General features: G+C 38.7%; 2 protein-coding genes across 2 annotated transcripts in view; both read left to right on the top strand.

Moving 5' to 3' along the window:
- Nucleotides 1-824: 824 nt before the first annotated feature.
- Nucleotides 825-22,232, top strand: LOC119787691 (sentrin-specific protease 5-like). Its single transcript, XM_038291702.1, has 10 exons — nucleotides 825-882; nucleotides 1,991-3,700; nucleotides 9,446-9,551; nucleotides 11,631-11,778; nucleotides 11,920-11,967; nucleotides 13,995-14,072; nucleotides 16,928-17,065; nucleotides 20,418-20,501; nucleotides 20,748-20,798; nucleotides 20,941-22,232. Exons 2-10 carry the CDS (start codon nucleotides 2,194-2,196, stop codon nucleotides 21,049-21,051), a joined length of 2,271 nt encoding a protein of 756 aa, XP_038147630.1. The 5' UTR covers nucleotides 825-882; nucleotides 1,991-2,193; the 3' UTR covers nucleotides 21,052-22,232.
- Nucleotides 22,233-52,039: 29,807 nt separating this feature from the next.
- The window catches only part of pde4ba (phosphodiesterase 4B, cAMP-specific a), a 300,381-nt gene continuing 291,472 nt past the window's right edge, over nucleotides 52,040-60,948 (top strand). The window contains exon 1 of the mRNA XM_038291610.1: nucleotides 52,040-52,272. The gene's annotated coding sequence lies outside the window, so the exon portion shown is untranslated. The remainder of the gene's footprint in view (nucleotides 52,273-60,948) is intronic.

The following is a 60,948-nucleotide window of genomic DNA, read 5'->3' as shown; positions in this document are numbered from 1 at the left end:
TGGTATCCTACTGTATAAGGCACAGAAGAAGTAATCATATTTTCTGTCAATACTTATTCAAAATAGGAAAAAAAAATCAAGTCGGCTGTAATTTAAATAAACATTTTAATTAGTAAAAGCTTCATAGAAGCTAGTTTTACCAAGCTCATGTATAAAGCATGTTCAACGTTTTATTGTTTCCTGTATAAATTTCTATTTTAAAATTACACAGTTTAGTAGGAGCAGGGAGATGTCTATTGTCTAATAAATATTCAACTAAAAACCAATTAACTGTATAACAATTATTTCTGCAATGATTGAAACAGTAAATTGAATAATGTGGAATATTATAATATTATCAACAAAAGATTCATTACAACTTCTTCAACAACTTACAATTTACTAAATAACTTAATAAAATACTTTCAAGAATTTAGCATATTTCTAACCTTAAGGTAACCCTTAACTATTAAAGTCTTACAAGATTTGTTTGCACGGAAAGTCTGTGAAGATATTGATAATAATCTAAATCCACTGTTTAAAATAGGGGGGGGTGTTGTGCCCAAAAATGTACACTCGGTATTAGATGCACCCAGTTACAAAAAGACAAAGGCAAAGGCAATTTTAACTTTTTTATGAGCTCGTAGTTAAATATTTGGGAATAAAAACTTTGAACCTATAAATTTCTATGAATATGCACAGCCCAACAACACATAAAAAATGAATGAAAATAGACTTGGTGTTCAGGTTAGGGGGGGCATATTTTCGACACAACACCGGACGTCGCTTAGATTGAGTAGAAGAAGACAACGTGATGACGCAATGAAGGGGCGACGAATGCTCGGATTGTTTCTTCAAATCGTGGCCAGACGGAACCCAGCTTGATATTTTTTTACAGGCAAGGTTACGTTTAACGACGTCTATTTTGATTTTATGCTTGTGCTTTAGCCTGTGCAAAGCTTTATTGTTTTAGAGACTGGGGTCGTAGTTCCTTCTTGGTCAAACGCTTTCGCACTTCCCTCTGAAAATGGAGGAAATTGCCGCTTTGTGTTTTGTCTGCAGCTAGCCATGGCAGCTAGCTTCGGAGATATAGAAAACTTATGCAAAACTTTGGGAAATGTTGCCGTACGGTTCCAGAACGAACCTGTTGGTTATTAACAGAGTTTAATATACGTGTATATGTTGGATTTCTATAATGCAACGCGTTGGATAATATTAATTAAGTTTGTTGCGTTAATTATCATCTTTAGAGGAATTGTTGGTGTTTGTCGTCACTGATGGAGTAGTCAGTGGGATTAGGAGGAAAACATCCCGGGATGATGACGTTTACCTCTCCATTTACCACCGTTTCACGTAGATTTTTTGTCATTTTAAGCATTTATCCCCCGTTTTTTTTTTTTTTTGGTTATTTTAAATTATTATTATTTTTTTGACAACGTGCAGTTAGTCATTAGAATAACAATGAAATCTACAGAATCTGCAGACACCTGCATCTCAGCTATTTAAAATGTAATTGACACGTTAAAGTTATTTAGTTTGAAAAGGTAAAACTGAACTGAGTTCACTAGACAGAAAGTTTCATGTTTCAAACCTTTTTTGTTTTTCGCTTAAAGTTAATAAAATCAAAACTTTATAGTTTTTTCAAAGAAATTGTTATATTGCACAGAAATAAAAATACAAATCAGACCATTTTTAATACAGATCTGTTTTGTTCATGCTGCTTTTAGCCATTTACAGAAATCTTTTTTTTTTTTTTATCAAAAGCGATATTAATGCGCAGAAGAGTTGAAATCAGTTGTGACATAAAGTTAAATAATCCTTTTATGATTTTTATATTGACAGCACATGTTGTAACAGCTTTAAGAAAGAAAATGGCCTAAACAAAATGTTATCAGGATTAAAATTAAATTTAATCTGAAAGCATCTGATTAATTTTAGTGTTTTTATGTATGTATATTTTCAAAATGACAAATGAATGTAATGTCCTTTTTTTTGTATTCACTATGTTTAGGAGACCATGGTGTCGCTGTGACCCAGAGAAGCCGTTTCATCTTGCCTCCTGTTGTCCGTGCGAATTTTTCCAATTAGACGTGGAGGAACGTGTGAGATGTAAAGGGTGGATCAATATACCTTTACTGTAAGCAGATAAGCTTAAAGGGAGAAGGGGACGGCAGTGTGGAGAGGGATGGGGTTAAAGAGCCGAAGCTGGACGTCATGGTTCACAGCAGCTCTAATTCCCCAATGACAACGCCGTCTGACTCGCTTCACCTGACTGTGTGTTCTAAAGCACCCCTTTTGTCTTGTCCCAGAGGTGCTACAGAACAGGAACTAAAGCAGACCTCTGCAGAATTGACTTCCCATCCAGCATTATCGCCTCCTACTGATGAACATCGCCATGTAACCACAGCAAAACCAAGCACTAAAACGAGCGCCGCATCCATCAGGCCCCAGACACAGACCTCTTCTCAGGACCAAATCAATGGCCGTAGATCAGCCAGGAAAAGGACTCCTAAGGCCTGTGATTGCTGTGGGCCTAACAGTAAGGGACACAATGTCGCAACCTCAGGCAGGGGGAGAGGGAGGGGTAGAGGGAGAGGAGCCAGTAAATACCTCGGGGACACCCCTGAAAGAAAACCACCACAGTTGACGCGTATCAGGAGCCTTCATTTAAGTGAGGAAGACATACAAAAATCATGCAGTGAAGATGATGGCCTGGAGGAGGTGGAGAACCCTGTACCTCGGTCACAAAGCCCTGCTCCCAAGCCGGTTGCAGCCATCACGGAAGTTGGACCAAAAAATGACTGTGCTGCTCAAACAAATGGAGCCGCCCTGACAAACGAGGACATGTTGGCGTCACCTACAAGGATGACTGTAGCAGCAGAGAAGACATATGTTGATAAAAGGGAAGAGGACCCATCGTATTCCGGACCAGTGAGCCAAGGAGCAATAGCGGTCAGAGGGCGAGGCAGAGGGGCCATGTTGGGGAGAGGTCGAGGGAGAGGAGCTGCAGTTAGGGGAAGTTCAATCGGCCACAGGCGAGGCAGAGGAGCTACATATAGGGGAAGACCGATCGGCCGCGGTCGAGGCAGAGGACAGGCAGAAATGGAAGGTAATCAAATAAAAAGTGCCGATATAGGTCATGTCACAAGTATGGGTGCCTTAGATGAATCGGCGTCGGTAGAGGAACCGGAGGAAATGCAGGGTGTACAGACGGACCACGAGCACCAAAAAAACTCAGCTTCAGGTAAACCTCTTATTGGAAATGGAGAATTGGTCCATCTGTCTGACTCGGAGGAGGAGATGGAGGAAGACGACGTTGCGGCGACTGAATTTGCAGATGGGGTGCTGAAATCCGCTACAAGCGTAGAGACTTCTGTAGACCTAGACTCTGAAATGCAGGTGGACCAAATGAAAGATGGGATTGATCAGGTTTCCCTTCCAGTACCACTGCCCAATGGAAATGTTAGCTCGCCAAGAAACAATGACCAAACGTCCTCACCTGTGGAGGTGGAAGCTTCTAGATCTGCTGTGCTTGCCCCTCCAAGCCCTATAACGGTTAGCATGGAGCACTCCTGGGCATTAAGAGACCACAGACTGTACTGTCATCCTACTTCGTGGGCAAAAGGTGAAATGTTGATAAAGGATCAAGCAGAAAATAAAGAGATGTGTACGGACGCGTCAAATGAAGAGAGCCTAGAGCAGCTTAAAGATGCCATCCATGGTAAGGAGTGTTTTTGTAGCACCAAGCTTCGCGTGCCAAACCCAGCTGGCATTTTTATGCTTATAAATATCAGATCTAAATTAGTTGTCGAAATTAGAAAGAATTTCCACCCTCCTTACAGTAACTACATGTTATTTGACAGATGAAAAGAGCTACAGATTATCCAGATGTGTTTTTCAAAGCATATTTCTCAAACCTTTTCTCTAATTATGATTAATAAAAAAGGACATATAATTACTTTAAGTTAGTTGATTTCAGTTAAAGTATGAGGTTAAAAAAAGTATTTTTTTTTTTTAGGACTTGGGTAACATTTCTGATAAAGAAAATAATACTAAGCTTATTTGGGTGGTGGATCGATGCATGTCTGGTTATAAGATGCTTAAAGGGTTTTGTTGAATGTATTGAAGGACTAAAGACGTTGCAGTTTCCACCTAAAAACAACATTTTAGGTCCTAATGCACATATGTGGTTTATTTTACTGCAAATATTTTTCCACATTTATTACAGGGGTGTGGGGAAAACATAGATTTGGTGATATATCGTGATTTTCGGCTACTGAAATAATATATCGATCTTAGGTTCCTAGTATTGATTTTTAAAACATTTTTACTTAAAACAATGACAGGGATTAAAGTATTCTGGCCCCAGGACAAATTTTTGGGTCGTAGTGATTGCCCGTGGGGAAAAAAAAAAAAAAAAAAAAAAATAATAAAATCACTTGAAAATAAATTGAGTAAATAAAAAAATAAAATAAAAAAGACAATCAAAATCCCTCTTGCATTTGTCTGCCAATGGTAGCATAGGAGCGCTCTGAAGCTAACAGTATTAGCAAAACAGAACAAGAAGGTGGCGGGTCTTAGGAAAACATGTACCTTCTCCTCTCGTTTCTTGCTCAAGTCGCCAAATAGATTGTGGTACGGTGCTGAAGGGAAAGTCACCTTGCGCCGTTTACGGCTCCATTCAACGGAGAGACATATTAAAAGTAAAAAAATAAATAAATGAAACTGGGACTTTTTGAAGAGAAGGACGATAAATAGAGAGAATGGAATTAGGGATGCACGATATTGGGATTTTGGCCGATATCCGATATGCCGATATTTTAAAACTCATATAGCCAATAACCGATATAGATACCGATGTTAAAGCTGGACAAAAATACGTAGTCATTGAAAATAGCAGTTTTGTTATCCATTTCTGACACTTTGAAAAATAATATACTCAAATATATTTTCATTTGCTGATATCAAATTGGTTTTTAAAAACGCGGTATCGATCTATTTTACTTTCAAAATCTCGTGAAATTTCATCGTTCTGTTACAAACTCTCGTGATATTTTGCAAATTCTTGTGAGACTTTGTCAGTAAAATAGATCGATACCGCGTCAATATATCAACATATAAAAATATGGCAAAATTTCGTGAATTTCCGGGGGATTTCGTAGCATAACGATGACATATAGCAATATTTCATTAGTAAAAGAGATTGATATGGTGTTTTTAAATGGCAATATATCAGCATATGAAGATATCGTGATATTTTAATGTATCAATATTTTTTCCCTCGTCTTTAGAAGTTTTTAAGTCTGTAAAAAAGAAGTTTTTGAGGAAGAAGAAGTAGTATTTTTTTATTATTTTTTAGACTTTAGAAACTCAGAAGCTGATCAAATATTGGGTTAAATATCGGTGGGGTGGCCGATGTCCGATATTCAGTTTTAAGGCCGATAAAGGCCGATTATATCGTGCATCCCTAAATGGAATTGCAATGATTGGGCACAATGCAGTTCATGAATTCCATGAAAGATGTAGGCAAACAAGAATTAGACCCTGGTAATCCAACTGCTGTCCGTGTGGCCGCGCACACGGCACATTTGCTTGGAGCTACGGCAACATTGTCAATAACTGACCGTGTACGCGAGTTAAAAATAAGGGTAAGGTTGTCACGATAACCGCACAAATAAAATATTGAGATATTAAGAAGCTCACCGTGCTACAAAACCGGCCACCGCCATCACCGCATCTTGGGACAACAGTTGAGAAGGATACAATGGCAGCTGCACTGGTATCAAAACCAAATGTTACTTCGTCCCTTTGGGAGCAATTAGGTTTTCAGCCGAATTAAAAGGGGGAGCCGAACAATTTAAATGAGGCAATTTGTAAAATCTGCGGCAAAATGTTAAAGTAAATCGTGGAAACAACGAATTCAAAGGCTTATTTAGCTAACTACCACCCAGCTGTTACGGCGTGGCTACCACCGCCTCCTGCCAAACAGTTGTGAGGCGACTTTTTTTTATTTTTTATTAAAGATGCTGCAGTCAAGTTAGCCTTTAAAAGTTCAGCCGCCTTCTGAATTTAGTTTTTCTTAAGTTCAGTCGGAGAAATGAGTCATATCTGTGCCATTACTGCCCTTTGATCTGCGTTCAATAAAGTCTTAAAAAATTGCCGTGTCTTTTTAAGAACCTTTTTTTAATGTTCAAGCGCCCCCTTTCAAAGGATTTTGCCATGTAGTTGGTAATTTAACAATATACAAACACATTTGCGAAATAAATAGATTAGAATAAAGAAAAAAGGATGGTGCAATAATATCGCATATTGCAATATTTAGCCTCCTTGACCTCTCATTCACACTAGATATTAGGGGTGGAACGGTTCACAAAATCCACGGTTCGGTTCGATTCACGGTTTCTGGTCACGGTTTTCGGTTCGATTCGATACATGTTGATTGTTACACCGAAATCCCGTAAAAAATTATGAAATTAATGAAAAACTCCCCCCAAAAATAATGGATTGTAATTATTTTTAAATGATCCGCAGAAACCCTGGATAATTTCCGTATGTTTTGCTGCTTTGAATTTAATCATCTGGCGCATGCTCTCTAACCTGACAACAGCCAGATGCATGTCTCGCTCATGCATCTGGCTGTTGTCAGGTTACATGCTCTCTACCATCTCCAAGGGACTCAGAGGGGAGCAGACGAAGCCACAGTGGAGGCTGTAGGCTTTGCTTTGAGCAGCCGGTCTGGAGCGCAGCAGGGGTTGCTGACGGAGTATGAGGGATTTCGGGGTTAGCATGACATGTTGCTGTTAGCATAAACAAAACGTGTTGCACAATGCTTGCACACTGTTGCACTTTTATCCACAACTTTCTTTCCGCCGTCATCGTAGGTCACTCTAAATGCAAAGCGCTCCCATACAGCAGACCTATAAAGTGCTGCTGGCGCGTCTTCCAACTCCTGTTCTTTCCCACTCGCCATACCCACACAATTCTCCACAACAACTGATTCTTTTCTGCTACACCCGGCTACTCTGCTTCACCTCTTCTTCTTGTTTACTACTGGTGGTTGGCTTTGGTCGCAGTACCGCCACCTTCTGCTCTGGAGTATAAACGCTTCCTCTATGAGAAAAAGGAGCAGCGCATGAACTGAACGAAACACACGCGAACCGAACCGAGACAGTCGAACCGAACGATTCGGACGGTTTTCATAAATCGTCCCATCCCTACTAGATATAGATGCACTTTTGCCATCTTCTGGCCCTTTGTGGTATTGGTTTTTCAAAATCAAATGTAGTCTTCAAGCATTCATGCAATCTCTGATCCACTGTAGTTAATGCACTCATTGGGAGACATGGACTGATTCAAACCTTAAACAACATGGATACCTATATAACTGATCAATATCTTCTGATGAACATATACAACACCTTTGTATCTATACATTAATTTTGATATTTGGGAAAAATATTGCAATGTACAGTGAAGTTATGTGGTAATGATATCTTATCGCGACACACATGCCAGTTCTCACCCCTAGTTTATCCATGAAGGCACCAGTGAAACCCGTGGCTTTCCAATGGTCTTTATCTGTTGTAGTAAAAGAAAAAAAGAAAAAAAAAACTGTCGAATGTTATTTTGTACTTGAACAGGTTGTTTATCCACAACATAAACAGCAAATAAATCTAATGCTGCGAACAACTTAAAACATGTAAAACGTCAGCATTGTTAAAAATAGATATTTTAGTCTGCTCTAAAGTTAAAATAGGTGAGACATTAAAGGGATTTACATTACATGTTCCTTTTAATCCAGTAGTCTTTGCCAAAGCAATGTTATATGCATTGCTGCTTTATTAATTGGCATCAATATAAGCCAGTGTAATGCTGGTGATGATTGTCATTCGTCCAGGTCACAGCCATTCCAAAAAAAAAACCATCCATAGGATTTTGGTTCCTAGTTTGAAGACATTTCACTTCCCATCAAGGAAGCTTTTAAATGCAAAATGTCAGAATTAGCATTGAGTTCGAAGCTTTGTATACTAGCCCAAAAACTTGTTTTGGCTTAAGCCGGGCTTACACTGCAATTTTTTTTGCCCTTTTCGGGCCGACTTTCGTGGCATGTAAGAATTTTTAGATTGGGCCGACTTTCAGCCTTATCGTGCGTTGTGTATTGTACAGGGGGTAACGAGGGGCGATTAGCCTCCCGCGATCACCTCCCGATCAGGAATCGTGAGGTTGGGAGAAAATCAAACGTTTGATTTTCAGTCAACTGTCGTGGGCAAATCGCTCAGTGCGCTAACAAGGACTCTTCTTCTTTTTCCTCTCAGACGAAAACACAGCAGCATGGCGGGGATGCGAGTGAAATTTAGTTATTTTTGTAGAATTGACAGACCGTAGTAGCCATGTCTTTTCCCAAATACGTCACACAAAATTGCACAAGTTTCCAAGGCTGCGCGGTTCACTCTAGTGAGCTTCATATTCCTCTTCTACTCGTTTGGCTTCCGAATAGACGAGTCCAAGTAGCGCCACCTCACTGAGCTGAGTCCAATGTGGTTTTTATAGTGTGAGCAGGTAGATCGCATCAGAGCATCATCCTGAACATGCATCGTGAGCTGTAAACTCACACTGTAGGACAAAACAGCAGGGTTTCGTCGTACAGCGCGAGCTGTAGCTGCGTGCAACAATTAAAAAAAATGGCAGTGTATGCCCGGCTTTAGACAACATGCAGATTGAACCAGAAGAACGGGTCCGTCCCTTAGAAATGGGGGGTCATTTTCGGTTCTTTGTTAGCCTGCAATACCCGATACTGATCTATGCCTCTGAAAAGGGGGTCATTAGGGGCAATTGTTAGCCATGCTAGATGTTTTGTCCCCTGCATGGGGGTATAGATAGTCTCCCTTCTTCCTTGTGTGCAAAAAAAAAAAAAAATTCTTGTGGTTGGTTCACCAGTGGAGCTGCTTTTATTTACTAATTTGTTAGCCTGGAAATGCAGAAACACAGTCTGCTTGCTGCCGGTTTGCAGCTCTGGAAGTAAAAGCAGAGCCAATGAGGAATAGTGAACAGTGTTTTTTACAAAGCATAAATAAAGTCTGGTTTTCCACTTTCCCGTTCATTTCTGACAGACTTGTGATATTAACTGGAGCGAGCGCAAAAAAACTAGAGTGCAACCAAACCTTTGAAATAATTACTACTGTTTGTACATAGAAAAGTGCATTTATCATAAGAAAAAATCCATTCAACACCTCCTCTAAATCTTAAATGCATTTACTTTTATTGGTAATTAGTTTTTTGATGTTATGAGAAACTTAAATTATGTGTTTTTCATGTCTCTCTAATTTTCTTTTACTTTTTCTGTCAAGAACATTAAGTTACTACTTTCATAACTGCTGTTCTACATACCAACTTCTTTAAAGCTGCACTTTTGCCATTTGGGATTATAAATAAGTTAATTGCATCTTTGATTTTTTTTTTCTTTTAGAGTTTCTGGAGAGCTTCTATATAAAATATGGGAGCTTTATTCCTCTTTCTGAATCTGATGTCGTAGAACACCTGAAAGAGAACGGCAACTCTGATGTCAGCAACAGGTTAGTGAAAACACACAGACATGCATGCAACACACATTCATGTGATGTAGAATTTATCATGTTATTTTTCTTGTTCAAACTTTGTGCTTATTACTCACTGCCCTGCATGCTTTAGATGTTTCTCTGCACCAGCAAACCTGCATTAAATGATTGTCCTAAGCAGATACCGTGGGGTACATGTGGCTGCTAATCAACCATTTATTAAAGGCAGGTGTGTGGAGGCAGGGAAACGCCTTAAACATGCAGGACATTTGGTCTGAGTTTGAATAATCACTGCTTGTACTGTTTTTGATCAGAAAAACATGCATTACTAAACTAAAAGCAGCTTACAAAAAAGACCAAGTGCTGTTTGAGCTAAAATCTTTTTAACACATATGGCTGCAGACTTTCCACATTCCAAAAAAGTTAAAAAAACAGTCCATTGGACTTATTTCCAGGTCTGAAGAGATTTCGCTTCCCATCCAGGAAGCTTTTTCAATCCAAAATGTCAGAAATAGCATTGAGTTTGAGGTTTTATAGAGTGGACCAAAAACAAAGCCTTGTTTTGGCTTAGAAAACATGCAAATTGAACCAGACGGTGGGTCGTTTGGCTTCATTGTTAGCCTGTAATACCTGTCTATGTCTCTGAAAGCAGAGTTAGAGGGAATTGTTGGCCTGGCTGAACAGGAAAGATGTTCTGTTCCCCTGTATCAGGGTGGGGGTTTCCACATAAATGTAACCCATGAATGCCTGAACGTTGAATACCAAAGGTTTGTAAAAAGAAAAAAATCTAAATCCAGCCTGCCTGCCACCCAAATAAAGTTTATTAAGACCTATATTGTTTGCAACTCCATTACTTATTTAAACATGGTGCTCTGACAGAAGTCCGTTTTGTATTGTTTAAGAATTGAATCCAAACCTGCAGGTTTCCCCCTAAATCTAATAACTGAGCCGCCCTTCAGGGAAGATTAGACTTCTGCAACCGCACACATCAAATGTCGCTTGGGTCTGGTCGCAAACCAGTTTTGCTGGTATGCTTCTGCACCGTCTGTCTGGAAATTCTAGGGACGCACAACAGTTTCCCGCCAAAGCACAAGGGGGCGCTTATTCGAGAACTTCGTCAGATGGTCAAGAGAACTTTGACGGTACCGGCGGGAGTGTTTATCATCCAAAACAACAATGGCGCTTCTGCAAGATATCATGCTCACGGAGATGGATCTAGAGTTGCTAGACATCGAAGGGGAACAGGTTCTGTTAATGGATTTGGCAAAAAGACAGATTACCATTTCATTGTAGCTGTCCATTTTAGTTGTACCTCCGTTTTTAAAAACGGCGTGTCCAGGCACTGAATCGAGAAGAACTACCACACAGACAACCGGAAAGGCGTACGAATGACCAATCACAGCAGCTTTTTGTCTGTGCACTTCCGCTTGAGGTCTGCGCGGGTTTGCGACCGTCCGACACGTAGTCAGGATTTTTTTGAGACAGATTTGACGGTTGCAGAGGCTTTAGAGTTTAACATATCTTTTTAAGATCAGGTTATAGCAACTCAATCAGATTTAGGCCAGGACTTTAACTAGGCCATAGTTCATTTTCATAGCAGATTGTTTTCTTTCAAACAGGACGAAGTAGTTTAGATTTTATTTTTATTTACTTTTATAATAAGCACCTTTCTGAAGACACTGAAACATTTAGATGTCAGAAAATTATAAACAAGAAAACAGGAACTCTTTTCTCAGTAGATGGAGACACAGATAGACAGAGTAAATATAACTTTATAATTATAATACAGTGAAATCTGTATTATACAGGAAAAAAATTAAATAATTTTTCAAGGGTCCCTTTTTAAACAAAATAATTATGTCTTTATTTTGGTTGGTATTATTGATTTGTGTTGTAGAACATGTAAAATCCTCTTCTTTAGTTGCTGCTGTTGCAATGTAATAGTGTCTGTGTTTGAACCCAAACATATATTTTTAATTTCCAATTTCTTACAAATAATTCCTTTTCACAAACTAACGTTTGAATGTCAGGTAAAAATACCAAACTAAATCCAAGTTGAACTGATCCCCACATGGTCTTCCTGTCTTTCCGTTTCAGTGAAGTAGACATCAGGAGAGAGATGACTCGATACAGAGCCGGTCTGGCATCTGCTCCTGTTGCAGGCTTCATGGTCACGTATAATAAACACAATCTGAGACTTGAGGACCTCGGCACCCTGGAGGATCAGAACTGGCTTAATGATCAGGTAAAGAGATTCTGTAGAGGCTTATGACTATCAATCCAACCTACTTACTAAAATGAATTACTTTCTTGTTTTATATCCTTTAAAAATATCTTCTGTACATTACAGATAAAAAGATGGTATCCTGTTCTTTCTCGATTTCAGATTATTAACATGTATGGGGAGCTCATTATGGATGTAGCAGAGCAGAAGGTATGTCAGCGCTTAACTACCACAAGCACGTTTTTAACAGGTGTTATTTATTGTAGTTACAGTCTTACTTTTTGCATTAGCATAAATCTCCAAATCTGATTAAAATATTATAAAATATACTTCAGTGATGTTTTGGAACCAAATTTGATTCACAGTTGAATTGTGCATCATCTCTAATCCTAAAAGTATCACCATTGACATGAAGTAGACTTGCATTTCTTTATGAGCTGGTCAGCTAATTCTGGTTAATATTTGATCTCGCTAATAGACTGGTCTGTGCCTCCCTATTCAACCTAAAACCAAATGTTCAGCCTTGTTCTTACAGGGTTCCCGCAGGTCCTTAAAAAGTCTTAAAAGGCATTGAATTCTTCAAAAAGAAACTAAGGCCTTAATTGGTATTAAAATGTCTTAAATCAGTCTTTCGTAGGTCTTAATTTTTAAAACATCATAAATAGGATAATTTTTATTACGATTTATTTTTGTAATATAAATAAAATGTTAAAATTAATTAATTAATTTTTTTTAAAATAAAAAAATAAAAATAAATGGCTCGCCATTATTGCTTCCGTCCCGATAGCGGAACCGATAAAAGCGTTGTTGCGGCCGGGACATTTGGGAGATGTGCCATTTACCTTTTGTCTGGACAATATGAGCAAGTGTACATATATTGAAAATTGTCTATCCAGCCAAGAGTTTTCTCCATGGCTAAAACCAGGGAACATATATGAGGCACAGTGCATTTTGTGCAAGAAGCGATTCAAGCTCAGAACGATGGGAATTAAGGCAGTGGAGTCGCACATGCGATGCACGAAACACAAAGCTTCAAAATCGAGTTACGGAGAAATAGCCGGTATTTCTCGGTTTAGTTCCACCCTTGTCTCTGCAACGCCTCCACTTATCACAAAATAACATACTAAGAAAACCATACAAAGAAAAATAGCTGCAAAAAAGACTTAGCACTGGTTATGTTGTGGCTTTAAAACTGATTTGTTTTGTTCCCTGCTAAAACAAAGTTTGTGAATTCATTTAAAAAATTGTTAAAATAGATCTGTCATTTGTGTGTTTTTAGCTTTCTTCTTGTATGGGAAGCTTTTCAAAATTTGAAACATTAGTGCAGCGGTTTATGTTAAAATAAACCTTTGGGTTAAGTTGTCGCAAGCAGGTTTTTTCTTGTGTTTCTTGTGAATTTGGTCTTAAATTTTTATTTCAAGTGGCATTAAAAAGTCTTGAATTGAACTTGCCTTATGCTGCCTGTCTTACATATTCTGTATCGTCAGGGCTTAGAGGAGGGGGTTCTGTTGGGGCTAATCCAAGCCTTTTATTTCATTCCAGAACCGGTTCCAATACAGAGTTGAAGCTCCCAGCTTTTTAAAATAAAGTTAAAGAATTTGGCTCTTCCTAGTGTCTTATTTAGTGTCTTTGAGCAATTAACCCATTCAACCATCAATAAATAGACCCTCATAAATGTATTATCATCAGTCATCACTTGATTATGACCATAACGCCATTACATTTACTTCATTGACACGTGGACATTGACACGTTTGTTCGTACATTGAGTTTGCATAATCAGATGGTAACATTAAGGACATAGATAGCCTTTTCCTACACAGACATAATCCCAATCATGCATCCAAACTGGATTGGGAATTAATAAAGAAAGCAACATTTTGTTTCTGGATTATCTCTTAACCTCAGAGACAAATTTGGTTCCTAACCTGTTTAAGACGAGATAAACTGTGCTTAAATTCCAATCTTGCAAGGGGAACGGCCCAAATAAGTGAGTTTTGCAAATAGCTGTTAAAGGAGCAATAAAGGAAAGAAAGTAAAGGAAGATAAATCGAAACTTTTGCACCCATTTCTCAATAAAGAAAATCACTGAAGATCTTTTATTTTAAACCCCTTGAAAGAACATTGTATGCTTCATTAAAGGTTGACTTCTAACCATAGCTATTTAAAATGAATTTAATGAATGTTCAAATATTTAACTCGGGTTGTTTTTGATCCTTTTCCTCTTGCTCCTTTAGGTTCATTTCTTCAACAGCTTTTTCTACAAGCAGCTGGTTGCCAAAGGTTATGATGGTGTGAAGAGATGGACCAAAAAAGTAAGTCTGGCTCCTTATGGCTGTTCTTCGATGCAATCTATAGAGAAACATCTTAGAAAGATTTAATATAATTACAACTTCAATAACTTCAAGATCAATAAGAAATTATATGTAAGAGAATTGTTTGGCTTTGGCTAAGCTAGCATAGCTGAGAAAGAGCAGTCTATACTATTTGCGCTATAGAGCTTTTTAAACAGCTAATGGAACCAAAGCATACACACTGAAGAGGTTGCTAGGTTGACAGGTAGCATAATAATCTGTTAGCTAACAGTTGGGAGAGTGGCTGTGTCTGAATGTCCGTCCTACCCATTATATAGAGCACTTTAAAGTTGTTACACCGTTTTAGATAAGTGTACGAATATCTAGAAATATACTTGAAATATCCCACAATGCACCATGAAAAGTAGTGATCATCCATGGTTACTAGACGAGCAGATGTATCCCGGAATGCTTTGCGCAGAGAGCTCTCCTCGCAAAGCATCATGGGATTTGCTATCACAGAAGCTGGCTGTTGCCATGTGCTGTCGCTAACGACAGTGGCAAATAATAAAGATGCAGCTGGCAACGCAGGGTGGAGGCGGATTCACTTGACCAAAGGGGAGCGGAGAGTACTGATCATCTGTCCGAAAGGAGTTCACCATAAATATTGCAATGGAGGGATCCGGGGGTTAGGGCGGAGTTTCGGACACAGACTGTGTGTCAGTGGTGGTCAGATAAGCAGCTTACTCCATAGTCTCAGCAGAATGGATGCTGGAAAGGTTGACTGGTTTCAAAGACATGGTTCTACTATTGGCAGAGGGTTGATTGATTGATTTAAAACTCTGGTTTGTTTTACTGGAGTGAAAATACTTGAGCCAAACTTTATAGCAACAACACTGAAGTAAACTGGAATGGGAGCAACGTGAAGTCACCCACTTTTCATCAACAACAGACCTGTGATTAAGTCACACATTAGAGCCAAACCTCTGCATAAACAAACTGTCCTTCAGTAATAGATGAGTTTTTTTTAGATCCATTGTTATTGTCTATATAAATCCTTTAAATATTTTTGTTTTAACTTGGAACAAGTCGAGTCGTAATAAACCTTTTTTTTTTTTCTTTCTATTTTTAATAATTTTCAGTTAGCACAATGAGAAAGTTAAAGCTCTGCAGCTGTCTCTTTTAGATTCATTCTGACTCAATCATATAATGTGTCATTCTGTGGGTCAGAGTATTTCATACATATGAAATAAACAAATTAACAAAAAGAACAATGTAGAAGTAAAACAACAGTATTTAAAAGAAAAATGATGCCAATTCAAAATGATACCATCCAGCAACAGTCTGGTTTTTCTCAAGTAAACACGACGGAGATCCAGAACTAAAATGTTGTTAAGCAACACTTTGAGGTAATCACTGAATTGATTTTTCTAAGTTATAATTTAGTAAAAGGTGGTTTATTATTTATTCAATTTTTGTGTTACTTGAATTTCTAGTGTGAATTGTGTTCTTTAATAGGAGGGTGTGTAAACTTTTAAGACGAACTGTACCTCTGATTGAGGGTTTTATATTTTATTGCTGGAGGAAATTTGTTTTGTATTTTTTATCCACAGCATGTTTCCATACTGGTTACGCCAGTTAGAACGAAACAAAATTCCCCTCTGGCTCAAACAGAATACTAGGGGTGTAAATCACACCCGTCATGGCGATTCGATTCAGTATCGATTTCCTGACCCAACGATTCGATTATTTTCGATACTAAAGAATACACCACGAAACGATTCGATTCGATTAATTGGTTCTATTTTTTTTTTCCCCCATTACAGGCTAGACAATGTTTCAAATTTGAAATAAATCAATTAAAGCTGTAATATCGTTATGCATTTTTTTTTGAGAAACAGCAGCAAATAACAGAAGTAGAAAAGTTGTACTCCACCTATTCCATTTAAAACCTCATTCACTGAAAAATAATAATACCCCTGCGTTATAGATTCTGAAAGGCTTTGCATTAAAAAATACTGCACAAAATCAGTGCAATGAGTGCAATTCAATACCTCGGCTCCAGGCGTCCCCGCCCCCTCCAGACGCTCCGCTGCACCTCTCCCAAATTGTAGCTGACCGCAGACAGGAGGCCGGCTTGTTTTGTTTTAATGACCGAAATTGGGGAAAACAACTCGTGAAGTTTGACCCGCTAGAAGAGCGAGGTGCGCAAGAACGCTGGGACCCTTTTTCCACCTGGATCTCCGCTCTTTTTGGACCTCATGTCCCTCCGTCGTCGGACTAAACTCGCCCCCACTTCCTCACCACCTCGGCTGTATCTAGACCCACAGTGTGTAGCACAGACCACGCTTCAATATTGAGCATCACGGGAGGGAGAATTACATCAAGGAGCAAATGGATAAAAATAGACCGGAGGTAAAAATAAAACATGAATCGATTCTCTTGCGGACGTGTCGATGCATCGGATCGTCGGCTGTTGGATCGATGCATCGATACAAAGCGATTATTATTTACGCCCCTACCGAATACCTTAAATTACTGCTCCTATCCCTTCACCTTTCAATATGAACTTGATCCAGAGTAGGATTTGGGGACTGTTTTGGTAAATGTGAACAGGCCTCTGCGTCATGGACGCCATTATGCGATGGACATATAGATGGCTGTCGCTGGTCAAATTGGAATTATGCACAAAAGAACTACAAAAAACAAAAGTTACACAAATGCTGAGAAGAAGCTGGTGCTTTCCTTTAAAAAGGTCGATTTCAGGGATTCAGGTTCAGTTTCTCTGTTTCCATGAATAAGTAAATCCTGTTTAAATCCCTCCTTGTTTTTTCTTCTTTGCATCTAAACTGTTGTTGTTTTTTTGTGTCTCCTAGGTTGACTTGTTCTCCAAATGGTTGTTGTTGATTCCCATCCATTTAGAAATCCACTGGTCTCTCATCGCAGTCACTATGGCAACCAAAACCATCAGCTACTACGACAGCCAAGGCATCGTCTTCAGACACACCACAAATGTGAGCACATACGTGTTGCAAATTATAATCTGAGATTTTCACTCCCTTTGAAGAAAGCAGGTGGAGTTCTGGCATAATCCGTCATAAAGAACTTCTCTCCTGCTTTTTTTATACAACTGTGTTAGAATTTGACCAACTAATCAAAACCAGTCTTATGTTCTAAATATTGTATTACGTACATAAATACTGTTCCCAGAAGGAGAGGAACAAAGTATAGCACATCTATACAACCCAAACTGCCCAAAGAGCCATAGTGGACCCAAAAAAATAAATAAATAAATCTGTTTCGAGCCACAAAAATATAAATGTCTTATATATGACTCGTATGGCAACACGGGCTCTAAGTGTATTATCCCCCTACAGAAACGGACTATGTGGGCTTAAATATATAATAAGCATTCATGATTAAATGTTTATCCTGGAGCAAATGTCACATAGTAGCACGAGGTTTAAGCTTTGTTGCAATGATGAAATTATAGAAACACAATAAAGGAATCTTTCTATGGTGGACGTGTTTCCATTTGGAGGAGTTGATTGAGTGATGAGGAACCGAGCAGGAAGTGATGTCCATCAGAGCAGAGCTCTCTAACCCTGAAATCCCACATCCTCCGTCACCAGCGCTCCTTGGTTCGATTTATATTTTTAGGATTTGGGGGGGAAAATTGAAAAAAGTTCTGTTTTTGCTTTAAGTTTAGATTCCATTACAATATTAATAATTTCTTATAATTTGTTGCATTGGTGCAATTAAAGACACATAAATATATCAGAAGTTTGCTTTTATTTTAAGGATTTGGGGGAGAAAATGGAGGAAAATTCAAATCCCTGCACCAGAACGCTACCTGTGGGACCTGTGAACGTTTTCCATGCTTGCAACTAAACTAGCAGCAGTAGTGGAGTCTGGAGATGCAATCTTCTTCTTAAATCTATCTTTGCGCTCCTCTTTTTTTTTTTTTTTTTTTTTTTTTATCCAGAAGTTCTGCATTCCGACATTTCTCTCACTCCCAACTTAGTGGTCGGCTGCATATTTAGCGTGCCTTCCGTGGAAATGCCTTTCCAAATGACTCATCATTCTCATTACAAAGCAGACATGCAGGCAATCCTTCCGCATTGGTAATAAGGGGAGTGGCGGCCTAGTGGTTAGGGCATAATGCTTGGAATCCTAAGGTTCTGAGCTTGAGCCCCACTCCCACAGACTGTCACTCTAGGTCTCTGAAGAACACGCTTAACCCCACACTGCTCCCCAGGAATCGTACAATGGCAGCCTACTGCTCCCCAAGGGGATGGGTTAAATGCAGAGTTAAATTTCTCCAGTGTGAGATCAATTAAGTTCAATTATTTAGTTACTTATGAAAGCAGATGGTTCAGTCCTTTTCATTTGATTCCTCTTTTCTCATCAGCTATCTTAGTTTTTTTTCCCTTTGGGATCTATGGCCCCCAGCCGCCTAGCATCTTGCCGTGCTGAAACACGTCGCAGGCTATGACACAAATCTCCATTGACAGAAATGTTTACATTTATTGTTTAAATGTAATTATAATACATTTTTGAAGCATTGGAAAACAAATTTAATGTTTGATTGACCTCCTGGACACCATATTAAAACAAAGAAACAAAGAAAAATCCATATTTTTCCATTTTCATACATTTTTGAAAAAACTCCAGGGAGCCGCAAGGGGGGGGCATTAAAGAGCCCCAGGTTGACGACCTCAGCCTCAGGAAGATTACGACAAAAGGGATATACAGACAAAGCATGAAGCCACCTCTTTAGTTGTTCCTAGAGTAAAAAGACAAACCACTATATGAAAAACACTTCATATTGACTGACAAACGGTAGAAAATGATGGTCACACAGAGCCTTGTGTATGATGGTGAGATCCAAGGAAGGAAGCTGGGTTTAATCACTGGTCTGAGTCTACAAACTGCTTTTAAGAAGCACACCAGAGGATGAGCAGCTGGTGTTACTTTATTAAAACTAACATGACAGGCAGAAATAGCAGCCAGGTAGACCTTAACTGTTTAAAATGAAAGACCCTTATGCAGCAGTCCTTGTAGAAATATTAAAAGTTCTCCCATCAAGAACTGTACCCATCCTCACACTGCTGCCATTTTTTTGCATATAAGCCTGTCATAGAGGATGAAATAAGAAACTGCTGTAAAACAAAAATAACAATCTTTTTCTGTTGGAAAACTTATGTGTTCAAAACAAGGGAAAGTAGACTTGTTTAAAAAGAAAACGGACTTGGTTATAGTTCATGTTTTTAAAGCTTTGTCTCTGTCCCTCAAAAGGCCAAATTATGGTTCTGATGCATAGCCTCTGCACCCGTCAAATCTTTCTCCACGCCCCCCCGTGCAGAGGTTCTGCAATCCTGAGTACAGGTCAGAATAAAATCTCAACTACTTCGTCCTGTTTGAAAGAAAACATAATCTGCCCTGAAAATGAACAGTTGCCTATTTAAAGTCCTGACCTAAATCTGATTGAGTTGCTGTAACCTGATCTTAAATAGATGAGTTAAACTTTAAAGACTCCGCAACCGTCATCGCGCACTTCAAAAAAAAAATCCTGACTACGTGTCGGACGGCGCAAACCCGCGCATACCTCAAGCGGAAGTGCGCAGACAAAAAGCAGCTGTGATTGCTCCTTGGTATGCCTTTCTGGCTGTCTGTGTGGTCGTCCTTCTCGATTGGGTGAAACAATTACCTAGGACCGCTACAATGAAGGGTTAATCTGTCTTTTTGCCGACTCCTCTTTGATTTCTAGCAGCTATAGTTCCATCTCCGTGACCTTGATATCTTGCAGACGCGCCATTGTTGTTTTGGAAGATAAACACTCCCGCCGGCGCCAATGAAGTTCTCGTGACCATCCGCCAAAGTTTTCGAATAGGCGCCCCCTTGTGCTTTGGTGGGAAACTGTTGTGCGTCCCTAGAAATTCCAGACTGGGCCGGGGCGCGCCATTTTTAAAAATCGAGGTACAACTAAAATGGACAACTATGACAAAAGGTTACTCAAGGAGGTTTGCTCCATTACCAGAACCTGTTCCCTTTTTCGATGTCTAGCAACTCTAGATCCATCTCCGTGGCCGTGATATCTTGCAGATGCACCATTGTTGTTTTTGAAGATGAACACTCCCGGTGGCACCGCTGAAGTTCTCGTGACCATTTGCCAAAGTTCTCGCAAGTTTTCGAATTGGCCCCCCGTTGCTCTTTGATGGGAAACTGCTCTGCGTCTCTAGAAATTCCAGACCGGCGGTGCAGAAGCATACCAGCAAAACTGATTCACGACCCAAGCGACATTTGATGTGTGCGGTTGCAGAAGTCTAATCTGCCCTTTACTGTGTGTTTATGGTGTCCTCTCAGAACATAATGAAGTATCTTCAGTCTGAAGCCAGAGAGAAGAAACAGGCTGCTTTCCAGAAGGGCTGGAAGATCGCCATCATCAAGGTGAATCGACGCTCAGATTAAATTCATTGTTCTGTCTCTACATGCTGCTGATGTGTTTGTTTCCCAGCATATCTATTGTAGATTATATAAATTTGTAATGTTATTTTAATTCACTTCTTTAATTATGCAAACCGTTCAGTCTCTGCTGAGCAGTCAAGCAACAGCTGCATGAATGGAAATAGTTATTTATAGAGTCTGGTACAGGAAACATTAAGGGTCTTATGTTTGATTTCCTTGTCCTAACAGGGTATCCCTCAGCAAAAAAATGACAGCGACTGTGGTGTTTTTGTCCTCGAGGTAAGATTTTATTCCTGTTTCTGTTTCTTCATGTTTTTCGTGTTTGGCCACTTTTACGTGGTGCAGCAGAGAAATCATCAGAGTTGCCTCTTTAATATTTCTGGGTCATATTCCCCTCACTATTTGTCTTTCTTTTTGCCAGTACTGCCGCCGCCTCTCCGTGAAGCAGCCGCTGCTGTTCAGCCAGAACAACATGCCTCAGATTCGGAAGAGAATCTACAAGGAGCTCTGCGACTGTCGTCTCAACGATTAAACGCCTGCCTTCCCCCAAGTGTGCTCGCCGGGTCACTTGAGACCCGCTTTCCTGTTCTTTCACATGACATTCTGACTGACTGTTGAGCTACATGAGCTAACACGACTTGGCCATCTGTATTTTCAGGGAGTCCTTACTGCCATCTGCTTTTATAATTAAAAGCAGAGCAGTTCTTGCTGACTTCTAGTGACTTTGGGAGTTCAAAGATCGGTTTGTACTTAAGCTGTATTTTTTTTGTTGTTGCAAACTTGCAAAGAGCTACTGAAGTGGCCCCCTACTGACCCGTGGAAGCCTGAAGTGTCAGTCGTTTTGAGGTGCTGTTTCAGGACTTTGTGCACCAAGTTTATTCTGCTTCTTACATTTACCACTCTGAGAGGATTTTATGTCATAAAACGATCAGAACAAGGCCTCGACTTTGACTGAAGAAATTGTTACACCAACCGTTACCAGTTGGATGAACTTTTCATCTTAAAGTGGCTTTCCTCCCAGAAATACATTTTAAACTGAAGTGAACAGTTCCCTTTGTTCTGGACTTAAAAGCTGTAGTATGTGTTCAGTTAATATGCATATTTTATAACATATTTTAAAATCTACCATGATACATGATGATACAATGGAACAGTTGTCTGCTTAAAACTTGAAGGGTTTGGAGTTGACTTTGTTAATGTGGACTTTTAAATTGCACAGTTACAGGCCTGTTGATTGAAGTCTGGAATATAAACACAATGTCCTCCTTTTTTTTTCTCCATTGCGCAGGTTGTTAATATTGGCTCAAATCTGGGGTCATGTTTCTGTTAGGTTTTACTGCAGTCAATTTCCAAATAAAATTCCAGTTTTTTGAGCATATTAGATTTTGTTTACCCCCACTTTTGCTGATGCCGTTTGTTTATAATGTTTTAAATATTTTCAAGCGTTTGATGAAGCACCTTGTCCAACTTCAAGGTTCTTTCAGACACACTTGCAAATAATTTCAAGCTGTATATCTGCTAGCTTATTTAAAAACTGCAGGCTTTCTGTTTAGCTCCAAATGGATGCATAATCACACACAGCTGAGGAAAGCTATGAATTAAGCAAAAAGAGAAAACCTCAATGACATTCATTCATTTCTGCAACAAAGAGGAATTCTGTGATTGTTTATCCATTATTTTTGCAAGCAAAAAACATGTTTTATAAATGGAAATAAAATTTAAAAAAAATTTGAATTTAGAAATGAAACTTTGAAAACCCTCTTAGACAAAAATGTTTTGAATGTAAGTTGGTTGTCTTTCAATTCTTTTTTTCTTTTTTTTTGAATCACTTTTTAAACTTTATGTAATTATTTTTTAGTTATCAGATTTAGCTTTACAAACTACATTCTATTTAGATTGTGGATCACATTCTCCTCAGTTCAAGCCCAGTACCAACGCTGAGTTTTGGTCTGACATCCATGCAGACCAATAGAAATGCGTCTTTGTTCTTCGGTCCAGAAAAAGCCCCGCCCTCCTAAGTGAAGGGAATGTGATCTGAAAAACACAGTTCATAAAACTCCATCTGAAAAAAATTTGAAAAATTAAACCTGAAAATATAAAAAAAATGCAATCACATACTAAAAACAAATCTGAGAAAACAGCAAAGTTCCAAGATATGAATAATTAGTATTTAAAGTATCATTTATGGAAAGATTTTTGTTCTTTTTTCTAGGTCCAATTTACTAAACGTGTTCTTTATTTGCAACAATATTGGAATAAAACTATATTTACCCAAGGTTCTGATAAGAAGGATCCTTCAATTCATCCAAAGGTGGATAAAAGGTTTTCATTATCCTTCATATCGAGTCCAAAGATCATAAGATATAATTTAAAAGATCTGTGGGAAGCAAATTTGAATTTATTGCAGATTTTATATTATAAAATAAGGGTCCAAATATACACGATTATCTGATTGAGTGTTTATTAAAAGGCTAATAGCCACAGCAAAGCTTCAGGGATAATTCTAGCTTGATAAGTTTACTTTTTTTCTGTATTAAAAATCTTTTTTTACAGTTAGCTTTCTAGAAGATACCCAGATAGTAAACTTCTACAGGGTTTATGGCTGAGCTTTAGCAAAATCATGTTTGCTATCATTGTCCTGGCGCAAAATCTGTTTCCAAGTTGAAACATTTCCAGATGAAATGGAATTTTAATGGAGCCTTTGTCATGATTAAAAATTTGTTTAATCTTGTTAGAATTAAATTTCTAAGTCTCTTCCATCACTGTAACCGTGTCCTATCTAGTCCTGACAAGTAATGTTTCTGCTTGTCGGTGTTTGCAGCTGCATTTCAGCAACTTTATAGCTGTAGATCAATATAAAAAAAAGGAAAGTCTGTCTTGATCAGTCTAGGGCAGTGGTTCTCAAACTTTTTCTGTCATTCCCCACTTTGGACAAGGGGGAATTTTCAAGCCCCGCCTGTCCCCATCGCCCCAACACAATGCTAATGAAATATGCAACAATCTTAAAATGTTCCAATTTTACTGAAGTAACAAGTAGTATCTAAATACAAACTATCTACATCAAATAACAGCAAGCTAAAAAATAAAGAAAATAAAAATGCAGCTGTGTCAAAATTTGTATCAAGCTCAAAGATAGAAAAAATTAAAGTGCCACTCTGCAATCTGTTAATAAAAGAAAAGAAGTGAAATCCATCTGGCAAGACAGTTCTATTTATCCCTGCATTAGTGGCTGCAATGAGCCTGTTTTGCATTGCACAGTTTCTCAAAACGGGGTTGCAGGCTTGATACTGCCACTCTCAAGTCATGCTCAATGTTCAGCTGAGATCTGTATTTTGTTTTCATTGAAGCAACAGCTGAAAAGCCCATCTCACAGAGATATGATGTGGCAAAGGGAAGAAGAATGCACACAGCTCTCTGCCCGATGAGTGGATACTCCCTCTCCACTCCTAACCAGAATTCACTATTAGTCTGAGCATTAAACCTGAGCTTCAGGGTGGAGTCAGACGTCATTTCAATAAACTGGTCCTCCTCAGCAGACCTAAAATCAGCAGGTGCTGCAGACAGAATAGGAAAAAATAGACTTACTTTATTTTTCATTGCATAATAAACTAATAAAATATTTCAAATTCAGTTATTTATGATCAACCTGCGCCGTCAATCCCGGCGCATGTGCGCTTTATTTGCAGTCTGGACGCTAAAGTTAAACATGCTGTGTCTCTGCTCTGACTGCAGCGCTGAGAGGGACTCCTGCGATAGCGGGGGAGAACGGGGTTGGGACGGAGGAGGCGCCCCACGGCAGCACCTGCCGCTGGAGGACAAGAAAAGGAACGATACGTGCTTTCACGTAAGAGTCTCCAAAAGTCGCTAGATTTGTCGCTAGTCGCTTTTTTGAAAAAGAGTCGCTGGAGGGGTCTGAAATATAGCGACAAAGTCGCTGAGTTGGCAACACTGGGGCGCGAAAGTTTATTCCGTTACAAATAATATGCCGACGTCACGTCAATAATTATTTTGGCACTTCAGTTCCAGGTGAAATGTTTCTCATATCTAATGTTCTTTTAATTAGACTGCATGTAGGCTAGTAATGATTACTTTGTGGGTTTGATTGGTCTAAAAAGCGGCAACATACAGCTATAAGGACAGTTTGCTCTCACACGTTCTACATTTATAGTCACACACACACACACACACACACCGGAACTTGGCGCGCCCCACCTGTCACGTCTCAATTCCCCACCAGTGGGTCGCGCCACACACTTTGAGAACCGCGGGTCTAGGGTGATTGAAACTAATTAATGTTAGGCAGTGCCTGTTGAGATCCAGATACTACCAGTTGATGACTGGCTGGAGTGTTGTTGGAATTTAGGTTGTTCATGAACATCTTAGACAATTTTCTTGTATCTGTGTGGGACAGCTTAAAGGAATAGTACACCCAAAACATGATTAGCCTTCATTTTCTACTCACCCCCATGCTGAACAACACTCTGGAGTACTTTTTTGATATCTCAAATGCATCTGGAGATCTAGGAGGCTTCTTGCTGTCTGCTGACATTCAAATAATGGAGGTCTATGGCGCCTGAGGCAGAAAGGTCCATAAAAGTCCACAAAAAACGTGTCAATATTCCTCCATACTGCTTGTCCAATGTATTCCAAATGTCCTGAGTGGGTAGTGTCCATAATTTACTCGAAATGAAGTCATTTAGTATGTTTTTAGAGCATAAACAGTAGTTTATAGGATTTCCTAAAAGCGCGTTCACGAGACTACGGAAACCGCGGCAGACCAAACCAGACGAAAGTGCGCATTCAGCGTCTGCTCTGCCGATAATGCAAGCGTAGAAGAAGAAATGTGCTGTTTACCTGTGCAAAGAAAGAAACAACGAAAGAAAAATGTCTGAGGACTTCAGTGTTGAGGAAGAGCATGAGTTCTTTGCCGAGCTGAATGCGCACTTTCATCTGGTTTGGTCTGCCGCGGTTTCCGTAGACTCGTGAACTTGCTTTTAGGAAATCCTATACACTACTGTTTATGCTCTAAAAACATTCTGAATGACTTAGTTTCGAGTAAATTATGGATGCTACCCACTCAGGACACTTGGAATACATTGGATGAGCAGTATGGAGGAATATTGACACGTTTTTTGTGGACTTTTATGGACCTTTCTGCCTCGGGCGCCATAGACCTCCATTATTTGAATGTCAGCAGACAGCAAGAAGCCTCCCAGATCTCCAGATGCATTTGAGATATCAAAAAAGTACTCCAGAGTGTTGTTCAGCATGGGGGTGAGTAGAAAATGAAGGCTAATCATGTTTTGGGTGTACTATTCCTTTAAGTCGGGTACATGACGCTCAATGTTTTATTGAGTCAATGATTTCCATTCTCCCATCAGGACTCATCAAAACTAGAAGTGCAATGTATCGATACTTGTCCAGCCAATTTTTATGTTAAAAGTTCTTAAAGTTGCTATTTTAAAGAAAACTTTACACCATAAAAAAAAAAATGGTTAAAATCTATAATTACAGGACCGAAATTACTTTGTACATTTAAACTTCTCACCAGAACTGTAAACATATTTATAACCTTATTTCCCCTTAAAATATTTTTATATATTTTATGAAATATCCATTTATGCTGGACCTGTTGTTACATCTTTTCTTTTCCCACTGAACAGCCTGAACATAGGCTGAAATTGATCCGTCTGTCTGTACATATACACATATAGACATAAATACACACATATATATAAACTAGAGAAATACCAGGGTCTCAGAGAAGAGCTGGAGAAAACTTGTAAGGTCCAGAAGGCATCAGTGGTCATTGGAGCACTTGGGGGAGTGACCCCCATACTTCCTTGGGAATACATCAGACATCTTGGTCCAGAAGAGTACAGTTCTAGGAACAGCAAAGATACTGCTCCCAGGACCCCAACTTGGATATATATATATATATATATATATCCATATATATATATATATATATATATATATATATATATATATATTTGTAAAAAAAAAAAATTTTGTTGATCGACAGACAGCAGAATAAGGCAGTAGTGATAGATGTGGCAATCCCAAGCGACAGCAACATCAAGAAGAAAGAACATGAGAAGCTTGAGAATTACCAAGGACTGAAAGAGGAGCTAGAAAAGATGTGGAAAGTAAGAGCAACAGTGGTGCCAGTAGTAATTGGAGCACTGGGGGCTGTGACCCCCAAACTGGGAGAGTGGCTACAGCAGATTCCAGGTAAAACATCAGAGGTCTCTGTCCAGAAGAGCCCAGTCCTAGAAACAGCTAAGATACTGCGCAGAATCCTCAAACTCCCAGGCCTCTGGTAGACGATCCGAGCTTGAGGATGACACATACCACCCCACGAGGGGTGAGAAAACAGTAAAAAAAAAAATATATATATATATATATATATTGTATAACCTCCAATTAGTCAATAATTCAGTTCACTTGTACAATGCCACCCCCTCTGCAATTACAGAGCCAGGTTTTATTACAAAATATTATAGCTAATTCAAGATTTTCTTAAAAAAAAAAAAAAAAAAGTTAAAAGAGAAACGTAACAAAAACATCAAAGACTGTTTGTTGATATCATGGTTCTCCCCTTTTGGGACTCTGAGCTTTTAGATTGCAGTTATTAGTTATTGTTTTGACTTTGGTTTATTTTCCTTTATATTCAAACAGTCTTTAGTTACTCTCTGCTGCCCCCTTGTGCTTGTTTCTTTTCCCCTTGGCTTCCTTCTAGTCAGTTCCACTCACACCTGCTCCTTATTCAGTTCATTAGTCCATCCTTTGTTCTGTCCCCCTTATATACTCCACCTCTGCAGTCACTCGGTGCTGGTTCCTTGTTGTTGTTTTGTTGTTCCCTCGCCGCTTGCTTCCTACATGAGTTTTCCCTGATACTTTCTGTGTTTTTTTTTTTTGTTTCTTTGTATTTTGCCTGAGTTACTCATTAAATCTACAAGATTCAGCTTTGCCTTCTGGTCTCTGCATTTGGGTCCTCAACAAACCTCCATACAGATCGTGACAGTTAATTCTGTGTTGAACAAATAAAAACAGTATGATGTTCTGGATGTAAAACTGTCATGGTTTTGGTTATATTGTGCTTTACTTTGCTCTATGTTTCCTAGTTTTATTGGTTTAATTCCTTTTTGTTGTAATTTCTAGATCTATGTTCTCATGTTTTTCTGTTGCCCTTGTGTGTGTGTGTGTGTGTTCCTTTCCCCTTGGCTCCCTTGTTGTCTCCTCTCACACCTGCTCCTTGTCAGCTCGTTAGCCCTCCCTTTGTCTCTGTCAGCTATATATGCTCTCCCTCTGCTCTCACACAAAACATGAGAACTAGAATAAATCTAGAAATTACAACAAAAAATAAATTAAACCAATAAAACTAGGAAACATGGAGCAAAGTAAATCACAATATAACCAAAACGTCACCAAAACATTTTTTTTTTTTTTTGATGAGAGAGAGTGAAAGCCAAGGAGGGACATGAGGATTACATTCATTTAAAGGAGAATGCCGTTTTTTTTTTTTTTTTTACATTAGGTCCTTGATTTAACGTTTTTACATCATCTTCTACTCACCCATATGAGATATTCCGTTAGATTATATCCAAGTAACGTCTTCCTATGGGCAAACGAATTGAAGGCACAAACTAAATTGTTCATAATTTATCATTTATGGTACGCCAGCATTCATAACATGTAGTCGAATCACTGTCCCCCAGACATCCGATGTTATATTTTTTATATTTATATCTTTTAAAACAAAGCAGAGTGTGCCTTAAGGTCCTTTCTGTCTGCTTACCTTGATTCAACGACCTATTCCCTGTTTTTTGATTGAAGCTTTTTTTTTTCTTAAGGGTTTTTTATGTTTAATTTTGAGCCTTTATACAATTTAAGCTTTTAGACTATTTATGGCCTGATGCTTTTTATAAGGATGACAAAAGATATGACTATAAATAAGACCACACGACACCTTTTAGACTAAATCCATAACTGGAATCAGTAGCTGTTGCACTCCAAAGTAACATCTTTGTTGTGACAGTTTAAAGAGGAGTAAATGAATTCTGAAGGTTATTCAGAGAACACCATGCAAGGCAGAAGCAGTTCCTCTGCAGGGCAGCAAGTAAATACCAGATGTCCCAGAGGGGCAGCTCTCACAAAGGCCCAAAATTTCTGTTTGAAACTTACAAGTGTTTTCTATCTATCTATCTATCTATCTATCTATCTATCTATCTATCTATCTATCTATCTATCTATCTATCTATCTATCTATCTATCTATCTACATTTATTTTATTTTATTTACTTATTTATTTACGATACGATATATATATATATATATATATGTATATATGTGTGTGTGTGTGTGTGTGTGTGTGTGTGTATATGTGTGTATGTATGTACAATATCTCAAAATATCAGCAGGACCACAAACTGATCTAGGATAATTGTTGTACAACAGATGGACATCTTAATCTTCTTCCTGATCCCTGCCTCTAGCAACACTCCTGTCATATCATTATGGTGTCTGCGCTGTTTACCACGGTACGCAGATTGATGGAGACATGCGTTTCCGAGAGCAAAACAGGCGGCATAATGAGCTAATTAGGCAGAAAAATGTGTTTACAACAAAGATAGATTTGAGTGCATTGATGTCACACATGATAAACATCTCCTGGTAAAATTTGGTAAAATTGATCCTCCTTTGACTATTTGCAATGGGTTTGCAATTTTACTGCTCTCTTCTAATGTCGCTTCGTTTATTGCTTTCTGCTTGTCTTCCAATTTTATGCAAATACCAGTGATACATTTTCATTACTTCAACTTAGATTTGATTAGGAATAAAACTGCGTCAATGTTGATGATAATGTGATAAATCTTTAGGCACCAAATGTATTATTAAGCAATAGATTCATATTCCTTCATTACATGAAATAAAACAATATAAATTGGTAAGTTTTTTTTTCAACATTTCAGTCCCTCATAGAATCAGATTAAGGATGCCCTACTGTCTCCAAGAGCTAATGTGGAGGAACAAGCTGCTGCTTTCCTAGTTTTTCCTATTCTCCAGGATTTCCTGCTACAAAGTCAGTGAATTCAACATAACTATAGAACTGCTTAAATGCAACTTTTTCCAGGACATCATATTTCATTTGGCATACAGACAAGTTCTACATATCAGAAATATATTTGTCCTATTAGAAAGACATTCCCTGCTGGATAATCATCATTATCAGTTTCTTTAGGCCGAAATGCTAAAATGGCTGCTTGCTGGAGAGGTTAGTGTAAGATTTTTTTTTTGCTTTCGTTAGCTTTTTGAATCCCAGGTTCATTTGATGTGATTGATTGTTTGATTGACTGGTTAATTTATTGATTGATTGAGTAGTTGATTGATTGACTGGTTGGTTGGTCAATTAATTGACTGGTTGATTGGTGGGTTGATTGATTAATTGATCGGTTGATTGATTGACTTGTTGATTGATTGATTGATTGTTTGATTTGAGATTGTAAATTGTGTGCAGGGCTGCAGTTCTTAAGACCTAAAAGTCTTAGTCTTGACTTGTTCTCAAGTTAAGTTTGCTTTACACTTATGGTAGAGAAATTGAGATGAAGAAAATGAGTAGGGAAACAGTGAGCTAATTATTATCACAACATATGATATTTATCTCATAATACCCTGTTTTTGTGATACCTATACATTATAACCTTTGCAGCTAGGTGAGTTTGTCTGGTTTCTCTCATAAGCTGATCAGATTGCGTTAGGACTATTGCAATCAACCCTCTCTCTCCATTTTTATTAAATCTCTAATCATTAACCTGAGGTGCAATTTGGAGGTGTTTGCACTAATGACCCCTTAGGGAGGTTATTATTCAAAGAGACATTGAAGTCCTTGTATGAACTTTCAATGGAATACTGTTCATTGCAATATAAATTATGATTTGTACGTTACTGTATGGTGACATCATTGAAAAACAATAAACAGATCAACAATAAAAGTTTCAGTAATTCTTTGGGTGGGGTGAAGCTTTAGGACAGTCTGGATGTTTAACTAAAGCACAAACAAACATTAACGTTTACATGGTGAATGAAGTAAAAAAGCTACTTTAATATAATCGTCTCAGCCTTTAACAGCCTTTAACATTTCTTTTGCTCCATTATTAGTACCGTTGAGGATTACATGAAGCTAAATGTGTCTGCCATTGTTAACATTTTGGAAAATTCATTATTATTGTTTGTTCTTCCTATGGCATTTAGATGTTATTTGCCAAATCATTACAGAACAACATCCATCTTTGTGTTTCTTTTAGGTTAGTATTGGATTTATTTATCCAATATTTATCTGTTTAAGAAACAAGCTTTAATTAAATAAAGTGTGCGGCTGCTTGTCTGCTTTGACGGGATCACTGGAAACTCTGCTGGAGAAGTGGCTCAGGTCAGCGACTTCAAAACTCAAAAGAGGAATAACACCAAGCATGAAAGCCACCAACCTGGCAAAGTTCAGTCTTTGCCCAGAAGAAGCCATGTAGTCTAGAGAAGCGGAACTCCATTGTTTGCAACTGAGCTGGAACCAGTGAGCAGCATCTTGCAGCAGACGATGCACACAGAGGAACCAAAGGATCCAGGGGGGTAATCCAGGCTGTGGTCAGAAGATGGATCCAAGGTCGACAACAAGTGGAATCCAGGTAAAAGCCTGAAAACACAGGACAGGCAAACAAAGCAAAACAGGGGCAGGCAAAACTCAGGCGCTAGAAAAGTCTTGCACGAATAATTTGGCCCCAATGGCTGGGAACTGGTGGAATAAATGGTAGCAGGAACAGTGTTAGGAATCCAGTTTGTGTGGTCTGTTTGTGTGTTTCCTTCTCTCCACCACCAGGAGGTACCCTGTCTTCGTTGGGCTTCCCTGCACACCTGCGGCTCATTGGACCATTAACTCAGTGGTTCTCAAACTTTTTCTGTCATTCCCCACTTTGGACAAGGGGGAATTTTCAAGCCCCGCCTGTCCCCATCGCCCCAACACAATGCTAATGAAATATGCAACAATCTTAAAATGTTCCAATTTTACTGAAGTAACAAGTAGTATCTAAATACAAACTATCTACATCAAATAACAGCAAGCTAAAAAATAAAGAAAATAAAAATGCAGCTGTGTCAAAATTTGTATCAAGCTCAAAGATAGAAAAAATTAAAGTGCCACTCTGCAATCTGTTAATAAAAGAAAAGAAGTGAAATCCATCTGGCAAGACAGTTCTATTTATCCCTGCATTAGTGGCTGCAATGAGCCTGTTTTGCATTGCACAGTTTCTCAAAACGGGGTTGCAGGCTTGATACTGCCACTCTCAAGTCATGCTCAATGTTCAGCTGAGATCTGTATTTTGTTTTCATTGAAGCAACAGCTGAAAAGCCCATCTCACAGAGATATGATGTGGCAAAGGGAAGAAGAATGCACACAGCTCTCTGCCCGATGAGTGGATACTCCCTCTCCACTCCTAACCAGAATTCACTATTAGTCTGAGCATTAAACCTGAGCTTCAGGGTGGAGTCAGACGTCATTTCAATAAACTGGTCCTCCTCAGCAGACCTAAAATCAGCAGGTGCTGCAGACAGAATAGGAAAAAATAGACTTACTTTATTTTTCATTGCATAATAAACTAATAAAATATTTCAAATTCAGTTATTTATGATCAACCTGCGCCGTCAATCCCGGCGCATGTGCGCTTTATTTGCAGTCTGGACGCTAAAGTTAAACATGCTGTGTCTCTGCTCTGACTGCAGCGCTGAGAGGGACTCCTGCGATAGCGGGGGAGAACGGGGTTGGGACGGAGGAGGCGCCCCACGGCAGCACCTGCCGCTGAAGGACAAGAAAAGGAACGATACGTGCTTTCACGTAAGAGTCTCCAAAAGTCGCTAGATTTGTCGCTAGTCGCTTTTTTGAAAAAGAGTCGCTGGAGGGGTCTGAAATATAGCGACAAAGTCGCTGAGTTGGCAACACTGGGGCGCGAAAGTTTATTCCGTTACAAATAATATGCCGACGTCACGTCAATAATTATTTTGGCACTTCAGTTCCAGGTGAAATGTTTCTCATATCTAATGTTCTTTTAATTAGACTGCATGTAGGCTAGTAATGATTACTTTGTGGGTTTGATTGGTCTAAAAAGCGGCAACATACAGCTATAAGGACAGTTTGCTCTCACACGTTCTACATTTATAGTCACACACACACACACACACACACACCGGAACTTGGCGCGCCCCACCTGTCACGTCTCAATTCCCCACCAGTGGGTCGCGCCACACACTTTGAGAACCGCGGCATTAACTGGAGGAGTATTTGAGCAGTGGGCTGTCACTACCTCGACCCCAGAGTGTTTGCCAGTTTTGGGAAGCCTTCCTGTATAACTGGATACCTTCAGCTGTTCCAAAATGCTGCAGCCAGAGTTCTGATGAAAATTAAAAAGAGAGATCATATCTCGCCTATCCTGGCTTCTCTTCATTGGCTTCCTGTTAAATCAAGAATAGAATTTAAAATCCTCCTTCTCGCATATAAAGCCTTAAATGGCCAAGCAGAGATCTGATTGTTCCTTATGTTCCTAACAGAGCACTTCGCTCTCAATCTGCAGGTTTACTAGTGGTTCCTAGAATTTCTAAAAATAGAATGGGAGGCAGATCTTTTAGTTATCAGGCTCCTCTCCTGTGGAACCAACTACCAGTTTTAGTCCGTGAGGCAGACACCCTGTCTACTTTTAAGGCTAGGATTAAAACTTTTCTTTCTGATAAAGCTTATAGTTAGAGTGGCTCAGGTTATCCTGAACTATCTCTATAGTTATGCTGCTATAGGCTTAGACTTTTGGAGGACATAGGGACCCCCATTTCGTCATTCTGCTTCATTCTCTCTCTGTTCTCCTATTCTGCAGAATCTGTTAGTTCAATCTCTAACCTTCTGCTCTCTCTGCTTTTCCTCAGAGTAGCTTTGCCTCGTCTTTTCCTGTTTGGCTGTGACGTCATCCTGGAAAGAAACATCACCTGTGCTGCTTCCATCAACACCCTTGTTTGTAGATGTTGGAGATCTGCCTGTTTTCCAGTGTGGTCCTTTTTCTCTGACCGTGACTGAGTGGATGTGCTCTCTTCATCCTCTGACATGGGAGCTGGCTCGGAGCTCGTCTGCCTGGCTGTGTGTTTCCTGGACGGAGCCACCTTTTACAGCTGCTTTTTGTGTCTCTGCTTCTGTCTCCTTGAACCCCAGTCGGCCTCAGCAGATGGCCGCTCACACTGAGCCTGGTTCTGCTGGAGGTTTCTTCCTGTTAAAAGGGAGTTTTTCCTCTCCACTGTCGCTACAAGCATGCTTAGTGTGAGGGATTGCATTTGAGTCAATGAGTCGATGCAATCAACTGGTTTTCCTTAGATAGAAAACTTTGTATCAATTTGACTGTATGATCTGGTTGAACTGTAAAGTGCCTTGAGATGACATTTGTTGTGAAATTGGCGCTATATAAATAAACTGAATTGAATTGAATTGGACCTTCTCCCCCTGGAAGGAATAATTGAGTTTACACTGAGCAGGGGAAAACCTCCACATGATCCGTTCAAGTTCCCATCGGAAATTCAAGTGACAGTCCGCTCCATTACTCCTCCGGGTCCAACGTATGTCTACCTGTCCGCTCTCCAACGAGTTCCCTCTTTTCTGGATAATCCCACACAGACTGGATTCAAGGATGGACAAGAGCCCCATCAATCGTGAGTCCCTCACCTGCATTATTCAAACCTCAGTCTCAATTCCCACACTCCCTGAACTGATCTCTGTGATCTTCCTTTCTGACTTTCCAGTTATGGTTCACTGGTTCACTGAGTTCCAAATCTGACTCCTGTTCTCTTTACAACAAAGAAACCTGTTGAACTTTTCTCTGTGTTCTCTGAGTGGTTTCTCTGCATTTGGGTCAGATTCCTTAATCCGATCATGACAAACAGGTGGATCTGATGAGAGGTTATGAGCGTGGGGAGGAGCAAACCACAGGCAAACCACAGCAGGGATACCATTTAGTTTTTGATTAGCGCAGACCAATTATAAAATCTACAGTACATATAAATCACATCTTATTGTCTTTGCACTAATTTATTAACACCGTTAGTCCATTGGTTGGGGATGGGAGGTTTAGGAGAGGGAGTTGTTTTTTTATCTCAAGCAGCTGCCCCCCTATATCAGGGCTACTGTCATAATGAGGCATTATTTTTTTCTTTCATTCATTTATGAAATGCATTGGTATGATATGAATTCATTATATAATCGTCTGATAGGGTCTGACATCTAATACTGTTTGCATCCCTTGTTGGATGAAAGCTTTTCTACTAAGCTAGAGCTAATTTCCATAAACATGTTTAACACTTTTTCCTTATTCCATTGCACTTTATTACTTATACATTATTTATGAAATCATTATTTTTCATTTCCCTCTGATTTGGATTTATATTGTGTATCACTGACAGTCTTTGTGAATTTCAATAAAAGGTCAGAAATATAATTACTGGCAAACGTGGGTGTATTCCAGACTTATTTCCCCTGCTTTTTGTCATCATCATCACTTATAAGCTCATAATGGTTTTCACATAGCGTGAGGCAAACTAATCTTTTGTTCCCTCCAAAAGAACCTCTGTGGATAAAATAACTATACTGTTGATGATGATGTTGTCACACCTGTCACAAACTTCACAGTGTGTGGGTTCAGACAGTTTTTCATTCTGACTATAGAAAAGTTCTAACATTGTGTGCTATGTGTGTCGGACTATAAAATTGGTCTCTCACACATAATTACCCTGAGGACTATAGCTGTAACAACATCTTGATTCAATGTGATCACTAAGACTTTTTATCTTGGTCTAACAAAAAAAAAATCTCCCAAAATGCTGCTTTCTATTTTGGATTGAAAAGAGAAAGAATGAAGCATTGCAGGCTTTAGTGTCTTTAGTGTTCAGGCTGTGAGAAAGAATGTCCTTGATTATGAATTTTCCCGTCTGTGGAATAAAGGGAAGACTACTGTAAATCTTTTGTTCCTGGGATTTAAGCCTTGTCACAAAAAAATTTATTTTAAGTATTAGAATGATACATATTAAGTTAAAGATACAGATTAAGTAAAAAGAAATGCATTGGACTTCTATAGTCTTGATAGATTAATTAATAATAAAAGTGTTTTTCATGATAATTGTATACATAGCTAAATTAGGAGGATTTATATATTCTGAAGATATTAATTTATTTATTTTGAAGACTGCAAACCAGTTAAAACTGATAAAATAAACTGGCGCAAGTTAATTAGAAATACAAGACATACTTTGCATTATTAGAAATCTAAGTACTCAATTTTAATATCAAACACTGATTAAAACCTACAAAAGTTAACTTAACATTCTTGCTAACAAACAAGAATACTGTTGTCATTTTAGGAGCAAACCATGTCAATGAAATGTATAGCTTTGAATGCTTAATATTTCCTACGTAATTTTAATTCAATTCAGTGTATTTCTATAGCGCCAATTCACAACACACATCATCTCAAAGCACTTTACAATTCAACAGATCATACAGTCAAATTGATTAAAAGTTTTCTATATAAGGAAAACCAATTGATTGCATCGACTCATTGACTTGAATGCAATAGCTCACACTAAGCATGCTTGTAGTGACAGTGGAGAGGAAAAACTACCTTTTAACAGGAAGAAACCTCCACCATAACCAGGCTTTGTGTGAGCGGCCATCTGCTGAGGCCCACTGGGGTTCAAGGAGACAGAAGCAGAGATGCAAGATACAACTGTAAAAGACGGCCCCGTCCAGAAAACACACAGCGAGGCAGACGAGCTCCAAGCCAGCTCCTATGTCAGAGGATGAAGAGAGCACATCCAGCCCGTCACAGTCAGAGAAACAGGACTACACTGGAAAACAGGCAGATCTCCAACATCTATAAAAAAAAGGTGTTGATGGCAGCAGCACAGCTGATATTTCTCTCCAGAATGATGTCACAGCTAAACAGGAAAAATCTCTCTCCAGAGAGCCTAACGTTAGAGATTGAACTAATAGATTCTGCTGAGTTGGAGAATAGAGATAGAATGAAGCAGAATGATGAAATAGGGGTCCCTATGTCCTCCAGAAGTCTAAGCCTATAGCAGCATAACTATAGAGATAGCTCTGGATGACCTGAGCCACTCTAACTATAAGCTTTATCAAAAAGGAAAGTTTTAAGACCTTAAATAGACAATTTAACTTTATTTTCTTACATTCAAACCTGTTATATATCATGTTATTTTATAATTGCCATCATATTACCCAAAAGTGTAAAACCAAAAAACAAAAAAAAAAAAAAAAACGGATGTTTAAATATTTAAAGCCGTCCCAAAAACAAAAATTGTTGCAATAAATGTTTCATGTATACATTTACAAACTGATAGATTTGAAGCTTTCACTGTTTTGCTTGTGTGGGTGTTGCATTGTCCTTGTCCTCAGTCTCACTGCACCATCACTGCCTATATCTATCAAGTTGAGTAAATAGGTTTATTTCAACAAAGCGGCTACATTCATGTCAGTGAATGTAGAACCGGGCAGGAATAAAGATTGCTGTAATTACAGAATAACAATAAATGGCTTTGCTTTGTATGCGAACAGAGAGTATCCAGTAGGACAAGATAAAAGGAACAAATTTGCCAGAGAAGGTCATAATTGCAATCTTGGAGTACTGCGTAACTGTAATTTGTGAAACATTCTGGGTCATGGTCCTTTAAAAGAACAACAAAGCAGTAGTAATTATTAAAGCTCTTTGGTTGCAGTAGCTTTCAATGTGTTGGACCCCTTTACTTCACCATGACTTAAAGTTTAGATTTGTCTTTATATTATTATGAATGAGGAAATACCGTTTTTTTTTTTGCATTTAAAATAATGAATATAGACAGATTTGACAATGATTTCACTTGAACCTACAAGTATCTTTGAGGGATGTCATAAACAACACAGACCCCTAAACAGAAAATAAAAACCTGCATATCATGATCTCCTCCTCAAATAAACTGAACCTGGACATTAATTAGAGTATATCTTGTGCTAAATTGAGAATATTCTAGACTCTAGCATGCAGGTGTTTTTAAAAGCTGCACTACTGCCAGAAAGAAGGTCACGCAGAGTCATGACAGGGACTTGATAGTCTCCACTGCGACAGGGGATTTACTGAACTCTGTGACTCTGGTGTCTTACACCTTGAGCTTTGTCACAATGATCATAAGATCACCATCTCTTAGCTACCAAAAGGCCTCTCATGCCCTTTTGGTAAAGCTTATAGTTAGAATGGCTCAGGTTACCCTGAGCTTTTTCTATAGTTGTCTCTTTTTCCAGGAGAAATAAATCCTGTAACTTTAATGAAAACTTTAAACCATCTGTCTCGATGTAAAGTGCCTGTAAAGTGGCTTGAGATGACATGAGTAGTGAATATGTGCTATATAAATAAACTGAATTGACGATACCTAGGTTTCGCAATGTAACTCTAAAAAGCAGCATGTTAATCAACTTCCTACTAATTCGTCTTGAGGACATTAAAGCGTAGATAGCTTTAAACTTTTTTTTTTTTACTTTTAAGAAAGGTGATATTTTCTCCCAGCAGCTCATGTGAAATATCTCCTTTTGTCCTAAGGCCCTATAGCGTATTATATAAAGCAGACCGTCTATGGTTTTGAAATAGGCAGTGATCTTTGATCTTAGATCACAATGTAGGAGCAGAGGTTTAACCCAGATTGTTCTTTTTTTTCTTCTTTTAAACAACATTTTGAAGCAATAATTCATGCCTTCATTACAACTCTTCTTGTTTACTGTGATGCTCTCTTCATCGGACTCAGCCACTCCTCCCTCAAGCCTCTCCAGTTGATCTAAAATCCCGCTGCTCTGCTCCTAACTGGAGTTGGGAAAACAGAACATTCATTTTTAAGATTCTTTTATTTGTTTTTAAAGTTAACATGGTCATGCGTCATCTCACCCCTCTGTTGCTTTTGCTTGTTGCCTCCAGTCAGGTCTTTTAGGTTCTCTGAAGATGTCAGGTTGGGTGGGGGTTTGAGGAGGAGGACCCAAATGCAGAGACTGAAACTGAAGGTGGTTTCTTGCAGATTTAATTATCCACAAAAAGCAACAGAAGCAAAGATCCACAACAAAATATAGAAAACCAGAAAACTCTCTTGTAGGGTAAGAAATTATGACAATAAACCAGCAAATAGGGACTGAGCAGGAGGTGCATATATGGGCGACAGAAACAAAGACCAGGCTAATCAGCAGATTGGGAGCAGGTGTGAACAGAGGAGTCTAGAAGGGAGGTAGGGAAAATGAGACTGGCTCAAGAGGGCAACAGAGGGCAAACAAGAAATACATAAGAACTCAAATAATAAAATATCAATAGAAAAACACAAAATGGAAATAAAACCAATGAAAACTCAAAGATAAAACTTAAACAAAAACATGACAGATAGAGCTGTTAGTGCTGCAGCTCCTAAATTATGGAAAGATCTGCTGAACACAAAACATTTTTAATTCCTTGGTGTTAGTTGGTGTGCATTGTTTTTTTTTTTCCTCTCTTCACCACCAGGTGGTGCCCTATCCTCGTTGGGCCTCCCTGCACACCTGTGGCTCGTTGGGTCATTACCAGAGGAGTACTTGAGCAGCAGGCTGTCACTACCTCGAAGCCAGAGTGTTTGTCAGTTTTGGGTACTCTAGCCAAGCTGAGTTTAGCAGAGTCTAAAGCTTAGCATAGTTTCTCTGAGTCTGATCTTGTTTTTTGTTTTTTCTCTTCGGCAGGAAGCCTTTCTGTGTAACTGGATAGCCTGGACCTTCTTCCCGTAGAAGGATTTACTGTGTTCACACTGAGCAGGGGAAAATCTCCACATGATCCGTTCAAGTCCTCATCTGGAAAGCGAAGTGACAGTCCGCTCCCTTACTCCTCTGGGTCCAACGTGTGTCTGCCTGTCCGCTCTCCAACAAGTTCCCTCTACTCTGGATTAAACCTCCACAAACTGGATTCAAGGATTAACAATGAGCCCCCCAAACGTGAGTTTCTCTCCAGCATATTCAAGCCTCAGTAATTTTTCCTACAGTCCCTGAACTGATCACTGTGATCCCCCCTTCAGATTTCCGGTTCCGGTTCACCAGTCTGCTGAGTTCCAGCTTCTTCTTCTGTGTTTATCTACATTCAATAAACCTGTTAAACTTTTCCCCTTGGCCTCTGAGTGGTTCTCTGCGTGTTCGTCAGATCACTAAAACCAATTATGACACTTGGCTTAATACACCTTGAGACTATTGTTATTATTATTTCATGTTTTACAATTTCTATAGTTAACTTTCATTATTTTTCATATCTCTTGTTGCTTTTTGCCTGTACAGCACTGTGTCGCAGTTGCTGTTGTTTTTAAAGTGCTTTATAAATAAAGTAGTAATAATAAAACCCGACTGTTTTTTCTGTTGTGCTCCGCCTGCTTCAGGTCTACAGAGGGCCTCCGGGAGGCTTGTTGCTGGGTTGGCTGCGCTCTCTTCTGCTGCACCTTCCCACAGGTGCAGCTCATCTGCTCATCAGTATCACTCTTCGAGCAGCATAAGAGGAGCAGGAGGCTTGAGTGTTAACCATCACTTGTATTCATTTTCTCCAATTAGCTGTTCCAAGAACGTCTGCTAAATCCGGATTAAATTCTGACTGGTCTCTGCTCCACTGGTTACAGCTTTAAACTCTGATACCGTCTTCTCTGCTCTCTGTCCGCAGAGCTCCACTGCAGTCTCAGTAACCTCTGGCCTCTTCGCCTTCTGTGAACCAAACAACCATCGATCACTCATCGCATTTCTTACAGCACAACCACATTGATGACTCACCTTCCCCCTGCCGGACCTTTTAACCGCATCCATTCATGTCCCACTTTTCCACAGTTTTACATTTTCCCATTCAGCTCATTCTCTCTTCCAGAGCTCCCAGTTCCACATCACGTACCATGTATCAGAGGCTTTGCATTGTTTTAAGGACTGTGTAATTCCTCCAGGACTCTTATCTAATTTCTTGCAGATATATTGAGTTGTTTTTGCTGTTTGGTTTGAATGGAGTAGGTCTCCCCAGGTTGTTTTTCTTTCTACCTCCCAGTATCTTTTTTTCTCATCAAGTTTCTGCCATGCACTGTGATGTATATAAAAAGATGTAATAACTTTCTGCCTGTTGCACATTGAACTATGCTGTGGTGAACGATGTTTCCAACACGGCTTGCCTTTGAATAAACTTAGAAACAACAAGATCGATCCTCTCTTACTCTATTAAAAAACTGTGTTTTTGAAAATAGGATTTCTATAAGGGCTCCATCTCTTGTTTGTCTTGGTTTAGAAAGGATTTACTTTGACTTAGATTTTTTTTTCATTCTTCCTTTCAAAACATGTAAGAAAGGGAGAAGAAAAGGAAAAAGGAAGTTTCAACAAATCCACAATATTTGAATTCAATACATTTTCAGTGCGTAGAGACATTCTTTGCCTAATTGTCTAAGTAGGTACAGAAAAAAGTCAAAAATTCCTCATGCTGGTATTTCTGTCTCTGTGGGTGTGTGTATTTGTTCCAGCACCTGTAATGCCGTAATGTTTGTGTGTGTTAGCACCCCCGTCAAACTACCAGATGGCAAACGTTCCTAATCACTGTTGCGTTATTAAAGTAGTAAATCCCCAGGCTTGAAAAAAAAAAAAATCTCATTCAGAGTGGCTTTCTTCCAGTTTGTTTCCCCTTCAGATCAGCAGACAAACAGTGACACAAACATGCTAAAATAATGTCGTCACCAGGCTTCAATTAGCTCAGCGACGGAGAAACCAACAATTAACTTGGGACCTGTGGGTAGAACAAAAAGGAGTCAAGTAGGAATCCACAAAAGAAGTCTAATTACAGCGTCCAATTAATAGCACAATCATGCCCTGCTTTATTGCCATAAAATAAATGTATTTCACAATCTCATCAGAATCCAGAAGTCTAATTCTCAGTGTTCCTGGTGTCCCCTGCCAACATTTCACACAATAGGAAAAGGTTTTTACCACTCTAAAAAGTAATATTCTTCGAAGCATCATGAGGAAACACTTGTATTGCAGTCGCAGTACTTTGATCAGTGCAGCAAAGAGCTCTGGGTCCCTTTTGTCATTTATTATTTCAGGGGAAGTTACAGTTTGTAGTCAGCATACAGATTTCTAAACATGATTCTCAGACAGTCCTCTGAGATGTCCTGGCAACATGTACTGTAAATAGATTCACTTGTACTCCTTTGCAGCATGATAATTTTTCCTTTTGACTGGAAAAGTAAAATGCTGCTGAGCTTCAGGATATAAATAGTCAAAGTGAGCAATCCTCCGTCACATAAAAACATCCCAAGTAAATACATGCTTATCTCCTGTAAACATGGCTGTTCCCAGTCTTTCTAGGCTTTTTTTTGTTGCAGTTTGACAGATGAGGATGTTGAATGTTCAGGTTATGTAGAATATCTTATCTCAGCATATGTGTGTCTGCTTCTAAACAGCAGCTCTACAAAGGAGAAACTAATCAGACGTCCACACTGGTTGGGCGTTTCTTCCATTACCGGGAATGACAGGGCCAGATTCAATCCGCCTATACAATGACCATAAAACGAGAGCCAGCAGCAAGCAAGTGGTTTAAATAGCTATTCATTGTGTAGTGTGTGAGTTGCAAGACTGGAAAAGGAAAGTGTGAGTTTTTTTTTACAACAGCTCTGGTAGTAAAAGAAGATCCAGAGCAATTCCTCAGGGATTCTGCTTACTGGAAAGAACAAAAACAACTCAGTATTCTGGCCTTAATATGTTAATCGACTCTGATTTTGGGTCTTTTTTTTGATATTCTTCACTCTACATGTTATAGACATTATGTTGTATACTGAAGTGATTTAAATAAAGATTTTAAAAAATTGAAAAACAAAACAGGATGCTTCCAAGCATGTCTAGATTTAAAGTAATTTTATTCTAAATACGTCACTTTTCTGGATCATACCCCATTTATTTATGTATCTCTTAAATCAGAAGTCAAAAACTAAGATTTATTGCCAAGTAGAGTTCACAGCATGCAAGGAAATTGTTTTGGTGAAAAAGTGCTACACGTACTCACGCAAATGTAAATTTGAATCAAAAAACGTATGTTATATTTCATTTGGAATAACTAAATGTAAGTTGTATAGCAGTTTTATTAAAATGGTTTATACTGAAATATAAACACCAACAATGCTTATAGATAAACAGCTGTGTACCCATTTGGTTTAAACCATGATGTCCGTTTTGGCCAGAGTCTCTGGCCAGAAATGGCCAGAGAATCACCTTATGTTTGATTCAATTCAGTTTATTTCAATAGCACCAATTTACAACACGTCATCTCAAGGCACTTTACCAGATCATCCAGTCAAACTGATTCAAAGTTTTCTATCTAAGGAAAACCAGTTGATTGCATCGACTCAATCCCTCACACTAAGCATGCTTGTAGCGACAGTGGAGAGGAAAAACTCCCCTCTAACAATAAGAAACCTCCAGCAGAACCAGGCTCAGTGTGAGTGGCTATCTGCCGAGGGCGACTGGGGTTCAAGGAGACAGAAGCAGAGATACAAAAAGCAGCTGTAAAAGGCGGCCCCGTCCAGGAAACACACAGCCAGGCAGATGAGCTCCGAGTCATCCTCCAAGCCAGTCATAGTCAGAGAAACAGGACTAAACTGGAAAATCAGGCCAATCACCAAAATCTACAAACAAAGGTGTTGATGACAGCAGCACAGTTGATATTTCTCTCCAGGATGGAGTCACAGCCAAACAGGAACACACAAGTCCAAGCTACTATGAGAAAAAGCAGAGAGAGCAGAACTTTAGATATTGAACTAATCGATTCTGCAGAGTGGGAGAATAGAGATAGAATGAAGCAGAATGATGAAATAAGGGTCCCTATGTCCTCCAGAAATTTAAGCCTATAGCAGCATAACTATAGAGATAGCTCAGGATGTGGCAGAAACTCTCTGCCTTTTTCAGTGGAGTGTACCCAGAACTGGTTTCCTCCTTTGTGTACGCTATCTGAAAAACAATACCTCCATTGGATTTGGACTGGATAAAAAGGGTGCTAAAACAACATGATAATTGGTAGATTCTGTTTACCTGTGTCTCCTCATTTTGCTTTCTACCAAAGCCTTCAGCAACTCAAACATCTGATTCTCTGTTTTGTTTCCTCTTTTCATGCTGCAAATATATTTTATTATATCACCAAAGCCCTGAACACCAACTTATGACAGAATATTTCCATGTCGTTTGGTTCTGATCTCATTTGGTCTCGTCGACACTTGTGAAGTATGACAGATTAGGACTTTCTTTGAGGCATGGTTACAGTTTCAACTGAGTGAAGCTCCACCCGCCCACACGCCAATCACATAAAGGATGTCAAACTTGTGCTTGTGCTACAAAATAACTTCTGTTTGTTACACCATAGCCCATCATATAATTTTAAACCAGCCTATTCAAGTTTAAGGGTAGAACATTGAAGGTCCAGTATCACATTACCCAGATCAGATGGAAATACCAGCTGTTTGTCTTATGGTTGCAGTGAAAACAATTCTGTTTGTGACACCATATTTTTAAAGATGATCAAGTATAAATGTAACCAATGGGTCATAGCCACCATATCATATTTCACATATTTCCAGGTCGCTAGGCTATAAGTGGATTGTAGAGAATTCTTTTAAATCACGCTACACAGAAATATTCTACAAAAAAAAGCTAAAGTATATAATAATAAAGGGGCATAATGGCCAGCATTGCAAAACCTCTTAACTCATTGTGTCTACGGTAGTGCCTAAGAAGTTTGGATATTTTCTACTTTTTTCTTCTTTCATGCTTCACATGTATTTCCTTGACCTCATTGGTCAGAGTCAGCCCTAAAGAGTTAGTGATGCACAGATGGTGGGTCCAGACATCGTTTTTCAAAAATGCTTGTTATTTTCCAGACAGCTTTCCAGGGTGATTTCTCAGATTGCTCCCTCAAAGATGAGTCATCTAATTCTCCACAAATAGGTCTGAATATGGGACCCTTATAGGAAAAGGGTTCTGATAGAGCTGTTATGCTCTGGGGGCTATTTTCTTGACATGGTTTAGATATTTTTTTATTCTGACAGGAAAATCACTACAATTCCAAGCATGATGGATGAAAAATCCTCTCTATCAGTTTGATCAAATGTTGTTGGGTTTTTCTTACTAAGCCTTAATGCATTGAAAGCAAAACTTAGATTTTTATGTTCTGAAGAATTTCACTTTGTTTTGTTTACTTTGAATCTGGGTCTTTCTTGTAATTTTCTTTATTGCGTCCTTCTATTTTGCAGTTGATCTATTTCAGCCATTTTCCTTGCATTTTTTTGTACTGTTGACTTGATTTTTATTTAATTTCAGCCTTTTCCCCCTCGGTGCCCTGGGTCATGCTCTCCTACAGAGCTGAACATTCAGTTGATAAGACTCACTTTTCATTCTACATATATATTCATTAAATAAACCTTCAATTATTTTAAAGTTATTGGAGCCTAAATATGATCTCAATCCTAAATGTAACACTGCAAAAATCATTCTGGTAGTAATGTAGTTTTTCTTTGAATTTAGTTTGTAGAATCAGAAAAATGCGTAAAAGTTAGCCCAGTTTAAAGTACAGTTTTGGATCCAATAGGATCTCTACTTTAAAATAAAATATACCATTGCATTATTTTTCTCAAAAGCTCAGTTTTTATTGGAAAAATACAGATTTTTAGAATTTTATTAATTCCAACTAATTCAATTGATCTCCTCTCTATATAAACAATAGAAATTAATGTAATGAATAAAGATAACCACAGATTTCTGTGTAAGGTGTTAAAATAATCTGTTAAAATTGGGATTTTCTGTCCCTTGTAACTTTTCTAACTTGTCAATATAGGAAAAAGAAGTGAGCAATACTAAAAGTGCAAAAGATAACAATTTGATCTCATTACTCTTTAACTTTAAATTGCTTTTCTTAATTTTAAGCCAAATGAATGTTATTTGTATAACCAAACCTGAATACTAAATGTGCAACATGAGTCAATATATGATGTCCCAGATAAAAAAAATGAGCCACATTCAAAACCGTGATGAGTAGAAATGAGTTAGGAACTTCTAAGTCTTAAGACTGTTGCCTGTATGCAGAGCTTTGTTTCATGACTTGCTGGAGGAGATTACAAAAAAGGTTCAAATTCCAGTCCATCTAAGTTTCATGAAAAGCAATAATATTCATATAACATAACTTAGAAACAAAAAACAAAGAATTGTATTTATATTTAAAGCTTAACGAGGAATTTCCTTTTTCCTTCTGACCCATATTATTTGCATGTTTACATCAATGCAGGAAAAGCTTCTTAGGATGTTGTTGATCAATCAGAAAATAGGGCTCCCTTAGATTAGAGCTGCCAGATCATCCAAAACTGAGCCATGTGAAAACATTTAAGCACCCAATGAAAACCAGACATATGAAAATGTATTATCTTTTTTTAGCAATCCTAAAGAAATTGTAGTAGTATAAACAAATATAAAAAAAAAACATTCTATAAAACATCTTCTGAAAATCTATTTCTCTGGAGAATGAATTAAGACAGCTCCACTTTTATATCAGCATGAAATGAGACAAACTGGTGTAAATATGATGCTTACTCAGACCTGATTAGTTTGCTGTATTCCTGACTGTAAAGGTAAGTAATCACAATGTTAATCATGAAGGCAAGCTGTAAGATACTAAAAGAAATCTCTAAGGACATTAAAATGTAACTAAATTGCTGCAAAAAAAAATCTGGCATCTGCTGGAACTATTTAAGCATCTTGATTCACATCGACAGTGTTGTCTCATGTTTCAAATGCAGCATAATAATCCTATTATGATTTATGAAATAGAAGTATGTTCATTCATATTTTCTTAAAGACACATTATTTATTTACTTTTAGATAACGTAATAATGATACGTCATAGCTACTACATAGCGTGAGGAGTTTCATTAGTAGGTTATTGCGTTAGTGTAACCTTCACCGTTTAAAATCTATGTAAAATTTGCAAGTTCTTGCCCCAACTTCTCATGCACCAAGTGGAGAATCCCCGTCTATCAGTACTTGATGCATAGGGGGCTTTGCCAAACTAACATTTTTGACAAGCTGGTAGTGAGAATGCCTCAGCTCTACATCATACAATGCACTAGCACCACTACCTTGAATATTCACCTGTCAGTATTGGGGGGAAAAAAATCAAGTTTAACAGGAAGGTTACTCTACTTTAAGTTAATTTAAGTGCAATTAGAGGGAAAGGGGGTATAAATAAAAAGTTTTATTTCTCCATACCACTTTTCATACAATTTCCATTAATCAATGTTATTTCTCTGGCTGTATATAGCGACAGGTTTATTTGGAGGTTTTTGTTTGTATTTATGTTCAGGTGAATTTGTCAGGTTTCTGTTTCTGTTATGTTTTTCTTTTGAGTATCCAGTTTTGCTTTGCTCCTTGTTTTCTAGTTTTAGTGGGTTAAGTTTATGGAGTTCTTTGATTCTTTTCTCAGTTTCTGTCTTAGTCTTGGTTCTGTTATATTTTCTTTTTAGTGTTCAGTCTTGCTTTACTCCTTGTTTTCTAGTGTTAGGGGTTTTTATTTTTATTTTGCTGTGTTCTTTGGTTTTTTCTAGTTACTGTCCTAGTCTTGGTTCTGTTATGTTTTCTTTTGAGTGTTTAGTTTTCTTTTCTCCATGTTTTATAGTCCTAGTAATTTAATTATAATTTTGTTGTTATTTCCAGTCTTCCAGGTTTCTATTTGTTGTCCTCTGCTGCCCTCTTATGTTCTTCTTCTTCCCTAGCTCTTTCCCTCTCTTGTTCTGTGCACACCTGCTCCCTGTTTCCTCATTAGCCCCCTCTTTGTCTCAGTCTCCTTTAAAAGCCCTCTTTCTTCAGTTCCCCTTTGTTGGGTCCTCGTCAAACACCGTCAAACATGCTCTAACTCCTTCTCTCTGAGCCTTCCTCCTTATGATTGCGTTTCCTCTGATGTCTCCATGGTTTCTTGTACGTTTTGACTAGTTTTTATGTTTTGTTTGTTGGACTCCTGGTTTCCTGTTTATTTGGACTCTGTTTTCGTATTTGGATTTTTGAATAACCTGCTTCTGTTTTCTGTAAACTCATTATTAAATCTACAAGAGATTCACCTCTGCCTCCCTGCCTCTGCTTTTGGGTCAACTAACCATAGCCAAATCGTGACAGAATTTAGTTAGTTTTGAAATTGGCGTTTGGTAAGGTTGATGTTAACTAGGTTTTTTTTGTGTGTGTATTTGGCTGATTCATTTATTGTTGTTTGTCAAACTGTCTGAAATAAATTCCTACTTATTCATTTATTCCTATTCACCTAAGATCAAATGGTGGTTGGGGAAAATTTTAGGCCATCTATAAACGATATTAAACCTGAAGCAGAAGTGAACGGAAATAAGAAAGTGACCAAAAACATCCTGGTAATCCAGCAAGGATGGCTTAGATTTAGGAAAGGAAAACTACTTGAATGGTTTAATCAAACTCCAGATGGCCTCACAGCTAAAAGTGACGAGAGGAGCGGACCACCCTTAGATCAAGGCCACAGACACGTAGAGGGTATAAATTTGCCCGAAAGGTAAAACAGCAGTTGTTAGGTATCCCAACCAGAAAATACAATTTCTATGTTTTGTTTAATAAGTGAACAAGACATATCACAATATAATCTGGGTTCCTGTAAATAAATTACATTTCTCCCTAACGATAAATAAGAGAATATTTAAATATATAATAATGAAGAACTGAATATTTAATAGGGTTTGCTATTTTGTTTTATGGCTGTATTATGCAAAAAAAAAAAAATATATATATATGTATGTAAAACATATGGTTTGCATTCCTCTAAGCAAGGCTCTTTAAAACCAGTGCAGCAATAGTGTAATCACGAACACTGTGACCTGGAAACAGCCGAACAAACACCCACAAGCGTGCACACAAACTGCATGCAGACACAGTGTGCAGCCACTGATTTATTATGGTAGACTTTCAGCATGTGCCAGCGGAGATTCGCAGAGGATAAAATAAAACAACACATAAAAACCTCCTTTTTAACATCATTTCTCATCTTGTTGGCTGTTTTAAGTCAGAACTGAAGAGCTGATTATTTACTGCAGGCTGTAATCTCATCTCTGAGTTATTCTCTCTCAAATTAATAAAAGGTTTGCATCTGAAAGGCAGTTTATTAAGTAGAAATACAGTACTTGTTCAACTGACTGGAAATAGTATTTTTTGAGTATTTGTACAATTAACTAATATTGTAGTTTAACACCAGAATGGGATCCATTTATTCTTCAGCTTATATGTGATAATCAAAGATGATGAAGTGATGCGATGAGTGTAAAGTTGGGAATCATCCAGTTAAACATGTCCAACAGACAAGAAACATAAAAAAATGATTGTTAAGCAATTATTTTTTTAGGTGGATTTTCTTTTCTTATTTACAGATGAAATTGGCCATAGAAATATTAACAGTTGTTTGTCGGTATATCTTAAAAGATCGATATTCAAAGTCAAATTTTCCATATCAATCATATTGCATAGTAAGTAATTTAACTTTCGTTAAATTTTTCATAGTCTTCGTGTCCAATGAGGTACATTTGTTATATTTGGAAGAGGTCTAATCCCTTCGCTCTCTTTGCTCTTTGAAAGTCACTATTTTTTTTCCAATCCTGTCTTGTACCTGATAAGACATGGTTCCTGCATACAGTCCCCTGTGTACGGTGGCTCTTGACACCAGCTGCAGTCCACACCTTCATCCTTCATATACTCTTAAATAAGCTTTGCTCTGCAATCCTGTTATTGCTCTACATCTCCTTGTTACTTGTTCACCTTTTTCCCTGACACATATCTTCCTTCTACTCAGCTTTCCATGAATTTCATGCTTAAAGCTGTTATGTAAAGTTATTTTGGACAGCAGTAAAAGGCAGCAGCCTCCCCAGTGATTACAAGATAATAAAAGTCACATTTCTTTATTTAAAATCCTTTTGGCTCATTTGCTGTAAGCTGTGATCATTTAAATTAAGAAAAATAAACATTTCAGTGAACTCTTGTATAATATTTTTCTTCACAATCCTCATGAGGCTGTATCTATTTTGGTTGCAACCTCTACCCTTCATTAGTTTTCATTTATGCAGTAGGCCTATTTGTCTGTCTGCTTATTAAGCAACCGCCATTTGTAGGTAATCATCTTTTGGAGGTTAATAATCAATGATTGCTGAATAGCTAGAAGCAAACTCACTAACTAGTGGACTCCCGGGAACCTGGGTTCTAACATTACATTTATTTGCTATCATTTATTAAAAGAAAATGGTCATATATGCTATTTTATTATTTGAATTACTAAAACCAAGCAGATTTTCAATCTTTATTGCTAACAGGGGTTTGCAAACTTAAAGCGTTTTTTCTTTCAGCCAGGGACTGAACCTCCTGACTAACAGATGATACTACAAAGTATGTAAAGAAGAATCAAGAATCAAAGAAGAGTTGTTGGACTATCAACAAAACTTTTTTCAATAAAAACCTTTTCAACAAGATGTTGATTAGAACAAAATAAATCAATCAATCAAATGTCTCTCAAGTGGTAGGTCTGGGATTAATGTCTGTCAATTCAGTTTATTTATATAGTGCCAATTCACAACACATGTCATCACAAGGCCATTTACCAGATCATCCAGTCAAACTGATTCAAAGTTTTCTATCTAAGGAAAACTAGTTGATTCTATCGACTCATTGACTCGAATGCAATCCCTCACATTAAGCATGCTTGTAGCGACAGTGGAGAGGAAAAACTCCCCTTTAACAGGAAGAAACCTCCAGCAGAACCAGGCTCAGTGTGAGCGGCCATCTGCTGAGGCCGACTGGGGTTCAAGGAGACCGAAGCAGAGATACAAAATAGCAGCTGTAAAAGGCGGTTCCATCCAGGAAACACACAGCCAGGGAGACGAGCTCCGAGCCAGCTCCCATGTCACAGGATGAAGAAGCCAGTCACAGTCAGAGAAACAGGACTACACTAAAAAACAGGCAGATCTCAAAACGTCTGTAAACAAAGGTGTCGATGGAAGCAGCACAGCTGATATTTCTCTTCAGGATGATGCCACAGCCAAACAGGAACACTCGAGGCGAAGCTACTATGAGAAAAGCAGAGAGAGCATAATGTTAGAGATTGAACTGATTCTGCAGAGTAGGAGAATAGAGATAGAATGAAGCAGAATGATGAAAAGGAGGTCCCTATGTCCTCCAGCAGTCTAAGCCTATAGCAGCATAACTATAGAGATAACCTGAGCCACTCTAACTATGAGCTTTGTCAAAAAGGAAAGTTTTAAGCCTGTCTTTAAAAGTAGACAGGGTGTCTGCCTCATGGACTAAAGCTGGTAGTTGGTTGCACAGGAGAGGAGCCTGATAACTAGAAGATCTGCCTCCCATTCTACATTCTACTCCCATTCTAGGAACCACTAGTAAACCACACACAAATGTAAACAGTCCATTGTATGTGTATATGGACCCCTTGTAAACATTCTCCATGTTTGAAAAAATACTCACGCATAGTGTTTTTATTTTATTTTGATATAATGTATCATATCAAGTTATCCATCCATCCATTTTCTGTCACGCTTATCCTAAGCAGGGTCACAAGGGGTGTTGGTGCTTGTCTCCAGCTGTCTACGGGCAAGGGTGGGGTACACCCTGGACAGGTCACCAGTCCATAGCAGGGTAACACAAGGACAAACAACCATTCACTCACACCTAAGGAGAATTTAGAGAAGCCAATGAATCTAACTGTCATGTTTTAAGACTGTGGGAGGAAGCTGGAGTACCCAGAGAGAACCCACACATGCTCAGAGAGAACATGCAAACTCCAAGCAGAAAGACCCCCGGCCGGGAATCAAACCCGGGAATCAAATCAAATGAAACCTTCTCGCTGCAAGGCAGCAGTGCTAGCCACTGCTCTACCGAGCAGCCCCCATATCCAGTTATAGTTAATAATATTTAAAAAATATATATAAAAAGAACAAAAAAGGCATTTCTTAAAACAGGTTTTGCTACAACTTCGAGACCCAACTTTTGATTGATTGACATACTCTATCTATCTATCTATCTATCTATCTATCTATCTATCTATCTATCTATCTATCTATCTATCTATCTATCTATCTATCTATCTATCTATCTATCTATCTATCTATCTATCTATCATTTTTATTTATGTTATGTTATGTTTAGTTATGATTTTTTAATTGAAATATATACAAAAATAAAATAAAGCCAATTGTATTATAGGTATCGCCGATGTGAGAAGCTGTGATCACTTTTCTTTCTGGCTCTCAATTGGTCCTCAGTCCTGCCCTGCGAAGGCTGAGGAAGAGGAGGGAGGGCTGACTTTCAGATGAAATTCATTCGCGAAAGCATAAAGCACGATGCTCGGTCTATGGAGGCTGAACAGGCATGCAGCTGAGAAAAATATCTTTTCCTGGATATTTCGCCCCACTTCGCTTCCAGTTTAGCTTCAGTCACTTTGAAAAGTGGAAGAGCTGGAAACACTGGGAGGATTCAGGAGAGAAGCGGAGACAGAGATAGGACTTCCCGCAGAGAGAGAGAGGTCTGCTGCGGGGAGAACTCAGCTGATAACTGCTCTGTGTGGATGAGCTGCAAACAAAGCAAGAGGTAAAGATTCAAGACTTTTAGCTGTTAGAGAGAAAACCTGTCAGGAAAATTCATCATATAGAGCTGCAGTTCTTATTAAACATGCATCTAGGGCTTGTTGTTTTTATTTTAAATATGGGAAGTTCAGCTGTCATTGATAATAAGACTAATTGTAACACTTTGCACGACTCTTTTTTTTTTTATTTGGATATATATATATATATATATATATATTCTGGGTTTTTTTTCTGTTTGAGTTGATATTTTTAAACTTTCACTAAATTAACTTATAAACTTACTGGGATACCACTTTAATTAGCCATTCAATGAACAGTGATTACCTCCTTGGTTGCACCTGGTGGGGTGGGACATGTCAAGCAGTAAATGGAGAGTTTGCCCCTAAACTCAAATGTCTGTGTTTAAAAGTCTGTATTTATCAAAAGTGGACCAAGGAAGGCACAGTGGTGAAAAGGTTCCTGGGCAGCCAACCTATCACAGGTTGTATTTGTGGGAAATTAGAAACTGTCCAACATACGTTTTTAGAATGTAATAAATATACTCAGGAAAGAGAGATGTTGCGTAGAGAGTTAGGCAGGAATAAAAATAAACTAGATATAAGGAAATTGTTTCAAAGGTCATCTGGGGATGTAGTTTTTGGGAGTATTTTTAATTTTCTAAGAAAAACGGGTATTTTAGGGAGAATATAATAGTTTGTCTGATCCATACTCCATTCTGGAAGGTGGCGGTAATGCACCTATAAGTTGTTTTCCAACCACCATTTAAAAAATAGAAGAAGAAGAAGAACCTATCAGAGGCTGCAGGTGAACCAATAGAGAAGTTAGTGATGGTTCTGATTGAATGGTGGGAATGCACAACTGTTTTCTTAACAAGCAACACAGCTGCAGACAGTTGCCAGCTCCCATGTGGACTGTAGTCCCCCCAAACAGGGGCGGATTAAGGAAATTTGGGACCCTAGGCAAAGATGGGCAACACATAAAACAGACTCATTATACAGATAGAGAAATTTTAATATAATAGACATTATTTTTCTACATTTTGTCCCTCTCTTCTTGTCTCTTTTCTATGTTTTCTAATGTGCTCAGCTGACTTTTAATGCTGTCTCAAAAGGAATCAAAGATTTTCCAATCACTAACCCCGAAATCCCACATCCTCCATCACTGCCCCGCAGCGCTCCACATCTCTTATGATGCGGAGCGCATCTTTGGCTGCACTTAAGTGAAGCTAAAGATGCAGTTAAGTGTACATGGTCCTATAGCTAAACAAGTGACAGGCACTGACCGCAGACAAACATTATACGCATACGCTTCTTTATTAATAGAAATAACATCAAACAGAACTGGTTTATATGCAGACGGATGACCTTGTGGATTGGAACACCTCTTTTGATAGAGGGGAGGTTAGGGGCTATCATGGGTGAGCAATTCACAGCACCATGCAGTTTTCTGCTTTGTGTAAAAAAAAAAAAAAAAATAAATAAAAAAACTGAACAAAATCAATGAGTGTCTTAATGGCAGGTTTACCTACTCTCTAAATTTTTTTTCTCCTGTCCTCGCTCCCTCATATAACCTCTCTTACCTCTAACTCCTTACTCCATAGATGCCCTGATACCCGGTCCTCCCACTCCATTTTTATCTGACTAAAAGTCACTCTCTATAAACATACTGTGTGGCAAGGGTAGTTTGTATGACTTCAGATGAGATTCTGAATCAATCTATCTGTTGGCTACAGTTTATGTTTAAAAGTGGAAACACATTGATCTGTGTTGTTACTGAAGAAGAAACCGACTCACTCAGACTTAGAGCAAATCCACCCATCTGTGTACAGGTGCTGGTCATAAAATTAGAATATCATGAAAAAGTAGATTGATTTCAGTAATTCCATTTAAAAAGTGAAACTTGTATAATATATTCATACATTACATACAAACTCATATATTTCAGATGTTTATTTTGTTTAATTTTGATGATTACAAATGACAACAAATGAAAATCTCAAATTCATCATATCAGAAAATTAGAATATTGTGAAAAGGTTCAAAATTGATGGCCCCTGGTGCCACACTCTAATCAGCTAATTAACTCAAACCACCTGCAAAAGCCTTTAAATGGTCTTTCAGTCTAGTTCTATAGGCTACACAATCATGGGGAAGACTGCTGACTTGACAGTTGTCCAAAAGACGACCATCGACACCTTGCACAAGGAGGGCAAGACACAAAAGGTCATCGCTAAAGAGGCTGGCTGTTCACAGAGCTCAGTGTCCAAGCACATTAATAGAGAGGCGAAGGGAAGGAAAAGATGTGGTCGAAAAAAGTGTACAAGCAAGAGAGATAACCGCACCCTGGAGAGGATTGTGAAACAAAACCCATTCAAAAATGTGGGGGAGATTCACAAAGAGTGGACTGCAGCTGGAGTGAGTGCTTCAAGAACCACCACACACAGACGTATGAAAGACATGGGTTTCTGCTGTCGCATTCCTTGTGTCAAGCCACTCTTGAACCACAGACAGCGTCAGAAGCGTCTTGCCTGGGCTAAAGAGAAACAGGACTGGACTGCTGGTGAGTGGTCCAAAGTCATGTTCTCTGATGAAAGTAAATTTTGCATTTCCTTTGGAAATCAAGGTCCCAGAGTCTGGAGGAAAAGAAGAGAGGCACTTCATCCACGTTGCTTGAAGTCCAGTGTAAAGTTTCCACAGTCAGTGATGGTTTGGGGTGCCATGTCATCTGCTGGTGTTGGTCCATTGTGTTTTCTGAGGTCCAGGGTCAACGCAGCCACATACCAGGAAGTTTTAGAGCACTTCATGCTTCCTGCAGCTGACCAACTTTTTGGAGATGCAGATTTCATTTTCCAACAGGACTTGGCACCTGCACACAGTGCCAAAGCTACCAGTACCTGGTTGAAGGACCATGGTATCCCTGTTCTTAATTGGCCAGCAAACTCTCCTGACCTTAACCCCATAGAAAATCTATGGGGTATTGTGAAGAAGAAGATGCAATACACCAGACCCAACAATTCAGAAGAGCTAAAAGCCACTATTAGAGCAACCTGGGCTATCATAACACCTGAGCAGTGCCACAGACTGATCGACTCCATGCCACGCCGCATTGCTGCAGTAATACAGGCCAAAGGAGGCCCAACTAAATACTGAGTGCTGTACATGCTCATACTTTTCATGTTCATACTTTTCAGTTGGCCAACATTTCTATAAATCCTTTGTTTTTATTGGTCTTCAGTAATATTCTAATTTTCTGATATGATGAATTTGAGATTTTCATTTGTTGTCATTTGTAATCATCAAAATTAAACAAAATAAACATCTGAAATATATGAGTTTGTATGTAATGTATGAATATAATATACAAGTTTCACTTTTTAAATGGAATTACTGAAATCAATCTACTTTTTCATGATATTCTAATTTTATGACCAGCACCTGTATAGATGGACCTGCAGTTAAAGGAATTGTATTAATATCATTTTGCTGTTGAAACTAGTCACGATGAACAGGTATGGCCACTTCTAGATCTAGTCTTCTTCCCGATTGGTTGGTGTGGTACAGTGGTAGATCACAAGTTTATATGAACAAGAACTTGGAAGTACTGATGGAATTTGGTTGGTACCAATAAAGGTTCTGAATTACCTGTCCCTACATAAAGTGTTAACTTTTCTAAATCGGAGCATGTATTCTTAGCACTACGTTTGTCTCCTGCTTCCATTTTATAATTTTTTTTACCTGTTTCATGCTGGATCATCCTCTTTCTTTCACTATGCAACTTTGCCCTCCCAACTCGCACAGCTTAATTGCCTCTCCTAAGTATAAAATATATGTGTTATATGGCTTCTTTCCCACAGCAGGAACAATGCGACCCAAACTCGATCTAATCGCCCATACAGCATACGACTCATATCTGACTATTTCACGGCAGTCTACACTGCCCAATTTCAAGAAAGATCTTTTTACTCTCCCCAAAAAAACGGTATATTACGGAGCCCCTCTGATGACATGGTCAAAAAATTTTTTTTATTGTGGCCACGAAGTAGTATTTCGTGCGCACAAAATACTACTTCGTGGCCACGCAATAAGTTTAACGTGCGCACGAAATACTTATTAATAATATTAATATCATTCCTGGACAATGGTGGAGGAAACACCTGCCTTTGAATTTGAGTCCCACTGGTTTGTTGCATCTTTGTCACGTTGACAGGAAATTCCAAGTTAGCAAAAAGAAATAATTGATTCTGAAAAGGGAAAGTCCTCTTTGAAATAATTTGATTTGACAGCGCCACAGACCTGCAGTCATGCCATGATGTTGCCTCAGCAACCTATAGTTTCACTTTACAGTGGAGGGAAAAGTGCGTCTCGTTCTCATTCATATCCCCCAACCTTCAATTAAGATGCTCTCTGCAGCTGTGAGTGTGACATCATCGAAGTGAGCCTCGATAGTGTGTTATATTTCCATGCTTGAAATCAAAGCCAGTTTTTTAAAATATTGTATGTCATTTGTCACAGTTTCAACAAAGCATTGTTGAACACTTCTAGTAACATCCAATAGTATTTCAGTAAATGCTGCGCTGCTGTGTAGCGTCTTCATTCTCCCTCTGTGTGATTTGTTTCTTGAATCATTCAGACAGATGGGCAGTGAATACAGTGACAACAAGTCTGTAATGTGTTTTGTCACTAAGCAATTTGTAGATTCATTGACTAACAGAGGACTAATGGATGATGGTGCTGCTGACGTCCTTGTATACCTTTCTATATCGTATACGGCGCTGTTGCATCGGTGTTGCGCTTTGTTCTGTGCCCCATCATGTATTGTGAGCCGTGGGGAACAGAATGTGGTTGAACACCAGCAAGCGGACAGAAACTCCTCTTTCTTGATGATGCATTGAAGCGAGCTGGGTGGAATGACACCACAGTATCTGTGACTCATGTCAGGAACAATCATAGCTCTAGTTGCCAGGTCTTTTTATGGTAAATATACACACAGTGCTTTGTTTACTATCAAATAGAGTATAAATGTAAAGGCAATATATAAAATACATCAAGCCAAAAGGTTGGAATAATTTAATTTAAATGATTAGGCCTCCTACTGTAGATAATGGTAAATTAAGATATGATTAATTTCTTCATCATGTGGTGGAAAATGTTCCTATATGATTATTTTTATCCTGTCTTGTTTAAGATTATATGCATTATCCATATGTTAAGAGGAGGTGCATTCTGCCCTTTAGCCTCTTGTTAAATCTTTTCCTACTGATTGTGTTCAAGGAGTTGGAGTCAGAGAAGATTCAGAATGTAGTTCTGTGCCAAGGCCAGCTAAAGGCTGATTTATACTCAGAAACCAGTTTGTCTGCGTGCGTGTTGCAGTGAATGCAAATGTGCCTCCGTCCCACAGACACTCTGGCCTCTGATTGGTCAAATCTACAGCCGCTCTACTCTATGCATATTTACTGTTTGGTACCTTATCGGCTTGTTTTTGTTTGGATGACCGCCATTGTTGGAAAAAAAAACTCGTGAAGTTGAGGTGCATGAGAACACTGGGACCCTTTTTCCACCTGGATCCTCACTCTTTTTCGCCATCATGTCCCTCCGTTTTTGCACAAACTCGCCCCCACTTCCTCACCGCCTCAGCCGTATCTAGACTAGGGTTGTCACGATACTAAACTTTTCAACTCGATACGGGAAAATATTCGATACTCCATACCATTTTCAATACCACGAGGATAAAAACAAAGACTCCAAAACTCAACAGAAACATTTTCATTAAAAATAAAATACAATAAATAGATACAATAAACAGTAAGAACAATGTTTTGAGGTTGTATGCTGTGCACAATATTAAGCAAGCTTGATAAAAAACTTACAAAATTAAAATTAAGTGTTCCTTCCTTGGCTATGCTTTGCACACATAACAATGACACTAGCCAAACCGGTTAAGAAACAAAAATAACTCTCAGCAGCTGCACCTGTTACAAAAAAGTCTGAAACTGAAAAGTGCACAGAATTATTCAATCACACAGTGTTCAGAAAGTGCATTTTGCACTATTCTGCACTTTAGATGAATGACTGTTTAGGTGCCACTGGTGGTAGCACTGTATCAATACTTTTGAAAATGAGTTTTGTATCCGGATACAACGTTTCAGTATCAATACTTTTTTGAGTATCGATACTTTTGACAACCCTAATCTAGACCCACAGCTAGTTTGTGACTGTCCCTTTTGCGTTGTGGCATGGAATAACATAGCGTAGATTACAATTCAATATTGGGCATAAATCAAAAATATCTCCGACAAGCTCACTGTGACACAGTGCTGTGGGAGGATAACCAGGCCTTAAGGAGGAATGTTGATAACAGAGTGATTTAGTGAGAAACAGCTTGCTGTGTGATGTATAAAATTGTTTATACACCTTCATTCAATGTTTTTGTCTGTCTAAGCGCAGGAGCCTTCAAACACTTTATGCCTTTGAATAAATTTGCAAAGACAAATAATGATCTTTCAGTTTTACTGAGTTGTGTCTCTTCCTCTGATAAATGAAAATTCCACAGAAATCACCAAAAAAGATAATTTGAGAACAGCTCTTAGAGAAATAATATAAAATTCAATAGCTGAATATATCAACCAGTTAAAATCAAGTTCATACATTCTAATTTATCCTAGTTATCAATGGGATTAGGTTCAGTTTTATGTCTGAGTAAACCCAACAGTTATTAACTTGCAGCAGTCCTCCTGCATCAGCATGTACCAAGAGAGGGCAGTTGCTTACATTGTCATTCACGTTGCAGTAATGCCTTATACTGTACTGGGCATGCATGAAGAGATACCAGAAGGTAAAATCCCTTTTAACTGCAAGAAAGCAAGTTTGTGGCAAACGAAAATTGGGCTGTCAAACAGTCAAGGCATTGCATTACTTTTATTCAACAGAAGATGGACATTTCCTTATTCCTGCAGCATTCTTCCTTCATTGTTTAGAATACAAACACCGTTTTAATATTAACTACACAACGTTTTGCTTTTTTTCTCCAGGGCTGTGTAGTGTTAAAGTTTCCTGTCGTTTACCTCACTGCGATGTGAACAGAAATGGTGGAAAGATGTGCTCTCTTGAGCACCTGTCATACATCTCATAAACATACATGTAACTCTTTCCTGCTATACTGGGGTTTATCTTTCGGGTATAAAGTTAGCATGGCTGTTGTGGAGACGTCTGTCTGTAATTTTTGAAGCTTCTCACGTAGCGGTGCTGGCTGAACTGCGTTAAATTCACAAGAGAAATCAAAGAACACAATCTTCACAGAGCTGCCGGCTTTGCTCACATCAGAACGCGCTCACTGAAGCAGGAAGATGATTGTGTCTTATACCTCTAACTCAGCATGCTAAGCACGCTGAAATAGGGCTTGGAAGAGCTCTTGAAATATAGAAATCTTTAATATAATTCAAAAAGTAACAACTAATGTGTTGTTGTGAAAGTTTGACTAGGGACACCTAATCAGAAGACTTTAACTGTATCTCCTTATCACAGAAGCCTGTTGAAGTGGCAGAGAGGATTTGGTGTGTCTTAAAGTAAGGATCATGTTGATCAGGTTCTGACATCCTGACAGGTCAGAGATTTAAAGTTGCACGAGTAAAGGATCCTTCTTATTTTTCTTTTATTTAAACGGAAAAAAAGGGGAAAAAACAAATTAAATGGATTGTTCACTTATTACATTTGTTTTATCAAATTACAATAAACAAAACATACAGTTCCATAAAGCAACCTTTTTTGCACCACGGACCGCTATATGTCAGACAATATTTTCCCGGACTGGCCGCGCAGGGGGTGGGGTGGGGGTGGGGTACGATCAAGTAAAATGATACGACTGGCATAAAATCAAATACAAACAGCATAAAAATAAAACAAGCCGGTCCCATCTAAGCGTAATCGGAGAAAATGACAGGCGAAGTGTCCTCCTGATGTCCAGTCTGCTCCGTAGCTTTGTTTTGGTCGCTGTAACCGCAGAAAATCCCGCTTCACAAAGATAGGATGTTATAGATAGGATGAGTCTTAACTTGTGTCAAGAGGCACAGATGCACCGACTGATGTAATTGGGGGGGAATACTGCAATTTTTTATATTTTTCAAAATAAAACATCACTCAGACTCTGATCGTCGATAAATTATATATACTTTTTTCTGTGCGGCCCGGTACCAAATGACCCACGGACCGGTACCGGTCCGCGGCCCGGTGGTTGGGGACCGCTGCTATAAAGCATTGTAGGATATGATGCAAAATAAGTTAAGCCTACACTGTACGATTTATTTTTTTGCTCTTTTCGGGACGATTCTTCAGTCGTGCGTGAATTTTTCCGATCCGAACGAGTTTCAGCCTGATCGTGCGTTGTGTAGTACACATGGGGTAACAAGGGGCGCAAAGCCTTTCACTACCACCTCCCGATCAGGAATCGGGATCGTTTCAAACATGTTTGAAATTTGGTCGTCCATCGTGAGGCGTTCATGGACAAATTCTGCTGTAGAGCTAATTTACCAGAACCTCGAGCACTGCACATGTGTAAACAACGGCGTTCTTCTACATTCTGATTGAAGAGTCCGACCAGCGCCATCTGTCGGCGCTGAGTCTGACGTGTGGTTTTTGGACGTGCAGTGTGAGCAGGTAGATCGCATCAGGGCGCACAGTGTGAGAAC

This window comes from Cyprinodon tularosa, unplaced genomic scaffold (genome assembly GCF_016077235.1).
Source record: "Cyprinodon tularosa strain WSP-4 unplaced genomic scaffold, ASM1607723v1 ctg30, whole genome shotgun sequence".
Taxonomy (NCBI): Eukaryota; Metazoa; Chordata; class Actinopteri; order Cyprinodontiformes; family Cyprinodontidae; genus Cyprinodon; species Cyprinodon tularosa.
The sequence above is the reverse complement of the archived record's forward strand: the minus strand, read 5'-3'. Positions and strand labels throughout refer to the sequence as shown.

What these genes read in the sequence shown, in the direction of transcription:
- LOC119787691 (XM_038291702.1), top strand. Translation starts at nt 2,194, where the DNA reads ATGGTTCACAGCAGCTCTAATTCCCCAATGACAACGCCGTCTGACTCG. An exon ending in AGAACTGGCTTAATGATCAG is followed by an intron (nt 11,779 to 11,919) that starts GTAAAGAGATTC and finishes TCTCGATTTCAG; the next exon opens with ATTATTAACATGTATGGGGA. An exon ending in TGGATGTAGCAGAGCAGAAG is followed by an intron (nt 11,968 to 13,994) that starts GTATGTCAGCGC and finishes TTGCTCCTTTAG; the next exon opens with GTTCATTTCTTCAACAGCTT.